This window comes from Halichoerus grypus, chromosome 7 (genome assembly GCF_964656455.1).
Source record: "Halichoerus grypus chromosome 7, mHalGry1.hap1.1, whole genome shotgun sequence".
In the NCBI taxonomy this organism is placed as follows: Eukaryota; Metazoa; Chordata; class Mammalia; order Carnivora; family Phocidae; genus Halichoerus; species Halichoerus grypus.
The window spans coordinates 135,563,842-135,635,930 of NC_135718.1; the positions used below are offsets into that span (position 1 = coordinate 135,563,842).

The 72,089-nt window shown below is 37.4% G+C and overlaps 1 protein-coding gene across 1 annotated transcript; it reads right to left on the reverse strand.

Moving 5' to 3' along the window:
- Positions 1-29,312: 29,312 nt before the first annotated feature.
- On the reverse strand, positions 29,313-46,966 carry RGS13 (regulator of G protein signaling 13). Its single transcript, XM_036106163.2, has 4 exons — positions 46,902-46,966; positions 42,761-42,822; positions 30,676-30,842; positions 29,313-29,498 (listed from the first exon to the last, which is right to left on the reverse strand). Exons 1-4 carry the CDS (start codon positions 46,964-46,966, stop codon positions 29,313-29,315), a joined length of 480 nt encoding a protein of 159 aa, XP_035962056.1.
- Between the last annotated feature and the right edge of the window lie 25,123 nt (positions 46,967-72,089).

Below are 72,089 nucleotides of genomic sequence, written 5' to 3' on the forward strand. Positions count from 1 at the left end.
TTTAATCCATTCCTCAGAAGGTTAGAAATGGGAAATCAAAGCAGAAGGGAATGAGCGGTGACAGAGGCACATAAAACACCTTTAGTAAAAAAGCAATACCTAGAGCTAAGCAGGAAAAGAAAGACATAATATTACTACTACTACTGCTACTATTAAACATCTATCTGTGATGACATCTCTCTCTCTCTCGATGTATCAATCATTTATAGATCTTTGATAATTTTATGTATCAACTTGGCCAGACCATGGGACTTAGATATTTGATCAAACACTGTAGATGTTGTTGTGAAAGTATTATTTAGACGAGATAAGTATTTAAATCAGTAGACTTTGAGTAAAGCAGATTACCTTCCATAATGGTGGACTTCATCCAAACAATTGAAGCCCTTAGGATAAAAAAACCGACATTCCCTAAGGAAGAGGAAATTCTGCAGTAGACTGTCTGTGGATTCAAGCTTTAATATTAACTCTTCCCAGAATCTCCAGCCTGCTGATGTGACTTTGGACTTGCCAGTGTCTACAATCTCATGAGCTTTAAGATAAATCTCAGTCTCTTTCTCTATTTATTTATACACATCCTATTGGTTCTGTTTTTCTGGAGGACTTTGACAAATTTATCTATCTGTCTATCTATCTATCTATCTATCTGTCTGTCTATCATCTATCATCTATCTAATATTTATAGCAGTCATAGAAAACTAAAAAGAGTTTTGGGAAGGTGTTATTTAACATAGAAGCTAAAAAATGGGAAGACATTTGAAAGCACTAATTTAATTATAAAACACCATCCAAGTTAGTAGCAAATAGTTTTACCTATCTCAGAAGGACCTGACGTTATCAATGAGTTAAAGCACAGTGTATTAAGCTAGTTGTTATAATAAACATCAAACAAGTATCAGTTGCATCATTACTATTTAAGGAACATCATCTTATGAACATGTACTTGAATTTATTAGAACTGTGGCTTTTATTAAGAAGGAATTTGACTTTTTTTTGGCTAAAAGTGTATGAATGCAAGCATTTTATCACAGATGATTTGATTCATTCTTAATCAATATAATGTGATTGACTGAGTTCTCAGTTAAACCTCTGACATATAGTCCATAATCTGCACTTTATTCCTGGCACTGTTTGATGGAGTTTTACAAACTAAAATATATACACATATACCCACAATGACCACATCTCCTTTGCTGAAGTATACAAGAGTATTTAAAGATACTTGAACAGTTAATGATGAAGAGAATGTTAGTGAAATGAATGTGTTTTGACTAGAAAGCCTAAGAACAAATTGAAGAAATAAAAGGTTAATAAAATAAAATAAAAGGCAACACGAAAAGATATCCTCTGAGCAAAAATAACTCAAAGACTCGTGTCAATAAAATTCAGTGGGGTGGATGAATAAAAAGAAACAAAATGTTGTTCAACTAGTCTTGTGAAATTTTTGACATATGATAAGAATTTCAGTTTCCAATAGAATAAGGACATTGCTAAAGGGTTAAGGCCACTTAATCTTTACATGCTTAATCTTAATCTTAATCTTTAAATGCTCTTAATCTTTACTTGCTCCAAAGCATATAAAAAATGCTCAGAAAATACCTCTTGAATAAATGAAAGGCAGCAATTTAGATACCATTCCCCGCCTTTCCCCCTACCTCACAGACTACCTCACTATCCAAGAAGCAGTTGCAAATTTTTTAGATTGTTAACCTGGTTGAAACTTTTAGAAAAAGAATTTTGAAATAAGGACTGACTAAAAAGAAATAATCTTTGTTTTTTTCATGAGGACTTACTTCTAAATTGTCTTAATAGTCAGCTGGGTATGTGGTTTATTCTTGTGGTCCTTAGTTTTGCTCATGGTTAGCTTCTTAGAGAGGACATAAAAGGAAGGTGGGATTCAGTGATTAGATACTCCATCACTTTACTTGCTGCAATTGTTGAGAAGATCATTTTGTTGCAAAATATTAAAAAATGTAGGATAGAGGTTACACATTGCCTTTCTCTTCTGTTAGTGTGCTGAATCAAATGGTGGCAGTTTAAAGTTTCAAAAATATTTAGAATATAATATTTATCTTTTGTGAAAAAAAGTCATGCACAATTTTAAAACTATTTACAATTGCTTAAGTTCAAATCATGTTCAAAAGGTTTAATTGGTTCATGAGTCATGTTCTATTTAGATATTTGTTAGACTGGATTCTAAGAATATGTGGAAATTTTAGCATCATTTAGTTGATGAAAGTGACAGCCTCAGGGCTACTAGGGCATAAAGGGCCCCTTTGTGAGAGTTAGTCCAAGGCTCCTCCCCCGGGGTTCTGGAGGCCTATAGGTACATGGCTTAAGCAGTTGGCTCAGGCTGGCTTTCAGCCCCCACTCACCCCATTGGCTTTGTCCCTTTGTACAAAGAACAACCTATAGATAGATCCCTTGGAGTAGCCTGACCAGCTTCATTTAGAAATGGAAAAATAAGTGTCCCATAAATGTCCTCACTATTAGTTGGCTGCTTCACCAGAAGGATCATCATTATTTGAACAAACTGCTTTAAGCAGTAACACAATTTTATGTGCACTATTTTAATGTTTAAGATAGATTGATTATATGACAATTAAATCAGTTGCTTTTATACAACTATTATAATTGAGAAAGTGAATTAACAGAAAATGTCAATTTAGTGGTCTAGATTTCATTTTGTTTTTCCTTTAATAATGTATTTCATCAACTAATGAATTATACAAAGTCAACTGAGAATTTTGACAATGGTAGAGTTGTTATTCATAAACATCCATCCTGGTGTCACTAGAACATGGTGTCAATGAAGAAGTTTGGCTTCTTTTGAACTTGATATGAATGGGTATATGTCATTATTTTTAACAATCATAGACAGTAAGTGCTTAGGTCTAGTCAGTTGGTCAAATGAATCTTACATTATAATTGTATCACTAATTTGGTAAGTTATGTTTGGTTTCACTTACAACTAATTTGTTACACAAGAGTTTGTATTTTGTTCACTGTAGATAAATAAAAGTGGCTCAACATTCTTTCTATCATATACATTACAGCATATGCTATGCCATTAAGCCATGGATTTGTATTTATAGTTGACCTTTGAGCAAAATAGAAGTTAGGGATGTCAACCCTGATCCCACAAAGTTACAAATCCATGTATAACTTTTGACTCCCCAGTAGCCTATTGCTAATAACCTACTGTTGACCAGTAGCCTTACTGATAACATAAATGGTCAATTAATACATATTTTGTATCTTATATGCATTATATACTGTGTTCTTACAATAAAGTAAGCTAGAGAAAAGAAAATGTTATGAAGAAAATCATAAGGAAAATACATTCACAGCACTGTACCATATTTATCAAAAAAGATGTGCATATAAATGGACCCATGCAGTTCAAAGCTGTGCTGTTCAAGGGTCCACTGTATTTATTTACTTTTGGCAAGAAATAAGAATGCTATGCATATATATTTTAAAAGATCAGAGCATTAAACATTTTTTAAAATACCATTTTAGTATAAAGTCATTTAGGAAGACTTTTTGGGAATGTACTCTCAAAGAAAGCCCAAATTCATATATGCATTAGTAAAGCACTATGCCAGACACTGAAGAGTATGGCCTTTAGTGATTTGATTAATCAAGCTGGATATAGAGATCCAAACTGTTAATGATCCAAGAAAGTTGAAAAGGGGAATGTTATTCAAGCTGATTCCAGTGTTTTAAAAAGTCTACTAGAATCACGTGCTTGCCTGCAATGTGACTGCACAGATTAACTGAAATGTCAAGCTAATCATATCTTGATGAAAAAATATACTTGGGTATACACTCCCTTCCCCCCCACATTATCTTTAATATGTAGGAAAATAATATACATTTTGTTTGATGGATCAGGCAAACAAACAAGCACAATTAGCAACAAATACTTGTAGCCCAAGGTAGGAAGTAAATAATAAGGAAAAAATTGTGGCAAAATGACTGGGAATCCTTAATTAAGCTCATGTTTCAATATGCGGGGTGTCATAATTCTCTTTGGTTATGTGAACCTCACCCAGTCAGACTATTATTTTTGCTTTTATAATATGTAGACCATACAAATTATGTAGTTTATTTTTTCAATTATGTGCTTATTTTCTAGTTAGTTTTCTCTTAGTGTCAGCTTCCCCCTTTGCCCCTGCTATTCTTTGGCTATGCAGCGTATTAATTTCCTAGGACTTTCATAACCAAATACCATAGACTGGCTGGCTTATGTAACAGAAATGTAATTCTCACACTTGTGGTGACTAGAAGTCCAAGAACAAGGTGTCAGCAAGCTTGGTTTCTTCTGAGGTTTCTCTCCTTGGCTTGCAGATGGGCCCCATGTTATTACATGGTCTTCTTTCCTCTATGAGCACACATCCCTGGTGTCTCTTTGTGTCTCCAGATTTCCTCTTATAGGGACACCAGTTAGATTGGATCAGGGCCCACCCTAACAGTCTCATTTTAATTTAATCATCACTTTAAAGGCCCTATCTCCAAATACAGTTACATTCTGAGGTTTTAGGGGTCATGAGTTCAACACACGAATTTTGAGGAGATACAATTCAGCGCATAACATGCAGTCAACCTACTTTGATCAATCTACTGAGTTTAAAAAATTGCATTCAAGGAGCGCCTGGGTGGCTCAGTCGTTAAGTGTCTGCCTTTGGCTCGGGTCATGATCCCAGGGTCCTGGGATCGAGCCCCACATCCAGCTCCCTGCTCTGTGGGAAGCCTGCTTCTCCCTCTCTCACTCCCCCTGCTTGTGTTCCCTCTCTCGCTGTGTCTCTCTCTGTCAAATAAATAAATAAAAAATCTTAAAAAAAACTGCATTCAATAAATATTTACTGTCTGACACACACAATTGTATGTGTGTATGTTGTGTGTTACTGTGTGAGAGGGAGAGGAGAGAGAGAAGAAGAAAGAAAAGGAGAGAGAGGGAGAAAGGTGGTTCTTGCCTTCTCTGGGAAAGGAAGACAAAGATTTACCTCATTGAAGCCTTCACAGTACCTTGTTTGTATCTTCCTTGTGACACAAAATTTGCCTGCTTAGTCTATGGTTTAGACTGTAAATTTTTGAGGAGAGCTACTGTCTGACTCATTTTATTTTTCCTAGTACTGGCCGGTACAGGGAAGACTCTCGATAAATGTTTATTGGATTGAATAAAACCTAATATAATTTAAAGTGATAAGTAATAGTTACCATGGCAGAGATGCAAACTGTAATGAAGACAAGAGAAGGAAGGCAATCATTCTGACTCAGGGAACTGAGAAGAATTTCAAGTTAGAGGATATTAGAGTAGCTAAGATTTCAAAATGGAAGTTAAGGACAGGAGCAATCAATGGTGATAGCTGAAAAGATAAAAGGAGTAGTCTTAGGCAATAGAAAGTGTGTAATTGGAATTGGAATAATGATTAGTTCACAGTAGAGACCAAGAAAAAGCAGTAGGCTTGGAGATAAAACTGAAAAGTTGTGTTGAGGTCACATAGAGAGAGCTCTTGAATACCCAAACCAGGTATTTGAATCTTATTTTTTGGGTGTTAGGAGATGTGCAAATTTTGGGAGGCATGAAAGGGCCAGATCTTAATTTTGGGAAGGTAACTGACTCAGAGAGGGATAAGGGATGGAGAAGAGGCCTGGGCTACTGGAGGGATGGATAGTAGGAAATTTGGTGAAGCCAGGTGAGAGGTGTTGAGGGCTAGACTAGGAAAGGGAGGCTGAGGACACTGAGGAAATGAATGCAGGGGGCACCATGGAAATAGAAGCAATGATTAGAAGACACTGATTCGAGGAGGAGGGTGAAGGGGGCGGGGAGATGATTTGAAATTCTGAAGTTTCAGACATGGACACCTGAGAGCACGAGGAGGCCATATCAGGAGACGGATGCAGGAGGAAGACCGGATTTGGAAGAGGAGTTTGAAGATGTGAGGCAATTGATCTGCTTCTGGGAACATTCATATTGCCAAGGTCCACCTGAAAACTGGGTATGTGGGCTTAGAGTTAAGGAGAATGCACAAAACAAGAGATGTAGATTTAGAAGTTGACCATGAATGTGGGTAATTGGAGATGAAATTGTTCAGAGTTAAAGAGAAAAGCATTGAACTTTTAAAATATTTAAAATAGTTAGGCAATTAGTCAAGCTGCGCTGTGTGCATTGGCATGTGTTTATGCGTGTGCATGCATATGAGTGGGTAGGAATATACGGCAGGTAATTACTACAGAGAAGGTTAAAAGAAGCAGTCAACGAATACTTTCAAAGTACTAATTTGTAGCTTAGTCAAACCCATAGCTGAAGGTGTGAAAGACAATAGATCCATCAGACTGATCTTCAACATAAAGCAAGTAGTCAACCACGCTGCATTCTACTGCAACTCCATCCAGTTAGTGCTAACTAAAATGTAAATTTTTAAGTCCCGGGTGCTCTAGAAATCTCAGTGTGAGGCCTAAATTCCATTATGTCAGATTCATAAAATAAAAATGAATGTAGAATCCTGTTTTAATCTTATTGATAGGTTCAGATTTAAGTTATCATTATTGCTAAAATATACCTGGTGATGGGGGAAGTATAATTATTTACAAATGCAAAAACATTGCATATATTAAAAAAAACACTTTTTATTATGTTATGTTAATCACCATACATTACATCATTAGTTTTAGATGTAGTGTTCCATGATTCATTGTTTGTGTATAACACCCAGTGCTCCATGCAGAACGTGCCCTCCTTAATACCCACCATGAGGCCAACTCATCCCCCCACCCCCCTCCCCTCTAGAACCCTCAGTTTGTTTCTCAGAGTCCATAGTCTCCCATGGTTCATCTCCCCCTCCGATTTCCCCCCCTTCATTCTTCCACTCCTGCTATCTTCTTCTTTTTTTTTTTTTTAAAAAAAAAAAGAAAACACTTTTCCTAAGAAACTTAAGTCATATCCTTTTGGTTTCTTCCTTGGGCAATGACTATTACTCTTCAACTAAAAACTTCCAAATATGAGGGTAACCTTTTACTATTGAGATAGAAGTTTATGAGGAGTGTGTTATTTAATAAAGTTCATTATAATCAGACAATCTAACCTTTTTGTTACTATTATACCGGCATATGAAGGACTGTGGAAATAGTCTTGTTTTATAGAACCACAGAAGAGTCACTACACACAGAACAGCGGGTCGGTTTTCCAAAGTGCAGTATGACCTTAATCCTCATTCTTCAGTAATGATTTATCCTCATTTTTAAAAGGGCTTGCCTGCCTTAGAAAGCATATCTAGTCTGAGACCTGAGTTTAATTCCCAGGAGACACTTCAGCTTTCTGAGTTATTGTTTACTCATTTATAAAATGGAGATTATAATAGTAACAGTCTCCTCAAGGAATGACTATAAAGATCAAATGTTTGTGCATGAGAAAGATGATGTAATGTTACAGAGGATCACTGAGTGTTAGAATTAATGCTATATGACACTGGAATTTAGTTAGTGTTTTGAAACTTAAGTGAGAATACTTGCTTTTTTCTTTTTCACTAGAATACCCTGATTTTTTTAAAGGATTTTATTTATTTTTTATTTGACAGAGAGAGCTCGAGAAAACTCAAGGCACAAGCAGGTGGAGTGGCAGGCAGAGGGGGAGGGAGAAGCTGACTCCCTGCTGAGCAGAGAGAAACCCACGTGGGGCTTGATCCCAGGACCCTGGGATCACACCTGAGCCAAAAGCAGACACCTAACCGACTGAGCCACCCAGTTGCCCTGTTTTTTTTTTTTTTAATCCTATTTTGTGTGTACTCCAGGATTACCCCTTTTGGCTAGTGAATCAGTTTTTCTGAGCTTTATCAATTTATGTAAAGAGCAATAATTTGGGGAACTGGTGAATTGTTGGAAAAGGGCACAGTGATTATAAAAGCATATGATGAAACAGGAATTACAGAATTTTGAAAATGTAACAATTGACTGGTTTGTGGTAGAATGTTGCTATATGACTTCAGGTGTTTATACAGGTCTGATTTAATCTCCCAAATAAGATGGATTTTCTCAATCTATATTTAGCATTTCTCTTCTTCCTGGCAAGGGTTTTAGAAGATTGTCACTCACTCACTCATTCTATTTTTTAAAAAAAGATATTAGCACTTCATGTTTTGAAATGCCTTCCAGGACAAGAACCTCTCCAGGTAGAGGAAGCATTTAATTGAAAATAGCAGATGTAGTCATCCCATGCCAAGTATGTGGATTTTGGCTAAAATGCACTCGCTTTTCTATTAAAAGTTGTATTGTAATAGATCTCTGATATGTGACTTCTAGCATACTGCTTTATAAATATTTAGGGAAAAAAAAACTTGACTAAGTATCCAGGGGGTAAATTTCCACTGCAAAATAAATTCCTTGATATAAACTTTAAAACAACATTTAATTAGGCTTAAAAAAAACAACAACAAAAAACCTGAGGGGTGCTTGGGTGGCTCAGTAGGTTAAGCATCCAACTCTTGATTTCAGCTCAGGTCATGATCTCAAGGTCATGGATCGAATCCCATGACAAGCATTGAGTCTGCTTGTCTCTCTCCCTCTGCTCCTCCTGCTCATGCTCTCTCTCTAAAGTGAATAAATAAAATCTTAAAAAAAAAAAAACCTGGAAAATTACTACATAATAATTCCTCTAGGCCTTAGACTGGCAGAGTAAACCTGTCTTGCTTTGAAGACCAGATAGTTCAGCTGGTTTTAGCATGGTGAGAAGAAAATGGAACTTGTGAGTTTAGCTCAGGTAGGCCAGTAAGCTTCATAACATTACAGAATTACATTTTTGTAAGTGCCTGCCATTGCCTTCAGTGGGAACCCATAGGAGTTGGAGACAGATTAGCAAAATCCTTTCCTGGGAATCTAACTGTCCTCTCCTTTCCTAGGAATCTCAGCGTAGTATAGTGAAAAGAGGTCATAGGTTTCATCTGTACATGACAAGGCACTTTTCAGTATGTGAATTATAACATTCCTACTAGAAGTTCAAATTTCCACTTGAAGCATTTTTAAGGATCTTTAATATCCTTGAATCTAGTTAGACTGAAGGGGAAATTAAGTTCTATGTAATTTAATTTATTTTATATAGCTAATATTATTTTACATTATTCATTTAAACTGATATTAACTAAATGAATTGTAGGACTTAATTAGAAATGTAAATTGTATATAATGTAGAAATTGATAAAATAAATTGGTTAAAATGTAACCCCCATTTAGATAGAATTAACCAACAACATCCCCTGAACACTGTACCTGGAAAACATTTAATGCATAGGAAATATTTGCCCAATGATAATTTGTTTTCATGTTGATCATTAATCTGGAAGTCGTATTTTTCTCCATAGAAAAACATTAGCCCTCCTTCCTTTATAGGGAACTGACTAAAGCACTCTTTCCTTTGGCATAAAGAATCGTTGCCTCACGCAGAACCCAGAATGCCACGTAAACAGAGGAAGGGAACAAGTCTTGGTTAGCATGTGAAGCATGCAGCTGACATTTTGCAAAGCTTCTTTGCAGAGAAACATTCCCTCCTCAGCTGTACCACAAGGCAGTTGAGTGTACAGTTTGGAATTAGACAGTTCTGCATCTGAATTCCAGCCTACCCCTCCCATCTGTGACGTTGGAATTCATACAGTACCCGTAAGCCTCGACGTCCTCAGCCACACAATGATAGTACAAAGATTTACCTTGCAAGGTTCTATAAATGTGATATGAGATAATAGACGTAATATATTTAACACAGTGATTGGCAAATACTGAGTAGTCATTATGAGTAAATATTTTTAGAATACAATGATAGAGCTCATAATTGAACTTTCAGTATGTGAAAAAGAAAGATCCTGATGCTCAATAAACCCACATTCCATAATAAGCCAGCATGACACAAAAACAGTGAAATATTCATTAAAGAAAAAGAGGATGCCAAAAAAAAAAAAAAAAAAAAAAGAGAAACCCAGACCAGAATGGAGACTATTCTCCTAGTCATATTAATTAAAGTGTTTTACCAGTTCCACTGTGAGAGGGGTTTGGAATTTATACCTTACTCACATTAAGGAATATTTGTTATCCTATTCTCAATTAAAGTTCTGGTTATCTCACTCTTAAGCATAGGAGACAAACTGAGGGTTGCTGGAGGGGAGGGGTTGGGGGGATGGGGTAACTGGGTGATGGACATTAAGAGGGCACATGATGTAATGGATATTATGTAAGACTGATGAATCACTGACCTCTACCTCTGAAACCAATAATACATTATATGTTAATTGAATTTAAATACAAATAAATAAATTCAAAAAAATAAAGTTCTGGTTATCTCATAACATGCCAGGCAATTTCACACAAAGAACACTTTAAGATGATTATATACAGATAACTGAACTAGGTGGACCCTACTGACCTCTATATGTTTGTTAAGAGTGAGAAAACTGATGAGCAGCATGAGTAGCTTAAAGACTATACATTCGGAGTCAGGCATGCCTGAGTTTGTGTTCTACATTTTTTTCTACCTAAAAAGTTAGATGATATTCTTAAATTCTCTGAGATTTTGTTTTCCCATCTATAAGCTGAATATAACTACCTCCAAGGGTGGTTGTGTGAGTCAGCAAATGCCATATTATCTAAGAGGAGGTTTTCTTGGGGGAGGATGTCTGGCTGGGCTGTAACATTGTAAAATGTTTGATATAGGAATAAAAAAAAGAGATGTAGAATGGAAAAAGGAGGGGGTGAGATAATCAATGGACATTATTTATATTTACAAAAAGTAGATAATTCACAAAGATCATAACACATTTCTCAGTTTGGGAATATTTTTTTGCATTGTTAACTATACTTCCATATAAAGTTGCCAAATTTTTATCTCATTTGTATTTTAGGAAAAACTGTAAAACCTTCCTTATATATTATAAATTGGATTCAGGTAGGATTATTTTTACATGATTTAACCTATATTTATAATATATGCACAGATACATCATTGCATCTTCACAGTGCTTTATTAATCATTAATTTGTTGTAACTCCTGCTATGTTTATTAAGCCTTGCTGAGAACAACCATGTTTCACTTGACATTGTATTTTGTCAACATTTGCTTTTATGATGTTCTTGATGTAATATGATAGGGGTTATTTTTAGAAACAAGAGGGTTAAAAAAATTTTTTTTTTAGCTAGGAGTTCACAATTTACCTGTTCCCTTCACCTAATACAAACAGCTTCATAGATTGCTATGTAAATGGACCCTCCCACATGAATTTTTATTAAGAACCCTGTCTTCTATGGGTGTTGATCTTCTAAAAATTACAGGACTGCTTATACTCTATGTTAACTAGGTGAATAATTTTTTAGCCAGCCTACCAACTTGTGATTTCTGTGACTATTTTATGTTTTATTTATTTTTTAAAGATTTTATTTATTTATTTTGACAGAGAGAGAGACAGCAAGAGAGGGAACACAAGTGGGGGGGGTGGGAAAGGGAGAAGAAGGCTTCCTGTGGAGCAGGGAGCCCGATGCAGGGCTCGATCCCAGGACCCCGGGATCATGACCTGAGTTGAAGGCAGACGCTTAATGACTGAGCCACCCAGGTGCCCCTCTGACTATTTTAAAGAATAAATGACTTTCGAATATCCTGGTTTAATAGTTTACTTCTGTTAACAGGAGCCAGTTAAGCTGCAGGAAAATTTTGGTACCAGAGTGTGTTGAATTTTTTTTTTTTTCTTCAGAGTGTAAAACTTCTCCAGAGAAGGAAGAGGTTAAGCATGGGCGTAGTGAGTGGGAAATTTCATGGAAGAATGATTTATACTTAATATTAAGGTATAGGTGTCACAACAAATTCTTATAGGGCCAGGCAGGTAACATAAATGAGGTTAGTAGCAAGAGTCAGGAACTATAAGATAACCAGAACTATGGGGACTATAGTGATCCAGAAACTGCATCACTGGACCAAACAAATCACTTCTGAGAGCTTCATGTAGTTTTTTGAGGTGTTTATTGTCTTAGAGGCTGGGTCATATGTGAGTAGCAGAGTGGAGGAGGTAACTTTTTTTTTTTTTTTAAGATTTTACTTATTTATTTGACACACAGAGAGAACAAGCAGGGGAGCAGGAGAGGGGGACACAGGCTCCCCACTGAGGAGGGAGCCCGATGCCGGGCTCGATCCCAGTACCCTGAGATCATGACCTGAGTCAAAGGCAGTCGCCTAACCAACTGAGCCACCCAGGTGCCCCGAGGAGGTAACTTCTAAGACTGGGGGTTCATGTAAGCAAAAGTAAAGAAAGAAAAATAGCCTGGTGGCTGGGGATGGCCTTCAGGAGTAAGCCTAGATTAGAGCAGTAGTGCTCAACTCGGGGCGGTTTTCCCTCTCTGGGACATTTGATAATGTTTGTAAATATTTTTGCTTATCACAGCTGGAGGAAGGTGCTCCTGGCATTTCATGGGTAGATCCCAGGTATGTGCTGAACATCGCACAATGCACATCCCCCATAACAGAGAATTATATAGGCCAAAATGTCAGTAGTGCCAAGGTTGAGAAACCCTGCTCTAGATGAATATGTGTGTTGGGGAACAGGGTAAGTATATTAGATGTTCTGCAATTTATTGTTAAATACTTCAGCATAGAAGGTGTAAATTTAATCTATACCCTAAGGTCCATTAGTTAACATTTGAGGTATCTTAGAAGTATATACTCCAGAGGTGGTTTGTCAGTATATGAAAGATATGATGCAGTGGCCCCAAATTTAGAGCCCCAGGTAGGCAGAGAACTTCACTATCTTTATTTCAATTAATATCAGTTGCTTTATTAATTACTATAATAGATATTAGATATTATTTTTAAGTCCACAAAATGAGGATGTATCAGGCTGGAAATTTTGTAGAGGCATGGCGGCTGGTACATGAAGAAGGCATGAAGATCTAGTGAGTCCAGCTCAGACCACATGCTTTGGACAGGCCCTGTAGGCTTAGGATTCTGAACCTGTCCTATTTTCAATTGTTCAGCAGAGGATATTGTTGTCTGACTCAGACCAGAAGGTTAATTGAATCTTGCCATTAGAATAGAGTGGTGGGTGGGGAGATGGGGAGATGTTGGTCAAAGGGTATAACTTCCAGTTATAAGATGAATAAGTTCTGAGGATCTAATGTATAGGATGGCAACGATAGTTAATCATACTGTATTATATACTTGAAAGTTACGAAGAGAGTAGATCTTAAATGTTCTCACCACACACACAAAAGTGGTAATTAGGGGATGTAACAGAGATGTTAGTGCTGTGGTGGTAATTATTTTGCAATATATAAATGTACTAGATCAACATGTTATACACAAACTTACACAATGTTTTATGTCAGTTATATCTCAAGGCTGGGGAAGAAACGGAATAGCATAGAATCTGCTTCAAGGAAATTTTCCATACAGAACACTGCTGGAACACCAGAAAGAATAGAGAGATGGACCTTCATGAGCTTACAGGTGATACGGCTGTTTCAAATGTCTCAAATGTCTATTTGGGCTGGGTCAAATGTCTATTTGCATAGGTAATAGAACCAACTCTCAGTCTTGCTTTCATTCTGAGGTACTTGGAGTGTCAAAGCTTGAGAAAGAAGATCTACAGGCTTTGTCTTTCTCTAACCATTGGTTACAACTAAAAACTACCAAAAAGAGGACACTCATTGTTAATTAAGAATGGGTCTAGGTTGGTTTAGTAGAGTCAGGTTACAGAAAACCTTGAAAGTGAGGCACTAGAATGTGTACCAGCCAGAAACTTGATGGGATGGGCAGTTGAGAGAAGGGGATGGTTAATTACTACTGTCTAAGATGAATAAAAAAGAAAAATTTGGTGGTAAGAAAACCAGTGGGAAAGCTGTTAAAATAATAAGATATGAGGTGCGAGGTGATGAGAGTCAAGATTCTGTTAGATTCAGCAGCATTCAAGAAAAGACAAAATTGGAGAGCCATGTTGAGGGCATGAATAATAATCACAGCTAAAATTCATAGTTATTTGTTTTTTAGTTACTGTGCTAACACCTTTTCATGCATTATCTTACTTAAACCTCAGAACAGCTCTCCAAGCTAGATATTATTAGTACCCCCATTTTATAGGTGGGGAAAGTCAAGCACAAGAATTTGAGAGGCTTAGGGTCACAATATTAGTAAGTGATGGGCCAGAACATTTGGAGACATCTTAGTGCAGGTTTGCCTGTTGGGCCTGGTGTGATGGCTATTTCCAAAACGGGTATGTTGGAGATGAAGCCAGTTTTAGTGGGGGAGGGAGAAGGGTACAAGTGGGCCTGCCAGATTGGAGAGGGCAGAATGTGGTGGGAGTTGTTGGCTCATGGATGATCTGTCCAGAGGATCTGTCAAAGCTGAGCCAGAAGAGACGGAGCCAAAGCAATAATTTCATGAAATTAAATTGTCCTATTTTCCTGGATTTGAGTTTCTTGAGTAGATTTATTTAACTTTTAGTGCTTCAGTAATTCTAGATTGCGATTGCCAGTGGGATTTGCTTTCCTGTATGGACAATATAGGAATTAAGCCCTTTGGACTCCAAAGTCTTCTATCAAGACTTCTATCAAGACTTCAATCACACCACTTAGGTGTGATTCTTAAACATGCATGTCTGATATTCTGACCTACTAAAACGCAACATTTATGAAATCTAAAAACCATAGATTTTTATAGATTTTAATCCCAGTTTGGGTTAACTATAACTAATAGTTTTTAGATGATAGTCTTGATCAAGCTTCTATTCCTTGCTTTATGCATGCCCTCCCAAACTCAGAAGGTGAGGCAGGGTCTTCTGTAGAATTTTGTGAAGACTGTTGCAGTTCCTAGCTGGGGCTTAAAAGTATCTGGGGCAAAATTAAATGAAATCATTTAATCTATAGATTATAGTGATGACCTATAGATCACTCCAAAGTCACAATGGAAAAACAGTAAACTACCCCATCCTGTGTTTCATGTTCAAGCCCAGACACCAAAAAGCCGGTGGACATTCTCGGGGATCCTTCTTATCATGTTTTAGAGACTCTTCAAGACAATTTATAAAATGACATTTTCTTATAATGCCCTCATTAATGAATTTGCTCTGATATTTACTTCCCTAGCAACTTACACGTCTTCAAAAGATTTGTTCTATGTGATATTATATTCAAAGCTGTTTTTTCTTGCTAGAGTAGAAGCTTCTTGAAGGCAGAGAACTTGTCTTGTTCACAGCTATATCTTTAGTTCCTAAATTAACATCCAACATATTGCAGGAGGTGAGAAACAAAACGAATCTCAGTTACTGTGTTATGTGATACCAGGACCAAGCAAAAAAAAAAAAAAAAGTTTTTTTTTTTTTTTTGTTGTTGTTCCAGGAAGCTAAGACCACAAACTAATTAAAATAGGTGGCATATAAAAACGGGGAGGTTGCTCCTAGGACTGCTTTGAAAAATAGTTTCCTCACCATACTCATTTCAAGACCTCAACTTCACTGGGACCACCAATCCAAAGTTATGTCATTAACTCTTCCCAATCCCCACTGGTTCTCTGCTTTTCAAGAACTACCTTAAAATCATTCAGGATGCATCCTATAACCTGTAACCAATATAACCTATAATCCTATAAATATCCTCCCCTAATTTTCTACCTTTGAAGATTTTAAGACTGCAAAAGTGGTGTTCTTGCTTCCTGCAGTGAGTTCAGGAAAATTACCCTTTTTTGCTCAATAGGTATTTTTGATTGTCTTCATAGGGGTTTTGATGGAGGTAACAAATATTTGTTAAATGAATGAATGGGCAAGAGATAACCAATGGTATTTCCATTTAATTGATGTGGACACTAAAGCTTCATTAAAGTAAGTAGACTGTAGATTCAAGCCATTCAGTCTTTCTGCAAAGCACAATTTGCACATGGCTCTTTTGAGATTTCTTTCTTCCTTCAAGATTGCTTATGCAATCTTGCCTTAAGGTTGCTTATGTCTGGGTCAGCATGTGTTATTTGGGGGGTGGGGAAAGGGGATGAAGTATGTTTGTATCATGTGCATCGTCTTGTCTACCTCCTTTAGGGAGTGAACCTAGACTTGGAGGTTATGCCTATTACTATTTTACCAGTTTGTATGAGAAACATAAGATATAGAGGAGGTCATGTATCCAAATGAGAATATGAAATATTGAATATGAGAATATGGTGAAGAGGAAATACAATGAAGACTCTAGTGAATGCATTCTCACCAGTGGTGATATTGCCCCCAATGGGTGAAAATTGGTTCTTGGAGGATCAAAAAATCTCAGAAATTACAATGGTTTGTGGCCTTTTAAAGGGCTACAGTACATAACCAGATATAACCAGATATGTATCTGAGGTATCAACATTTCATGGGGAGGGGGCAATTAGGAAAACAAAAATGTTTAAGAAGGCTCCTTGCAGGGATGACGACAGAAAAAAGGTTGAGAAACACTGCTTGAGTGACAGTTTCTTCTAGATGGCCATGATTAAAAACTCTTCACAATCAGTTCAAAGTTTTCAAATCTAATACTGGGTCTGGTGCAATTATGCATGGTCCCACAAAAGGCATTTGGTTGTTAAAAAAAAAAACTGAACATGTTTTAAAAAGATATTCTTAAGTATAAAGAAAAAATGTATATATGGTAGCTGGGATTTCTTAGTACCTCCATAGGTTTGGTTATATATGTTGTTAAGTCATAAACTGCAGTGTGTGTGTGAGAGAGAGAGAGGGAGAGATGTCAACTTTTCTAAGACAGAGGGCTCTGAAGACTCACCTGAACTTAATGATCAGTCTGGTAACATGAAATTCACAGAAATTTATTTGGTAAAGAGATTAACCTGGATAAACCAACACTTTGGCAGATTGTAGAGAAAGCTACAAATGAAGTAAGTCATTAGGCACCATGGTTTCCTTGCCCTGGAAAAAATAACAGGCCCCAATATTTACTGTACTCTAACATATTAGCAAGATGTACCAGTCAAAACTAATCAATCACAGCTGCTGGAAAGCAAATAATTAACATGTCTCATTATATTATTCATCCTCTCGGTGAGCAGAAAGACTTGATAATGGGGTCTCTGTGTGCTACTTGACTGTTTGCATTGAATTTGGATTGTAGTCAGAAAATACTCAAATATTCTTAAAACATTAAATGGCAAAAAATGCTGGTCTGCACTTATTGAAATAGGATCTACTCATTTCTTTCTAAATAATTAATTTCCGGGAAATATGAGGTAGAAAATAGATACCATCTACATAATGTATTTTACTGAAGTAAAATTATCCCGAAAAGTGATCCTTCAAGCACCTTGACTTTGTGTAGGTATGAATGGGAGAGAAGACTTAGTCTATAATGTGATCAAGACCACAATAATCTGAGTTTTTATGAGGTTATTTTCTTTTTCTGCAGAATCTCAGAGGTAGATTATTATTTTAAACAATGCAAACTAATAGACCTATACTTATCTCTCTTTCAATTTGTAAACTAACAGTTATTGTGTTTCATACCTCTTGGATTACAGTATTAAATGATCACACTCTAGGCAGCCATATTGTCCCATTTGCATAAAATAAAAAATACAGCAATATGAAAAACACATATTTGTGAACATTTATTGAAGGCCTATAATAGGCTGGTCAGTTTATTAGATACTTTACATGTGTTATTGAGAATAATATAACCTTCACAGCAACTCTGTGAAGTAATTTTTATCCACTGATATTACTTTTTTTAGAAAAAGACTATTTTGGGGGGGGTACTTTTAGGTTCACAGCAAAACTAGAGGAAGATTAGATAGGTGTGGTGGTGGGTGCTGGTGGGCCTTGTAGTCCATGCCAAGGATTTTGGATTTTTTCCTCAAGTGCAATTGAGATCACTGGAGAAGTTTGAAGAGTGATATAACCCAGCACATTTTCAAAAGAACACTCTGGCTTGTGTGTGTTTGTGTGTGTGTGTGTGTGTGTGTGTGTGTGTATGTGTGTGTTGGGGAAAGTGGTAAGAATGGCGAGGTAGAAGCTGGAAGGCCAATTAGGAGCCTATTGCAATAGTCCTGGCACAATATGGCAGTGGCTTGGAGTAGGTCAAAGTAGTGAAGATGATGAGTAGTGATAGACTTCAGGATACATTTCAAAGGCAAGATGATGGGATTGGCTGATGCATTGCACGGGGGATGTGACAGAAAGAGCAGAAAGAGACAGAAAGTTCAGGAGGATTCCAGGGTTTGGCCTAAATTCTTGTGATTCATGCATTGCATTGACAACGGTTGCTGTGAACATTCAGAAGTGAGAGAGGTAATGTTCTAACCTGGGGTGATCATGGAGGACTTTGGGAAAACATGGTAGGGTTTAAACTGGATATTGAGGAGCAGGATTTGTTTAAAGCCAAGAGGAAGGGGGAAGAAATTTCAGGCTGGTGAAATGTAACAGGGAAAAGTGCAGAACTTGGAAGAGGCAATGATGTTTCCTGAAATGAGGAAAATTGAGGAGGGATAGACTTTGGAGGAAGATCAAGAATTTGTTTTGGATATATTAGTTTTGAAAGTTCTTATTAGAACCCAAACTATTTACAGTTCCCCAAACATTTCATGCTCTTTTTATTTGTAAGAGCTGTTTGTCAGAAGTAATAAACCAAGAACAGATAGTACTGTGCTCAAAGTACTTTATAATCTCTTTGTCTTTATTTTCTTTACTTATGATTCACATATAAATGATTTCACCAATTCCAGATCCTATTAAGAGGTTGTTTAAAAAAACACTTTTCTCTCTCACAGTGATTTAGTTGACAATGATTCTTTTACTCCATGTTGTATTTTTAAACTGCCTTGTTGTTTTTCAGAATTATCACTAGCTCTGATATTTAGAAGTCCTTGTCTACTATTTATAAAATATTTAGAAATCCTTGTCTACTATTTATCATTATTTATTGTAAAGTTCTGGTTCATAATGTTTTCTATTCATATGATTTAGTTTTTTCCCCTAGATATTTATATTACTTCATTAAAGCCATGAAGCAACTTTAACATCATCTACTTCTTACTTAAGGTGCCTATTTCAGAGTGCTTTCTTGTTGTTCTTGGGGGATACAGACACTTGAATGGAGATTTGTTACTGATAAAGAATAGTTTTCCTAAAACAATGACATTAAGAAATGGATAATAAGATTTTGTCTACTTGGTACTAGATGTGGGTTCCTACAAGCAGAAATTTAGCATAAAGGATAAAACTGAGTTCTGATTTTTCCACTTGTGGCTGTGTGGCTAGAATAAATTACTTAACAACTCTACAGTCTGTTTTACCTGCTATACGATAAAGATAACAATGGAACCAGACTCATAAGCTTGTTGTGAGAATTACAGGAGCTAATACGCTTGCAGGGATTGGCACAGCACTTGGCACATAGTAAATGCTTAATAAATTATATTATTACTATTATGATTATCATCATCACTAAAGGATAAGATACCATATCAAATGTGTTCTTAGCATTTACTCCTTGCAAACCATTGATGTGGTTTTTGGTGGATATAAAGGTGGAGAACATAGTTCTCTCCAAAATTTTATAATCTAGTTGCAGAAATAGAGTACTATTCTTGAAAAGAACATAATAATAAAATATTACGAAGTAGTTCAAGTAGTTCAAGAGAAAAATTATGACAAAATAGCACAAGATTTATGACCCATGAATTTCACTGATAATTGTTGCCGTGGGCATTTGGAGAGAAAGATGGGTTTCAAACAGGGTGTTGAGGAGGAACAGGAATTATTTAAAGCAAAGAGAAAGGGGGCAGAAATCTCAGGCAGGTGAAGTTTAACAGGGAAAAGGGTAAAACCGGGAAAAGGCAAGCGTGTGTATAGAAACAGTGTTTGTAAGAGTGCTATGATTTCTATTAAGTAAAGCAGATTTTTTTGATGAGTCGTTTTCCTAAAGTTCTATTAGCAAATAAAGTATAAAAACTAGAAAGGTAAATGAATGGATATAACTCACAGGAAATAAACTCGAATAAAAACTTTCCATACTAAAGATAAAAAGTTTAGAAAACTTCAGGAAAGCAGGATTCCAAGCACTCCTTATTCAAAATTTTAAAATTTATTTTTCTAAAGGCATAACTAATTATGCCTGGATTTTCAGGACAACCATTTGGAAGTAGAGAAAAGTCCATACTTGCAAAGAAAAAACTTTTAAGATCTTTGTTATTGCTACAAGTTTCAGGTCTTTATTTTAGAATTCAGAAGCCAAGACTGACCATTTGCTTTCTGTGCTCTTTCTAAGTGCTCCCTGAGCTATTGTTTGTTGCTCACAAAATAGGGCAGGGCCATAGAAATGCAAGTAAAACAGCTTGGTTAATATCTCACATTTTTTTTTTTTTTTTTTTTTTACTGCTGCAAATGCTGACTAGGATTGAGGGTCAGATGGATCAAAATATAAAAATATAACAGAAAATACTTGGTGATATTTAACGCAAGCAATAAATTTCTATATTTTGAACATATAAAATTAGATGTACATATTTTAATGATTAGAAGTTCTGCATGAGAGAACACGTGTTAGAAGATTGTGACTTTAAAAGGATGACAAATGATTAACCTTTGGTCTTGTAATTTACAATTTATGAGGCAAGTAAATGAGAAAAGTGCATTTCATGTGCGGGAAATGACACCATGGAGAGAAGGCATGTGGGTTCGAGGGGCTTGTAAGCAGTTTCTAATAGCCAGAGCACACTCGTGTGTGTGTGTGTGTGTGTGTGTGTGTGTGTGTGTGAGAAAGAGAGAGTATATGTGTGGGGGGGTGGATGTGAGAGAGAGAGTGGGTGGGTATGTGAGAGAGAGACAGAGCCAGCACAAGAAAGCATGAGAAATGAAATTGGAATGGTAAGCTACAGTAAAATTTTTGAAGAGACGTGTATCATGGTAGAGACAATGAGGGATTACTGAAGAACTGGATCAGATTTGCTGGATAGTGTTATGGATGGGATTCACCTCGGACAGAAGGGTGTTTCTATCTTTCAGAAGAAAACTCCTAATCCATGCAAGAATGGTGGGAATAAGAACTCAGGTAGCCACTAAATGAAGACAGCTGCATGAGATATTTAAAGTAGAGCAGACAAAACTTGGTTGCTAACTGGTCTTGGGGGCTGAAGGAAAGGAAGGAGTCTGGATTCTGAGTAAGGTGACTGGGTAGCAACATTTATTTAGCAAACATTTACATATTAAGTGTGTTTTAAACTATTTGCCAGGCTGACAGATTCTTGGCACATAAATGTAACTGAGAGTTTTAATGGAAGGGTAGGCAAGTGAACATGCAATTATATTACAGGTGATAACTGGTGCCATCCATTCTGAGAAAGAAGACAGGAAGGACAGGAAGCAGAGATGAATTACAAGGAGGAATGATGAATTCAGTTCTAGATGCAAAAAACTGAGAGAGCTCTGGAACCCCGTGGGGGCACTGGGGGTTATGCTGCGAGGCAGGGAGAGCTGGGGAAACAAGAAATCAACAAGAATCAGAAAGACCTGGGCTTGAAGTGTTGCCTGGCTCCATCACTTGTTCGGTTTGTGATTTCAGGGAAGTAATTTCTTCATCTGAAAAATGGGATTCAGATCCCCCACCTTTCTGAGTCATTGAGGATGAGTGGTGATAAAAGGGTGCACCGTAAGCAGTCCCCAAATGTGGTGGCATTGCATAGAGAAGGCCTGGATTTCAGGGAAGAGATCTAGGCTGGGGGAACATATGTGATCGATGATGCTTTGATGGGAGAGAGGAAACTGTTCTGGACACGGCTAGCTTAGCAAGAGGCGCCTCGGCGATTTTTCAGCATCTTTCTGTTATTGGAATGATTATTCAGTTCAGAATACTCAGATTATTCACTTCAGTTTGTCTGAAAGATTTCCCTGCCTTTGGGAAGACAGGGAATTACTGAAGACAGTAATCTCTTTTAAAATTAGGTGTTTATGATTTTTTTTTCTTAAAGTGCACATAGGAGTGCACATTGCAATAGCTGTTGCTTATTTCATGGGAAGAATTTTCTAACTTGTGTATCTGTTGTATGATACCTGCAGTCATCATTATGGTGTCATTTGAATGATGACAATAGCTCATTTGAGATCTGTCAAGAAGATCAGTCATTACTTAGACACATGACAGTCCCCTCAATGTCAGAGGCTGATTTGCAAGCGCGTGACTGAAAAAAGTTGCAGTTTTGGCCTTTAATAAGCAAAACTTCATTTGATTTATGGGAAGAGCATGGATGTGAGTTAGAAAGTTCTTAATTTTGCTGCTGGCTTTGTTTCTTGGTTTCTTGGTTCCTTGAGTGAACGGAGACAAGTTTTTAATCTCTCTGAACCTTAGTTTTCTCAAGGTTAAAATGTAGTTAATAATAACTTCTTTGCACATTTATCGTGAGACTTGAATGAGATAAGAAATGCAAAATGACTATCACAGTGCCTGGCACCTAGTAGCTTCCAAGTTTTATTCCTGAAAACAGAACCTCAGAACCCTTTTGGTTTTTTCTTCTCAAAGAAACTTTTCACCAAAGCTTTAAGCTAATAATAACATTCATTTGTGGCAACCCTAGAAACAAACTGCCAAGCCGACACATAAAAACTGGGCTAGCACATACACTCCAATTTTAGATTTACTTGCTTTGGATGTAACTTGCGTATGAATCACCTGGTGTCCGGGGTGCTATCAGATGGTGTTATGGCATACGAACAGACTATATTTACCTTACCTGTCTTCTATCATTCTTCTCACCAGTAAACGCCTGTGAGAAAGAATTCAGTTGCAAGCGCTCTCAGAGAAGCCCATCAAAGTGTCTGATACAGCTAAATGCCTTATTAATTAGAAGCAGCAAGATGAGCTGTCGTCCTGTCAAGAAGTCAAATTATCCAGTAGATTTTCCCACCTCTTTCTGTATGCCATTCCTTTTAAAGTATAAGTTGCAAACTAAGGATGTTTATAGATCTGGCATATTCCTTTCTTGCATTGAAAAGTTTCCTTTCCTTATTAAGAATGGAAGCCATCTAACGAAGGGTGTTTATCATTACAAGCGCTGCTTATTTACTATCCTAGCGCCCTCGGCAGGCATGGTGCTGATTTCATTTCTCTTTCCCCTTTTCTTGCGTTTGACACCTGAGGCTGCTGCTCCCTCGGTTTACACTCTTACTCCCTCTCTTTCCCTTTACATATTTCATTTTGTTTTTCTCTTGCATGTGAGCTCTTTCTTCCTTTTTGATTCTCAGAAGCCATTACTTTCTAAAAGCACAATCCCTGTCTTCATTAACTCTGCCAGGGACTGTGGTCCGCACATCCGAATCCATCAGCTCACTTACTCATGCAGCGGTCCAGCAGGGAAGTTTCCATTACCCCCCTGCTACCGGATTTTTCTTTGCCCACCTGAATCTCACCACTCAAGCACGGGCCCAGGGAGCAGCAAACACCCTGCTCTTGGGACCCTGCCACTCTTCCCCTCTATGTCTTGGGGATAAAAATGCATCCTGGTAGGATTGTTTGAAGGCTCAAGTAAAATAATGAAAATGAATTATTCTTTCTAAGTCCCATAAATTCCTAAAATTTGAAAGTGCCACTGATTGGGATGCCTGGGTGGCCCAGTCAGTTAAGCGTCTGCCTTCAGCTCAGGTCATGACCCCAGGGTCCTGGGATCGAGTCTTGCATTGGGCTCCCTACTCAGCCTGCTTCTCCCTCTGCCTGCTACTCCCCCTGCTTGTGCTTGTGTGCTCTCTCTGACAAATAAATATATAAAATCTTAAAAAAAAAAAAAAAGAGAGAGAGAAAGTGCCACTAATCAAATCCTTTTTATAAACATACTAATTTATACTTGGATAAATGATCTAAGCCCTTAGTGGCTGGTTCCACATTTTAAGCAAAACTGTAGGGCAAGGCGACTATGGCAGGTATTAGATGTTGGGGGGTGTCTTTAGAAAGTAGCTGCTCTGTGTATGGCTGGCAGATAAAAACCACCTCAGATGGGAAAGAAGTTGCTTATTAAAATTAAATAAAATGCTCTTATGATTTCCTATTTTATTTACTCCAAATTCTTTGCCCATACATTCTAGATTCTTTCAGCACTTTATTTCTTTGGCTTTGGTGCTTCTCATGACATTTTTCACTATTTGCCCATACCTGTTCCTTCAGGATCTCAAACTGAAGATGCAGGCAGTTAGCACTGACTGACTATGGCCATGGCCCTGGTCCTGGATCTCCTGCTCATTTTTCATCCAGGATAACAGGGACAGCTGTGGGTTGCTGCATGGTGAGTACCATGACCTCCAACTTGCCCTTGGCAGGCTCATAGCTTGGATCCTCTGCAATCGCCTTCCCCTCTCATTCATAAATAATTGGGTTTAAGCAACATATTTGCCAGCTAAACAGAAGATGTTTCATCCTATTACTGGAATCTGGGCATCATTACATCAGTTCCCTGATAATTCTTCTTTCTAGCAGAGACCCAAGCATCGATGGCATTTTAAACCAATTTTCATGAGTTCATTAGCAGTAACTAGAGATAGTTTTAATAGTGATCTTTCATATTAAAATGGTCTGTATAGTAATGGCATTTTAAATTTGAATGCATATTTTTTATGTTAGATCATTGCACATTTACTTTCTATTCAGCTTGGTTCTGGGAGACTGTACTTATAATGATTAATAGTATTGAGTTATATAATATGATTATATTGATTATAATGATTAAGGTATTAGAGTTAGAAAAATCTTGGTTCTAGTGAGAGATACTGAAAGAGTTATTTAACTTCTCAAAACCTCAGATTCCTCACCCTTGATTAGGGTTGTCAAAAGGGAGGAGCATATGAATTAGGTAGGGAGAATCCCTCGACTACTTTCTCCAGAGCATCCCCACCTCCCACCTTGCTACTCTCTATCCTATTATGTTGTCTTTTTTTTTATAGCCAATATGATTTTCTATGATTACTATTTTATGACATAAAGACAATGTAAGCTCCTTGAGGGCAGACATGTTTTCTGCTTGGTTTGCTGGTGACTCCCTATCTCTGACAACCATATTGGTATATGGTAGATGCTCAATAACTATTTATTGAATGAGTGAATAATATATCCAAATACTTAGCATAGTATCCACTACATAGTAAAACTCAATGAATAATCATTATCAGTACTATAAATGATGTGATGAGCTCCCAATGAGAACTTAAGAGTTATTAATATGTTATCTTGTTCCTTAAGGTTTGATTGGGTCTTACGGGTTTTTGCTCTCTGTCCTGCACAGTTTCACCATAAGATCTCTTCTGGTCATTGAGTCAGCCATGCTAACAATTCCCAGATGTACATTTCTCCTCTGGAATCCCACTTATGGCATGTAGGTACCTCATATACTCAGCCTGTTTCCCAAACCTGCTTATCTTTCTGAACTGCTTTTTTCAATTAATGGCATCCTGTACTTACCCTGATGCTCAGATTAGAAACTTTGGATCAACCCTGATAATTCCCTGTATCTGATCTGTTCACAATTTCTCCCTCTGTTTTCCTCATTTACCTAGCTTAGACTATCATTGTCTCTCATTTGAACTTTTACGGTAATGAATAAGATGGTTAAATTTTATTAAGCACAGTATCAGGACTTTATATACACGTGAATATATAAAAGGTAGATGTTATTCATGTTATTGCTATTATCATTTTATAGATGAAGAAAAAACAAAGTTCAGAGAGATTAAACAGTTCCTTAAATTCTCACAGCTGCTAAGTGTTAGAGCCAGGATTTGGACCTAAATTGGTCTGATTCTAGAGCCTCCAACTATCTTTTAAATCTTCTTGTTTGCCATGAGATTTCCCTTTTTTCTACCCTTGTTCCAATCCACTCTGTTTTCCCCTTTCCTCTAAGTGATCTCTTAATTATTCTTCAAGAATCATCTTAAACCTCACCTCTTATTTTCTTTCTAAATTCTGCTGGGTAAAAGTAGATGCTTCTGCTGGGACTCCACAGCACTCTGCACATGTCAACCTTGGCTGTTATTATTTTGCATTATTATTTTGTATTTTAATTATCAGCTCACACATCTTGAGAACAGAAGCCTCACCTAATTCATGTCTGCATGTACAATATCTGTACTCATTGGGAGCTAGGTAAAGTTTTGTTCAAAGAATGCTTCTATAAATACTATTTGCCTGAAGAATTTAATACCTGCTCTTTTATTTCTATAGGAATGCTACTGATTTTTTTCCATAAAAATGTATAATTAGCATTTAGAATACCTGCTTTTTAAATGAAGCACTCCTCTCCTTTGGTTTTCTATTAACAACATAGGAAGATTTTAATAAGCAATCCCTTTCCATTTGTGTCCCCAATTTCTATGTCTTGTTTGGTATTTGGTGACTTGTAGCTACCCAAATATCTTTGTTCTCTCAGCCTATTTTCCTAGGCCACCCTATAGGCCTACATTCTATTTTCCCAGTTTTACTTTCTGCTTGGCAACAGGTAATGTGTCAACACTAGTGTTTCATTCTTCACTTACAGCTTGAATTTCAATCCCATTTTTCATCTTCTATGACCAGTGATGGGAATTTCAGGTCCTAGATACGGGGAAGATATTTTTGGGCAGTGGTAACTTAGGATTTTCTTCAAATCACACCCTATTATGTCTTTGGAGAAAACTTTACATATCTTTTTTCTGTAATCGTTCTTTCCAAAATTGGTAAAAAGTCTTTTGCAGTTGATGGAACTATGGTGTGACTGATGAATTATAAATAGGAAAGTGTTCATCTCTGCCAAGATATTTGAATCTGAAATGTATAAATCTCTGTCATTATCTTCTTTGGAGAAGATAAGATTTTATTTTTAGGCAGATACAATGAAGGCTTATCTCATACATCTCCAGAGTTTGAAAATGTATATCTAAAAAAAGAGAAAAAATCATAAATATATCCAGGTTCTGATATAGAAATCTAACAATATGTTTTTAACTTATTAATCTCAAAGCACTTATGAAAAAACAAATACCATGTAAAAATGTGTTAATGTAGGCATACCCTTATAGCCATTTGATAAGTATCATCAATTTTTGAATTATTTTAATAAATATCCTAAGGAAAATGAACAAGATTTAGTATATTATTAGGTTAAAATGATCTGAAAGCTATTTTAACTGCTACTAACATAAAACACATACTCCCATGTAGAATTCTTGAAAAGATAGCAGTTTAAGTTCTCTGTTCCAAAGTAAAAAATTTCAGAAGTCCCTCAACTAATGTTAAATGCAAAATAGTTTGTTATCCACTTCCTCATGAAAACATTGATTTTGGGAGGAATTCCAAAATGAGTCCAGGCTTGTTACAGAGAAAAAGAATAATGAATACATTATTAATGGTATGTAATAAAACACACACTGTGTGTGGCTCAGTCAAATCAACTAGTCCCACCCCTTTATTTGATAGATGAGGAGAATAAGACCTACTGGTACTAAAGGTACAACGACATCAGGTGAGTGAACAGACACTAATCTGGTTGCTTTGTACCTCAGTCCAAAGTTTTTTGTTTCATGTCACCATGTGGCACCTTGTTTACCCAATATGAGGTGAAGGTGCTGGGATAGCTAAGCAGAGGGATTCTATTCAGGACGTGAAATCAGCATATAAGCAAAACTGAAAGTTCTAGACTTATCTTGTATTGGAACACAGATATTCACCCAATGAAGGGGAGAGATAAGTAGTAAAGAATGCTGATTATTCCAATTCCATTTATTAGTTATATCAGTGGCTGATTTAGTACATTTTGAATGATAAGGGCTCAAGGTCTTCTGAAACTGCTCAAACCATGTGTATTATTACCATGTATGTAAAACACTTCCTAATTATATGTCTATAAATATACTCATTCCCAGTCAGAGTGAGATGAAACTATTTGAAACATGAGGAAACTTTTTTTTTTTTTGGTTTATTATGGCTAGGGATCATCATCAACTTCAGATATCTAAGATGTCAATCTGTATCCTTGTATTGGTATTTTTAAGAGAAAATAAAATTTAGTTAACTACATAAAATGGACCACTGTGGTAACACTTTCTACTTTAGCTAGAATCCGCATTAATTAGTGATACACTTCTTCACAAAAATATCTCTTGAGTACTTTCTCAGAAATAAACCCTCAAATATTTATTCTGTGTTATAATAGCCCTTTGCTGATTGAGAAGAATTACAGTTGATACTCATTTTCATGTCATACAGCATAGGTTTACAGGCGTTTTAAAATAGTAATGCTATTTCAGTCAAATCTGAGACCAGAGAAACACTTTTCATAGTAAAACTAAAAATCTTGAACAATATTTTCCTATAGTTAATTCTTTGGCAAAATGATATTAATATTTTTATGTATTTTATTCTTCATAAAAAATATAGAATATTTATCCATCTGTATGGAACGTTTATATGCTATACTATGTGCTAAACAAAACAAGTGAAATAGATATGAGTTGCTTCTTCTGGAATCTAACAAACTCTAAGAAACTGTTACGACAGGACAGATAAAAGACCGTCTTTTGCTGGAAAAATAACTTCATTGTGTCTTTGAAAAAAGCATAGATTTATAAGATTTTAGTTTATATTTGGATTTATTGATTATCAGGACCATGATAAATTCACATTGTGAGGAAACAATACTTAAAATATAGGAACCAAATTTTCTAACCTCATGTCAATATAAGAATAAATGAAGAATTTTATACATTCTTAATAGCTTAGAATCATCAGAAATTTTCACATATAGAAGATATTTGTGCTATGGAAGTTTAATTATGAATATAATAGGAAAATTTTACAGATAAAATATCTCTCAAGAACATATCTTTTTATATTGCTCATTATATTGGACCATTGATTGTACTTCACATACTAAGTTTGTCTACTAATTGAAGTTATTATGAGCACTCCATCTATATAATACACTCATACTAGAGACAACTCATATAGCTACAATTTTTAAAGAATTGATCTGTGCATTATGACAGCAAAATTTCATTAATAAGAAAACATCCATTAGTTAACTACTGCAGTAAAAACTTTATAATATTGGTGTCATGAAGACCTTCCTTTTTCTTATATGTTAACTGAACTACATAGGCATGCCATAAATTGTGTTTTTCATGTTATAACTATTCTAGAGTCCATCCCTTTGGGGATCTGTTTCTCTTTGAGAACTAGAAGAAATTAATTTGTAGTTTGTTTTCTTTTATTTCATTCCTATTCTATTTCTGATTGTGTGTGTGTGTGTTAATTAAAACAACAAAGCCAGCACTTTCAAAACACCATCTTCAATTTAAACTTTTGAGTGGTAGTTAGGAATTGTTGTTGGGCTGAATAGTCTTCAGAAGTTTCTGGTACATTTCTGACTTTACAAATCTGGGATAGGAATCCCTTTCCATGTGCGTATACACTATCCTTTGAGCCTCTTCAAAACACGTTTGAGTGGGTTCTTGAATATTCCTGACGATAGTTTCTCTTGTTGAACTGTCAATGTTAATCTGAAAAGTGAAATTACATGTAGAGCATAAGTAAGTATAATTGAAGATAGAAACCATAATGGAAAATTTAATTTTTCCCCCTCTCCTTTTTTTTTTTTTTACTGGAAAAGGGTAATTTTGTCTGAAATTTCATAGATATCTAAAAAGACTTTTAAGAGACAAACTTTGCTTCTTAATAACTAAACATCCACCTGCATATCCCAGATTCAAAAACAAAACAAAACAGAAAACACAGAGCCCAAGACCAGGGAAATCTCAGAAACCATTGCTTACTTAGGCAGATGCAACTGGTTTGTTAGTGGAGTCTACAAACAAGGAAGTTTATGAGATGAAGGTCTCTTTTAAGGAAAAGGGAAGTTGGTGCTATTTTAAAGTTTATCTTTCTTAGTAGTCATGAATGTTGGTTTCACTGAATATGCCCTGAAATGGGAAGAGAGTGAAGAGAGGTGGAGAAATAAAGGAGAGAAGCGGTTATTTCAATAAACCAAGTATTTTCCAGATAAGAGTTTTGAGGAACAAGTCAATAACATAGGACTGTCCTGCGTGATAGGAATCTCGTATGTCATGGTCTACCTTTATCCCCTTGACAAGAATTTTCATTCCTTATTCTCTATCCACCAGGAGGGATCCCAATGTGTCATGCACTCATGACTCTTTATTTTCTTTAGGCCACTGTAAATGATTGGCTGTAATATCAGTGTGAATGTTTGCTGGATTTGCTGTTTTGGAACTGAGGTGAGCAGTGAGTATGTTGCAAAGGCACAGACTTTCCCCAAACCACTGGGGTTGTCAATATGCCAATGTATGGTATCTGTAGTTCCTTCTCGCAAAGTCGATTCTTCTTACCAGGACTTCTTCTCCTTTTCCTTTTTTTTTTTTTTTTTAAAGAAACTTTCCCAGGAATTAAGATAATTTAATGAGAAGAGGTTCTGGACCCAGACAGGCGTAACTTTGAATCCTAACTCTCTCACTTATCTGCTATGTGACACTGAGCAAGCTAATTAACTTCTCAGATTCTCAGGCTTCTTATCTGTAAAATAAGGTCAACGATACTGACTTTGTAGCATAGTGGGAGATACTGGATATGAAGTGCCTGGCACATGTCTGTGCTTGAGAGATACTAGCACCCTCCCCAGGACGTACTGATTTCCATTAGCCGTCACTGTCACGTAGTTACCTCTCTAGGGGACTGTGGCTGGATGTAAATCTTATAAAGCTTTTTTGCCCTAGAAATTCTGCTCCGCCGTGAGGCAATTTTCTTATAGGTTTCACATGCCATCCAGAATTTAATATTCTCATCACTATGCTCCATCTTTAAGTACGCTGCATAGACTACTGGACCATCTAAAAGTAATGGAGAAATCAGTTTATTTTCATGGGTCAAAATCATTAAAAAATGTGAACAATATTTAATGCAGGTTAAAACTAAAGTCTGAATTAAAGGTCCCAAATTATTCAACAAGTGTATATTATATAATGATACACACACACACACAAACACACACACACACACACCCCACATCACACTTAGATCTATACATCTGAAGCATGTTTTGACAATGCCAGTCAGTGGTGTGGTCATCCCTTCATTCCTTTCTTCTGAGTCACTCAAGGAAAATGGTCACTGATGTGGGTAGCTTTGGGGTAGGAGAAGTCACAGGGACTCAGAAACAGGACTTAAGTTAGATCAGTGGACAGAGCTTTGGTCATGAAACTGACATGAAAAATCTAAGCCCTCCAGCCAAACTGGAGGGTCAGAACCAGGTTTAGAATCTCAACTGGCAGGTCAAGGTTGAAAGAAAAATATCCAAGTCAGGTAGAAGTAATAAATTCATCAGGTTGTACATCCGGGGGTGTTTCTCAATATCCAATCAGAGCAGGAGAACATGGATGGAGGAAAAGTTCAACTTCATATTCATGCCTTATGGTTCAAACTAGAAATGAAGGACCAGGCAAAGAACGGAATTCCGATGGAGTGTTGGAAACTATCTCAAAATCGAGAACAGGACAGTGGGGATGTGCAGCACGACCATCAAATGACACTTGATGCCAGAGATGGTCATCCGTAGTTTTGGTCTTAAGCTGCATTTTTGGAGTGGGTAGATAAGGACATACATGTGAAAAGAGCTTTTCTGATTGAAGCACTATTTTGTAGAAGAAGGTTAGGCAAGCTCTCACAAATCTAACACATTAACGCGAATCTTTGGGAGGGCCAAATATTCTCAGTATTGAAGATGAGCACTCTCAGAACTTCTTTTGGTGACTGGAAAGTCTCTTGGCATATCTGAGAAATTGAATTGCTAAATGATGAAACAATGTAACTTTTAATTGATAGTAATAGAAGTGTGTGGGTAGGCACACTGGATATGTGACCAAGCATAGGATTTTGATTTACAGTATTTTATTCAGTATTATTAACTGCCATAAGAAATAATGGTAATCAGATAGAATAGCAATATAAAATCACATTTTCCTAGATCTTCACATCAGAGATTAGGCTGAGTTTTCTAGCACCAGAAAGCTGTAACTCCTTGGCTTCTACTGGCCCCATCAGCAGTGATACAAAAATAAAGACAGCAATTAAGATATTTTTATTCAAGAAAAAAACTCAAAAAGAGGCAGATCCCCTCTAAAGAGGATTAGGGCTGGGGAAAACTGGCAATTTGCAAGAAATGTGCCATCATGGGAATACACAAAATTAGAGCATGTCTCATTAATATCATGTAAATCTAGCCGTCATGACATTGGGTGGGAAATGGTTTGAAAGGAACATCACTTGAGTTGAGAGGACAGATGAGATGGAGATAGAGCATGTATAACAATGTAACATAGGAAATGATATGGATTAGATATTTCTGCCCAATGGGGAATATATTTTATCTTAGATTTCAAACAAGAAGTTTATTTTCACACCTAAGTAACTTTAAGATGTGCCTTGCCTTATCACAGGCACGGAAAGCTGAGGCCAGAGACAATGCCTATAACAAGTGGAGCTCCTATTAGAGAAATAGCATGGAAAGGCAAACCAAAAAACAAAACAAATCAAAACAGAAAGACATTTCTAGCTTAATAAGTAAAGCTGGAAGCCAATAATTTGCAGTGTGTGTTGAAATAAATGGAGTTCTATCTAAGAAAATAAAAAGCAATTTGATATACTTTGTACTTAGTAGAATTTTGACAGTGCTTCATGAGGAACAGAAAATAAGAGTCCTAAAAGAAAGAAATGAGCTATGGAACAGGGAAAAAAATGAGATACCAGATAAAATCTATAGATCCTGGAATGAGAGTCAGCTACCAGGCTACTTGGATGGGTTGAGTGGATGGGTGGGTGCGGGGGAAGGAGATGACGTGGAAACCAATATTAGATTCTATGTTATAGTATTCTGAACTTATGTTTGTATTTATGTTTATCTTAATTGTATAGTAAAATCTTTAGAGATTCTCATTTCAGAACTTGCCTGCATCTGTATCAGCCTTCTCTAACTTCTCTCCTGATTGAGTGGAGGAAGGATCTTATGGGGCTGGCCAAATGGTTCAACAATTCTCAATATACCCAAGTCCTTTGCTCATGAAGACATCCATGCATTGCTGTTGATATTTTATAAGATACTTGATATGGTAGATTGTAGTATTGGTTTTAGTTACTTCCTGCCCTTCTTATAGGATTACACTTTCATATCCCATTTATATCAGCCTTGCCCATTGGACTCGTTTTAGCCAATGAAATACATGCAAAGTACCATATACGGGTGCAAGCAGAAGATTTTAAGCAGGAGGTTTAAGCAGGTAGTCTGCCATTGTCCTTCCAACCAGTCATGCGAAGGACACATTCTGGAAAAGAACTGCTCCTTTTGTCTGAAGGTCAGAATGAAAGTATGAAATAGAGCTGGAGCTGAACCTAGTCATTGCGTGACATGAACAAGAAATGAACCTTTCTTGTAAATTAGTGGAATTTGAATGTGGTGGGTTTTTAAAAATTTTTTTTTTTTTAAAGATTTTATTTATTTATTTGACAGATAGAGACATAGCGAGAGAGGGAACACAAGCAGGGGGAGTGGGAGAGGGAGAAGCAGGCTTCCCACAGAGCAGGGAGCCCAATGCGGGGCTCGATCCCAGGACCCTGGGACCATGACCTGAGCCGAAGGCAGACACTTAATGACTGAGCCACCCAGGCGCCCCTAAAAATTTTTTATTGTTATGTTAATCACCATACATTACATCATTAGTTTTTGATGTAGTGTTCCATGATTCATTGTTTGCGTATAACACCCAGTGCTCCATGCAGAGTGTGCCCTCTTTAATACCCATCACCAGGCTAACCCATCCTCCCACCCCCCTCCCCTCTAGAACCCTCAGTCTGTTTTTCAGAGTCCATCGTCTCTCATGGTTCGTCTCCCCCTCCGATTTCCCCCCCTTCATTCTTCCCCTCCTGTTACCTTCTTCTTCTTCTTCTTCTTCTTCTTTTTAAACATATATTGTATTATTTGTTTCAGAGGTACAGATCTGTGAATTATGCAAGACTGTTGAATCACAGATCTGTACCTCTGAAACAAATAATACAATATATGAACGTGGTGTTTTATTGCATCATAGCCTGACCTGGACCCGAAAGCCAACCTGGACCACTTGAACCTCTTTGATATTTCAGGGAAGATTCTGGTGCCCAGAATCAGTAGACTCACATGGCTGGTATGTTTTACAGAATTTTTATGTTAGTCAAGTAAGCAGCTGAAGACGCATTTGTATAAAAGTGTTCCAGGAATCTGGGTAATTATTAAAGTTGGAACTGAATTGCTCCATTGAGACTTTCTACTGACTCAGACAACAAGTGAATTTAAAGGTGGGAAAGCCTTTTCCAAATCAGACAGTGTGGCTCAGAGTAGCCCATTCTGAAGTTGTAAATGATACTCCTTCCTGAGCATTACACTCCAGACACCGTGATTCTGCTTGAGCAGAGTAAATAAGGAGAAACAACAGAATTACTCATTAAATTGAGAAGATGGAAAAAATAGGTGCATGTTTTTTTCTTAAGAAGGAGAGTGATAGTGAGAATTTTTGCATCATGTTCATCAGAGATATTGGTCTGTAATTCTCCTTTTTGATGGGGTCTTTGTCTGATTTTGGGATCAAGGTAATGCTGGCCTCATAAAATGAGTTTGGAAGTTTTCCTTCCATTTCTATTTTTTGGAACAGTTTCAGAAGAATAGGTATTAATTCTTCTTTAAATGTTTGGTAGAATTCCCCTGGGAAGCCATCTGGCCCTGGGCTCTTGTTTGTTGGGAGATTTTTGATGACTGCTTCAATTTCCTTAGTGGTTATAGGTCTGTTCAGGTTTTCTATTTCTTCCTGGTTCAGTTTTGGTAGTTGGATACATCTCTAGGAATGCCTCCATTTCTTCCAGATTATCTAATTTGCTGGCATATAGTTGCTCGTAATATGTTCTTATAATTGTTTGTATTTCTTTGATGTTGGTTGTGATCTCTCCTCTTTCAGTCATGATTTTATTTATTTGGGTCATTTCTCTTTTCTTTTTGATAAGGCTGGCCAGAGGGCACATATTGAATGGAGCACTGGGTGTTATACGCAAACAATGAATCATGGAACACTACATCAAAAACCAATGATGTAATGTATGGTGATTAACATAACATAATAAAATAAAATTTAAAAAAAGAAGGAGAGTGGTGCTTTTGGGACTCTCTAGCATGTTCTTTTTAAGCTAGTCACTGAAATTAGTATTTCTATGACACACAAGATGACACATGTCAGTATCTTGATGCAGAAGGGAAACGTGACATTCCTCTTGGCTGAGTCAGAACAGTGGCCCATCTGCTCCAGGATTGTTTTCTGCAAGGGGAAAAAGCTTACACCATAAATTAAATCCTAACGTTTTGCTATGTTGCAGTCTTTCATCAGAAATGTGCCTAAAACAATTTTAAATTTATTTTATTTTCAATCTGTACCACTTGGGATAATAAATTCCATAATTGTACTAGCCTTTACATGAAGTTTTAAAGTAAATCTGCTTTATTGAAATTCTCTAGTTTGGCTCCTATGATATTAAACATTTATGATTTTTCTCTTAACTTCTTTTTGCTGTGTTATTATAAAAATAACAAAGTACTATGAGTTGTTTTTAAATACAGAAAATTTCTAATAAAGATAATAATGATTGTTGACAATTTGATATATTTCCCTTTATTCTTTCAGTCCTTTGTTAATGTTTAACTTTCTATCTAAGTAGTATTCATTCATCTACACAAACACAGATACACATATATTTATATGTGGCATTATACTGTGAAAGAAATTTTGTGTCACTCTTTCATACTGAATATGTAGAAACACTTTCTCCTTTTTATTTTTAAGGGTTACATAGTAGTCCATTCAAGGCTACCCTATATTATATTTAGCTACCTTGCTATCATTGAATATTTATATTATTTCCCATTTTTATGTTGTAAATTATCCTACACTGAATATTTGGTGTATAAATCTTTGCATCTGTAATTATTTTCTTAGAATTAATTTAAAGGAGTGGAATTCCTAGGTTGACAGATGTAGTGTTTTGGGGGACTCTTGATACTTGTAAAATTGCTTTCAGAAAGATCTCATTACTTTTCAGTACTAACAGCTGTGTCAATGTATCTGCTCACTCTATCTTTTCAATCTGATGGGGGTAAAACCAGTGACTTGTAATTGTTTAATTTTGGATGTTTAAAATATTAATGCCCATACATCTAAAACTAATGATGTAATGTATGGGGATTAACATAACAATAAATAAAAAAAAAAGACAAAAAATATTAATGCCCAAACATTTTTTCTTTCTTACTGACCATATCTTTTCTTTCTGTGAATTTCAAATCATTTGACATTTTTTTTGCATTGTTAGTGTTTTCTGGATTTTTTCAGATCTCTTTATATATTAAAGACACAATCTGTTATATTTATTGCATTATCTTCTGTTCTCTTTTTACATATTATTTTTGTTTATGATTTTTGAGAAATATATGTAAACCATCTAATCTGAAAAAGCTTCAGTTCATCTATCTGACCTGCTTTCAATCTTTTTTGCACTTTTATCAGAGAAAAATCTCAAAAGCAAAAATCTGGCCACAACCCTTTATTTATAAGCTTTCAACCTTTTCCCATTATTGCCCTCATAAAAAAAGCCAGACCTTGGTAGTGGCTCCAAGGTCCATTAGGATAAGGTGCTCTCTACCTTTCTAGCCTCTTCCCTTGTCACTTCTGGAAATATTCTTTGTTTGTGTCTCGCTCCTGGCCAAGCCGTGTGCCACCCTCATGCTACTGTATATGCAGTTCCTTCTGTGAGGTGGGCTCTGTACTCTGATCTAAGACTCAGGTGAAGCATCTCAGTTTCTGGAAAAATTTCTAACACTCCCCTCCCCCAACTAAGTAAGTGTTTCCTGTCTGTTGACAAATAGCACCTAGTCCACCTTATTATAATTACAGTTCCATCTCAGCCTACATCACAGTCGGTTCTATCTATCGGTTTACTTTTGATTACTGTCCCACTCCCGGGCTCACACCTGGCGAATTAGGACCGCAGGTCCATCGTCATCCGCCCAGGACCCGCGCGCCGCCCGATACACAGCATGTGCTGACTAGGCAAATGTCTGTCAATCCAGGCTTTTGGATTCCTCATGCTTCTACGTTTGGGAGTGATTCTCCGTAAGTTTTGAAAAGTGAAGAAGCAGGCCATAACTGTTTAGCATCCAGGGAGCACCAAAGACCAGTGGATTTTACCTGGCTTGCTGTTACTTTTTTTTGTTTGTAACTCTTGTTACTTGGCAGTTTAAAGTTTCTCATGTGGCCAATAAGGCTCTATACTCCTGTCATGGTGAACTTCTTTGGTTGTTTGAAGACACTAACCTCACTCCTATCTCAGGGCCTTTTGAACATGGCTTTCCTCTGCCTGGGCCACTCTGCCCCCCGGATCCCCGCCTGGCTGGCCGCTTCTCATCGTTCAGCTCTTAGCCCAAATTTTACCCCTTCTGACAGTTGTCCTCTAATCATCCAATTGAACTGCCCTCTTATACCTGCCTTTCTTTGCCATATCACCTGGTTTTATTTTCTTCAAAGTACTTATCACTTTCTGGAATTAATGTACTCATTAATTTATTTGCTTGTTTGTCTATCTCCTCCCTCTAGAGGGAGCACATGAGCTGAGCACAGTGACCTTGTGGTTCTCTTTCACCTTTGTCCAGTGCTGGGAAGGTTTACCAGACACATGGAAGGACTGAATGAATCATCCAAGGAAGTTAGTTTCAGTTTTACTAATTTCTTTCTATTTATATTAAACATGCTTTACTCAAATATAAGTGAGCGACCTCTACCTTCATCTTTTGAGATTTAGGGTGTATATATATATATATATATATATACCTTTTTTTCTGGCACCATTTTGTGTAATTTTAATTGAAATTAAAAATAAAACTGATTAGTCAAAATTTTGATTTGATTATTTTTCACTCAACCTTTCCAGTATGTAGAGCTGTAAAGTTTGTAAAACCTCAGGGATTTTAGGTAATTGTTGGTCCCCTCGTCATTTCAAATTCACGTTTCTGTATCTTTTCTAGTTCTACTCGATTTAGCCATCAGAACTACAGATTTCTACTAGGTTTAGCTAGCAGAAATATTCATAGGATTTTCTTTCTATTTTTTGTCTTGGTGATGCCTAATATTTTGACGCTATTTTGAGGTGCATTGTCAAATTTTGGGTCCACATCATTTAAGGAAACATTTTTGGTAATTCTCAGGTATTTTTATGAGGAAATAACTAATAGCTCTGACAAATTTTTTTCTGATCCATTAAAAAACTTATTACTACTTTTATGTCCATTTGCAAATAATGTAACTCTCCTAAAGACTCGGGTGTTTGGAAACTTGGAGGACTTTCTATCATCTGCAGACTTGGAAATTTTGCAGTGTACTTTCTGCTTAATTCATTACAGAGATTTTTTAATGAGACCAATTTTTACACTAAATCCTGAGGAATCCTACACACTCTATCTCTTCCTTCAAAGAAGCATTTATCTCTACTGGACTTCTAAAATAGTTGACTATTTTTAAAGTACTGCCAGTCAGACCTCCTTATCATTTTACAACAGTCTGAATCAAGTTCCAGCTCAAATCTGCCTCTTGTGAGAAGCTTTCCCAGGAGACCTGCCATCTCTCCCCATCTATCTTCATCCCTTAGCACAGATCTAGTATCTATGTGCTACAGACATCATACTAGGTCTGTGCTAGGTGATCTGTTATTTCTAGTCTCCCTTCTTTACAGTTGTTCACAAACTGCTTATGGTGCACATAACTCTAATTTATCTTTTTTTTAAGATTTTATTTATTTATTTATTTATTTATTTATTTATTATTGACACAGAGATACACAGCGAGAGAGGGAACACAAGCAGGGAGAGTGGGAGAGGGAGAAGCAGGCTTCCTGCTGAGCAGGGAGCCTGACGTAGGGCTCGATCCCAGGACCCTGGGATCATGACCTGAGTGGAAGACAGATGCTTAATGACTGAGCCACCCAGGTGCCCCTTATTTATCTTTAATTGTGGATGCCTTCAGGAAAGTACTTCTGCTGTCCCTACGTCATACATAGTTGGAACTCACTAGATGCTACACGGCTCAGGGATCACACGTCACACTGTATGCTAAAAACTCAAAGCAGTTTGTTCTTAGCGATTGTTTGAGCAATCTGTTCAGCCCTCAGATTCTCATAGGGCACTTCATAAGTACACATTTTTCTTCAGTCACAAGCTACACTTTGGGGATATATTTTAAGTGCTACTCTTCCATAAGGCTGTCCTAACTGGACCTTGCAAGGAATTTTATGTCAATGTGTATCTATGTTTTTCTTGCTGTATCTAGAGCTTCCTTCTGCTTATTGAATGTAACGATAGACTCTTCAAGGGAAAGGCAAAGCTTCATAAAACCATCTTTACTCTGGAAAGAAAAAACCAAACCAAACCAAACCCTGCCAGTCAGCCCTTTGTACAGCCTTTGGTGAAAATGTTGTTAAAGGCTATTATTTTCAAAAAGTGTGTGTTTGCCTTGCCTTTGAAATTCCATTCAGGATGTTACTAGAAGTAACAATCACCATTCTCCACTTTACCCTAATGTGCTATCAATACCCTGTTCTCTTTTGGGAGATTTTCAGTTTTTGGAAAAAATCTACCCTTTTCCCTGTGTTATTTCATGTGGTACATGGGCACGTGGAATTTTTTTTCAAGCACATTGCCTGGTACCTAAGTGCTTAAGATTTAGTGAATAGATATTGAGCACACATACTATTTTTTAAAAAAATTAACTTGTTTGTCAATAATGTATCATTAAATAACATCTAGACTACTAGCATTCTTAATTTCTAACTTAATTTTGACAGGGTTCTGTTCTTAAACTGATGATATTCTTGGATCCCCTCTTCCCAAGAGGAAGTTGAACTTAACGTATTGTGATAACTGGTACTTAATGGCTGTTCAGCAAACCTCTCTTAAACCTATTCCTGTTCATCCACTGAGACCATGCTTAATACATTTCTTTCCTAAGTGGGCTTCTGAACTACACGTTCTTAGAAACAGTCTTTTAATTTACGTAGAAAGAGGCATCTACATATCTTAGCTAGAGAGTACATTTTACTACTGTCCTAGGTTAATGTAAACACACTTTATTCTCTGAAACATTAACTGTTTGGATTTTTGTTGTTGTTGTTGCTGTTGTTGTTTTCTCTTTCTGATTGGATGGTCCAGAAAATGCATTGTTTTATCACCTTTTAAATTATGTGATTATTAAATTTTTACATGATTTTCACAGTAACTCAATTTCTCGTAAGATTCTTATCCTGCTTTTGCTGGTTTTTATAAAGAGCAGTATGCTCCCTTCCTGTCCTCATCTTTTCTGTAAACTTTGCTTATTCTCATGACACTAGATCTCTAAATAGCTAATTGTAGTTAGGCTCTCTCTTGAGATCATTACCAAACAATTAACTTTATTCACTTTATGAGATCTTCAGGGCTGGCACAGAAAGTTTTACATAATATGGCTTGATATTTTGATCTTTTCTTACTAATATTTGTCTTGTATTTATTCATTGAACATTCATTGTATGCCCATTGGATACAAAGCACATTTTTAGTCTCTGGGAGGGAGATGAAAGGTGAATGCGAGGTGATCTGTGTTCTCAGGGAATTTAAGATCTACTGAGAAAGTGTCTGTGGAAAAACCCAGTACACTAAATAACCGTACTTGAAGGAGAATAAATAAGGATACCAAGAGAAGAGAGAGGGCAAGTGTTTCCAAGAGGTTGCAGGGAACATGTGGAAGTTGAATTTTACTAGCCAGGACGGGCAGATAACCGAGTAGACAGAGGACTCGGCACGGAAGCCTGGAGCAGGTGTGTCGCAGGTGTAACAAACGGAGCGATGGTCCCCTCCGCCGAAGGGTGTGTCGTGTGAAGGGGCGGAGCCGCGGCTAAGTCATAGAAAGTGCGTTTGAGTTTGGGTATAGAGAGTCTTGAAGGCCAAGTTAGAGATTTTGAACTTTTTGGTAAGCAGCAAAGAAAAAGGAATGGTATTCCAGGAATGATACTCAGAGACATGCACTTTATTACGAATTAAAATAACTACCAATTACTGCGTGCCTAATCTGCATCAGCCATTAAGCTAGGCGTTTTATAGCTAACCTGAACAATAAATAATGCTGAAAAGATGGGTGATATTATTCCCATGTTACAGATGGAGAATTTGAAACTTCAAGAGGGAGATTAACCTGCAATGTTGCAAAACATGGATTGCAGGTGGTTGGGACTGAAATTCAAATTATTTAGCAGGGGACCGATCAATATAGTTGACTGAACACATGCTTTTGTCCCTTCCTCTCATTCCAGTGTCCTAAAATTGACCAAAAAAATGTATTTTTAAAAATTCACAATCATGCTGGCAAACTGGATCACAAACTATGAGGAATACTTGAAAATTAAAAGGCAGGAGTGATTCACAAGAAAACCACGGCCTCAGATGCTTATTGGAAAGGGCTGTTGTGATAGGTGGAAGTTCAGGTAGTGACCCAAGTCTGGAGGTGTGGATCCCAGTATTAAGGAAGGGCCATGAAGTAATTTCCACAATAGCTAATGAAGGTGTTCTTGTAGGAGGAGCCAGGGGTCCACACCTCTGGCCGTCACCCTCTGGGTCAGACAGTGATAGCTGTCTCCACACCAGGAGGGGCCCTTGGGTCAGAGAGAGCATGAAGTACCCTAGAAGCATGGCCACCCCCAGGAATAACAGGAAGTACTCTATCCAGAGTTACCACAGGCACATCCCATCAATTAAACCATCAAATAGCATAGCTAACTCCCCGTCCATAGTCAATAGGTGTAAACATGAAATATTCACAGAGAGTCTAATAGGGAATCTCAAATAAAAAGAGGTCTGTAGGCAAAAATTAGCAAACATTTGATGGGAACAAACTCCATTTAAAAAAAATACCAAATTCAGCAAACAAGAGAATTTTCTTTGAGTACCTACTACATTTTTTTTCTATACCTGTCTTCTGGTATTTATCAACTTCCCAATTTTCTACCCAAACACAATTGACTGTTCCTATGAACGCACACACTTCTTTGTATTTCTTGCATTGAGCCTATGACTCTATCTCCCTAATATCCATTTTTGTTAATTTTCATTTATGCCATTTTCATTTATATATACATTTATAAATATTTATTCAGATATAAATATTCATTTATATCTGAATGTTGATACTTATGTACAATTATATGCAGACTTTATATAAAGTCCCACGTAAATCAGACACTGATAAAGTTGAAAACTAACTCTGAGGAGTTTCAGAACATTAAGACTCAAATTTATTCTTACTTTTGAAAGCACTAAGAGCAGCAAATTGTTGAGTTTTCTAAAATTCTAACTTTAGAAGGTCATGCTAAGGCAGTATATTTTAGTACGTGTTACGACTTAAGCATATTTTCCAAGGGATTTTACACATATACTTGTGAAAACTAAATATTTCCAGTGACTAGTCTTGTTTTAATTAACACCAAAGAAAATAATAGTGGTTGACACGACAAACTATTTTCAGGTTTTCTTTTTTTAACCGGGGGCAGTTGCCATTTAGAAGGCGATGAGAAGAGCAGGGTACATTCATCATCTGGCTCCACCTTTTTCTGTTAGGAGTGAAACTGACTAGTTAGTCAAACATGAAATATCTGTAATACTCACATTTTGTAGCCATCAGCTTTTCCAAAGACTGGCCCCATTGTAATACTTCCTCCAAAGTAATGCTTTGAAAAGAAACAAAAGGTGCTCATTGCACCAAAGTATTCTCAAGGTTTTGCTGAACTACATAGAAATATATGATCTTGGGGCGCCTGGGTGGCTCAGTTGGTTAAGCGTCTGCCATCGGCTCTGGTCATGATCTCAGGGTCCTGGGATCGAAGTCCCGAATCAGGCTCCCTGCTCAGTAGGGAATCTGCTTCTCCCTCTCCCTCTGCCCCTTCTGCTCATGCTCTCTCTCTCTCTGTCTCAAATGAATAAATAAAATCTTAAAAAAAAGGAAATATATGATCTTGAAAATAACGGCAAAATATAGTTGTACTCTATTTGTGTGTAGTTTTGTGGAAATTTATCTTTCTGTGATCTTCTAAATTTATCTTTCTGTGATCTTCTACTTTCTAAATTGTTAAAATTAAAAAAAATTGTGAAAGTGTAAATTTGAAAATATGATAAATAAATTTTTAAAAGATAAAGATCCATAGTCCTGTAATTTCCCCATTCCCAAATTACTACTATTAATATTTTGATTTACTTTTCAGTGTTTTTTTATTTATGTGTTTGTGTGATTTTAACTAAGAAGTAGCCATACTCTGAATGTGTTTGTGTGCATGCATACTTTGTGTGTGTATACATATATATGTATATACTCACCTTTTATTTATTTTATTTATTTTATTTTTATTTTTTTTAAAGATTTTATTTATTTATTTGACAGAGAGAGACACAGCGAGAGAAGGAACACAAGCGGGGGAGTGGGAGAGGGAGAAGCAGGCTTCCCGCAGAGCAGGGAGCCCTATGCGGGGCTCGATCCCAGGACTCTGGGATCATGACCTGAGCCGAAGGCAGACGCTTAACGACTGAGCCACCCAGGCGCCCCTATATTCACTTTTTAAAAAAAGATTTTATTTATTTATTTGACAGAGAGAGAGACAGCAAGAGAGGGAATACAAGCAGGGAGAGTGGGAGAGGGAGAAGCAGGCTTCCCGCTGAGCAGGAAGCCTGATGCGGGGCTCGATCCCAGGACCTTGAGATCATGACCTGAGCTGAAGGCAGACGCTTAACGACTGAGCCACCCAGGCGCCCCATATATATATTCACTTTTAATAAGATTTTTATTATTTTATTTTTATATGTCATCACAATTGTCTTAAAATCCATTTATAGTGTTATGACTTATAATTATAAAATTATAATCTTTGATAGTCACTGTGGAGTGTTCTACAAGGGGACATTCTTTTTTTTTTTTAAGATTTATTTATTTATTTATTTGAGAGAGAGAAGAGAACTCGGATTGGGGAGGGACAGAGGGAGAGAATCCTCAAGCAGTTTCCTGTCAAGCACAGGGCACGACGTGGGGTTCGATCTCATGACCCTAAGATCATGACCTGGGCTGAAATCAAGAGTTGGCCGCTTAATCAACCGAGCCACCCAGGCATCCCTCTAAGGGGGCATTCTATAGTTTACATAATTATTCTCAATGAGCATCTTATTATTTCTCATTTTTTAACATAAAAACTTGTGATTAAGGCTTGCTATGTTCACATAGGGTAATTGCTTATGGGCAGGATTAGTAGAAGTAGAATTAAAGTGGGTCAAGAAATGCAAATTTTTAAGGTTCTTGGTATAAATTGCCAAACTGCATTTGGGTTTGCATCATGAGCTGCTGGTACCAGTAGTGTGTTTGCCCATTTAACTATTCACATCTTAGAGTTTATCCACAAAGCCTGTTTGCATGCCTTCATATAATAAAGTTAGTAACCCTATATCTATTATATGCAGATATTTTCTCTCTTATTTGCTATGATTTTCTTTACATGCCGAGGGTTTGAATTTTTATTACGGTGAATGATATGTGAATAAACGTGTAAAAACCATTTACCATTTCAAAAATATCTGTGAAAGATACTGGGTTTGAGGCTTCATTTCTGTTCATCTTTCACGGCTTTGTGAGGTGAATTGGCAAGTGACTATGGATTCTTACATGTAAACCATTTTATTTTCTCTCCTTTAAAATACTCAGTGTGTTCATTGGCATCCAGTTTATGATTATTTCAGTTTACGATCGGTTCACTCTTCATTTTCCTTTTTCAGTGACGTCAAATAATCAGCTAGCTACAGATACAAGGAAGCCCTGTCCAGTGGCTACACCTGGTGTAGGTAGCTCCGTAATTGGTGTTGAGGGAACAGCCATCAGCATTAGGAGGCACTTAACACAATGAAGGAAGATTAGTCAAAGAGGTTAAAAAATGATCTAGAACATGGAAAAATATCAGGAGTCTTAACAAGCTCAAATATCTTTTGTTTTCTATAAATTCGGATGGCCCTTGCCAGTTTTAGGTGGACTATGCGCATCAGTACTGAGGCTTAACAGTATACTGCCGTTAAGATTGCTTTCAAAAAACATTTCCATGAAATGCTATCTGACTCACTGTTCTTTTCTCTTATTAGAACTTTAAAAACAGTAACCTAAAGTAACCTTTTCCATCCAGTGAAACGGTAAGTGCTAGGCAAGATATGTGGCATGCCTCTCTGTTCTATGCGTTCCCATTATATAGGAAAAAATAAAATCTACAACATGAGCGAAGACGCCATCATTGTCTTGGCTTAGCTTAAAATAAAGTGTTGGTACTTTGTTGGCGAGAGAATTCTTCTTTCTCTAAGATTCATGAGATTTATGGAGGTAGATAATGATCAGAGTGATTATGGTCGGGGTTAAAGTTGTGAAATGAAATTTGGTTTTGGCTTAACCCCATTTTGCTTGTAATTTTTTCTGAGTATCTCAAGTTTCATGCCGTCCCATGGCGATTCAGGTGGGAGTAATTCTAAACATCCCTCTCCCCTCATCCACCTGGATTTCCTAATAAAAGCAGCAGATACAAAACAAGGGAGCATTCTGAGACCTCATGTCATTGTGGAAACAGGAATGAAGAGTGCTTGGAGTCTGACAGACTTGAGTTCTAATTCCAGTGCTACATTTAATAGCTTTTGGTTTTGCCTAAAATCTTTGAGCCCCAGTTTTATTATCTATAAAATGGGGTTAATACCTATCTCTCAATGTTATCTTGAAAATTAGAGAAGGTCATGAATGGAAAGCATCTATCAAACGATTGTTATCTACCAGCTTGCCATGACTGTGAATTCTCTGTCCTTGGCCTCCCCCTTCCCTGATGGTGGGGCTATAAGGCAAGTAGAAAGAAATGTAAGCCCTGGTGGTGAGACTCCATGGGAGTCATCAGCAGAAGAGATGGAAGCTATTCCCAAATTAGCCTATTTCATCTCCCTCCCTACACGTGCCCGTTCAGCACAGCAGCTTCACCTGGTTGTTTAAAATGCTGAACTTTGGCTCTTCTTGTCTCTTCTACCTACCACTGCAGCCTCCTCCCCACCTCACACAAATGCTTGTAAGTATTTTTGGACCTTTCAGTACTACAGGGCAGAAGCATGCATGCCAGGAGCTCTGACCATAGCAAGGGAGGTGTGGCCGGGACTGAGCACTCCACATGGACTTGGTTAGGCACTCTGGTTAAACCAACACACAGCGATCCTCAGTGTGGGAATCCTTGAGGTGGACAATCCAATCAAATGATTTGTTACCCTTCTCCAGCATTATGCGTTCCATTTTAGCAGTCACTGTTCCCATCCAAATGGCTACATGTTTAGTTTGGCAAAATATCCAAGAGACTCGGAAAATTGGTAAGCATCTGGTTACCCCACCAGTCTCCCTTCTTCCAGCTAGACATGAGGTTTCTGGCACTTTGTAGGTGGAGGGTTAGACTCATGAAAATATTTTGGATAAAGAATCTCATTTTAACATAAACAATATAAAACAAAAAAAATCTAAAAGTATTTATTCATAATAGATGCTGTATAAACATTAAACTTGCTTAATTCTCAAGTGTAAACCATAAATAATGAAAATGAAACCTTAGCGTAATACATGATTGCTCTTCTGGTGGAATTGCTCATGTGTAAATGCAAATTTGCTCTCTGAACAAAATATATTAAATTAGCCGTTGAATAAATGTATACCTATTTATCATGTGATAAATACGCATTAGAATGACCATGTAATTTAAATGGTACTTACTTTGAAGGAAGTCTCTTAGATTCATCTCTGCACATCTTGCAAATCCAACAATTCCGTCTGCTCATTTTTCTAAGGCAATACAGAATATACTTTGTATAATTTAGTCATTTAAAATAATTATATGCTACAGTCAGTGTCTCAGGAACACACAAAATTATAAATCATGAAAAAATAAGCACGAGTTTTTGAAATTAATGGGATACAATCACTGGTGGGGGTGGGGAGGAGAGAGGAGAATAAAATAACTCATCTCGTAAATATTTTTTAGAAATATAGGTACTTAGAGTTGTGACTTTAGAACCCATCTCGGCCATTTACTCATCCTAATGGTGTTTAAAACAATACAGCTTACTGAGAAAGATCTTCCCATTTAGGGCCCACCGACAATGAATTCAACTCCCAAGTCTTCCCTTTCTTGGGTAATTCTTAGTTTTAGAAAGACCTCTCAATATATTGAACAAGAATTTGCTTCTTTGTAATTAGCCAAAATAGTGTAAATAGCTAAATAAAAAATAAGATTCCTTGAGGGTGAATTCTGAGAAGGGGATTGCTTACCTGGTTTTTTCCACTCTTGGCAGTATAACATTGGCTTTAAAATTCAGGTACAGTTTACTCAGCCCAGCCTTTATATAACAGTGTATGTCATAGAGGGTTTTAAACTCAGGACATTGAGAAAACAACTCAAAAATTTAAGAATAATTAAATCTACAATTTATAATGAAAGCTGGAAATGTTTTGCTAAACATATATGCACACTTACACACAATGAATTATTAAGGATAACAGTGAGTTTTTATATCAGTCTTCAGTGATTCATTCGAAACATCTGTTGAACACTAATTATGTGCCAAGTTCTGGCTGCCAGTGATCTATGTAGATCCTGTCTTTTCCTCTTCCTATCCTCACTAGCAAGCAGTTTAAAGTCCATGTGATGGGGACTTTGAGACGGGAAGTCCAGTGGGCTGTGAGTACACACAGGAGGAGAACCTACCCAGACTTGGGGGTGGTTAGACCCGGCATCCCAGTATAGTAATAGTAGAGCTGGAACCCACAGGACGTGCAGGAATGTGCTGAGTGAAAGGGACAGGACAGCTTGGGCAATGGGTCATGTCCTAATTGAGGAAATGAAAGGAATGTGGTCATCTCATGAATCTAGATTATGGCAAGGAGAGAGCTGAGAGCACAGGCTAGAGAGTTAAGATTGGACCAATAATCATGTTCAGAAATGCTCGTTGCAGCAAGAAAGCAATGAGAGACGAAGTTGGAAGACATGCAGAAGCTGAGCATGTTAGGTCATACACATCATGAATTTCATAGTAAGGAGTTGGAAAATCATTGAGGGTTTTAAAATATGGACTAGACATGCTAATATTTGAGATGGGTTTTGTGAGCAGAATTGGTTGTAAAGCAAGGGTAGAATCCGGAAGACCTGTTAGGAGATTGCCTCCAGGAGTGCAGGTGAGGGTGTTGCGAGCTTAGATTAGGAAGGTGGCAGGAGAGATGGAGGGAAGGGGGCAGATTTTAGATGTGGTGGAGAACTTGATGTACTGGATGTGGAAGGTGCGAGAAAGAAAGGAAACAAGTTCGGATGAAAGATTTGACCTCAAGATAAAGGTGGCAGTTTTTACAAAGCACATAAGAGAAACCAAAAGAAAAAATAAGATGGCCCAGGAAGAGAGTATGAACTGAGAAAAGCAGGTGGCCCAAGACACATGACTCAGAGACACACTGAGAAAGTGAAGCCTGCAGGAGGACAATCAGAGTAATACGGTATCATAGAAACCAAGGGACGAGTTATCGAAAAGCAAAGACTAGTCAACTGAGTGTAAGAGCTGGGAAGAGATGAAGGGAACAAAGGAGGGGGGCACCTGAGTGGCTCAGTTGGTTAAGCATCCTACTGTTGATTTCCACTCAGGTCATGATCTCAGGGTCATGAGATCGAACCCTACCATGCTCGGCATGAAGCCTGCTTCAGATTCTCTCTCTCTCCCTCTCTCTTTGCCCCTCCCCACACCCTTATGCCCGCTCCATGCACATGTGCACACTCTCTCAAAAAAAAAAAAAAAAAAAAAAAGAGAGAGAGAGAGAACAAAGCACTGAAAAAATCCATCAGATTTGCTAACAAGAAGGTTATCAACAACCTTGGTGAGAGGGGTTTTGGCGAAACAGGGAGGGCAGAAGCAAGAGGGAAGAAAACAAGAGGAAATGGAGACTGGAACAAATGTGGGGCTACTTGCACTTTCTTTCTCTCCTTTTCCCTCCTTTCATTCCTGCCTTCTTCCCTCCCTCTCTCCCTTCCTTCTTTCCCTTCTGATAAAAGCCATGGACCAAACAGTATAACAGAGACAGAGAGGCAGGACTCTGCTGTCTGGCCGTTCGGGCCTGCACATCTCTAAGAGTCTGGTTCAGAAAGTCTATGGTGTGAGTGACCTGCCCTGAAATTGGCAAATGGTGTCCATGGAAAGAAGTTGCAGATATAGGAGAGAGGAGGAAAATCAATAGATTTTCAGGTTTCTGAAAAAAAAAAAAGTTTTTTTAAAAGGAACTAGAATTCGGATTGTGGCAGATAGAACATTGGAGAAGTGGAAATAGAGGAAGAAATTGCTGTTTTCTTGTAATTGGAATGGGTGTAGATCTAAGTATATTTGCAGGTTTGGGGATAAGAATTTATGGGTGTTGTGGCCTGATGGACTTCATTTTCTATATGGGTCTCTGCCGTAAGGAGGAGCAAGGGACAAGGTAGCTAAGTTTATCTACAGGAAAAAAACAAAGTTAGGACTCTTGTGATTGCAAATATAGATTCACAGAATTTAAGCAAAAGAGAGAGTTATTATAAGGATAACTGTGTGCAGTTAGATTCTGGATGGCCTTGAACATTGGGCTCTATTCTGTTGTAGTAATAATTCACTGAGGTCTTTAAATAATAGTGTGGTGTAAATAAGATGTTTTGTTAGAAAGATAAATCTGACCAAAGATGATTAACACTGAAATAATTGAGGCTAAGAAATCTCTTACAATGACTGGCTGTTCATAACTGATCCTGTGCATAACTGGATCCTGAATTAAATTTTAAGATTCTTTATCTGTAATCACCTCTAAGGTGCAGATTACCCAATGGCCCCCTGCTTCTCTTCTAAGTAGGAGGCTGGTTAAGAAGTTCTTTCTTTCACGTGTGAATATAACTAGTCATCCCTGTCTTCCCCTGGGCCTTGACTTCTCCCCTCCATACTATATTTAACTATTTTATTATCAAATATATTTTAACTATATTTGACTATTTTTTATATGTCATTGTCTGCTCACTTGATGTATTAGAGCTATGTGCACACATTAGTGATTCCTGTAACTAAAATTCATGTCTATTTACTAGTTATCATATATTTTTAAGAACTTTGTTGGAATTGTTTGGCAAAGGTAGAACAGGCTTAGTATGTAACACCCACAGTGTCAGAAGCATGACAAAGGTAATTTCCAAATGTACTAGAGTTTAGGGGGTTCCCACAGCTCTTGGCAGGTGATCGAGTATATTAAAATAATTCTAGGCTCTGAAGCCAAACAAACACGGGCGTGAGTTCAGGGTCTTATTAGCTGTGTAACCTTGGGCTCCTCGATTCTCAATTTCTTTGTTTCTAAAATGGAATTGTAAATATTAGAAAAATGCTTGTATGCAAAAACTTTCTGTTCCAGTTAATCTGATCTTCCTTCAGCTTCTTGCACTCTGTCACTCAGGAAATATTTCCTACACTCTCTTGTATGTACAGGAAACACACATTCTGCCAGCTTGCATTCCTTCCTCTTTTTAAATTTCAACTCAGACCTCATAAATCTTCCAATTAACCTTATCCATTCTTCAGTGTGTTAGCACACTCCCTTGCAAATCTTACTTTTCTTTTGTACTCTGTTCTTATATTTCTGTTGTTCACACATTATATTAGTAGCTGGGGTTCCAGCTTTAGAAGTAGCTGGGTCTCCCATAGCAGGTCAGACACTTTCGTGTACATGTGTCATATTGAAGGGACAAGGCTGCCAGGAAGGATTTGTTTGGCCAGAAGAGCTCTGAGAGGACAGCCTAGCCAGAACTACCCCTTACAATGATGCAGGTTGTCCCCTTTACGGACACACCTGGTCTGGAGGAGAACAGAGGCTTAGATCCACCCACAGTCCCCTTGTCAAGCTATGGGCCTCCAAGTGGGGCATCATCCATATGATGGAAAGGCCATCTTTTAAAATTCCAGCAAATGTTCTGTATAAACCAGTAGTATCCCTGTGTTCAGCTACATGACTGATTTAAAGAGAGGTTCTCTGGACCAAGTGGCTCATTAGTTGGGTGACATTGGAAAAGAGGGTAATATAAATATAAATGTATGAAAATAATGTTATTTATATTTCTGACTTCTATAACCCTAATAGACTATAAATTCTCTGAAGTGATATGTTCAAATGCTATTTGATAATCGTGTGTAAGTAGTTGTTTATATATTGTCTAGTATTCTAAGTCAAACATTCACAAATTGATTAAGTTGTAGAATACCAATAGATTATAATGACATAAGAGCATCCACAATGAAATAAAGTATTTAGTGACAGAATTATGTAAAAGTAAAAGATGTATTATGCATAAAATAGATCACAAAGCAGTCTTGTTTTACAAAGTTCTTTGGTTTTCTAGTCCATTAAGCAATGGAATTTTTGGGGGTACTGTCCCAGCGCTGGAGTTCTGTTCCATGTCCCTGCCCACCCACTGGAGCCCTATTGTCCGTCTTCTAAGCTTTAAGAAACCAAATGTCCACCGCACCTCCCTCTTCTGATTACTCCTGGATTCACTATCACTCTATACCACTCCTTTGCTAAAATACCACAGAACACTCTCCATGTTTTCATAATCCCTTCTACATTGAAAGCAAGAGATAAATTCATAAATATTTAACTCAGCTTCTGATAATAGAACAGACTGGCCCCCTTGAGCTTATTACTTCTTCTAGCCAAAACACTGCTTAAAATTATAGTTAAGGCTTAAACATGAAGAAAAAAAGGAGATTAAACAAGGAGACAAAAACCAACAAAATCTTTTAAACTAATTTTGGAAGATGGAAAGTAGATTAAGGAATAGAAATTAAAATTCTCGGGGTGCCTGGGTGGCTCAGTCGTTAAGCGTCTGCCTTCGGCTCAGGTCATGATCCCAGGGTCCTGGGATCGAGCCCCACATCGGGCTCGCTGCTCGGTGGGAAGCCTGCTTCTCCCTCTCCCACTCCCCCTACTTGTGTTCCCCCTCTCTCGCTGTGCCTCTCTCTGTCAAATAAATAAATAAAAATATTAAAAAAAAAAAAAAGAAATTAAAATTCTCATACCTCTAAAATGAGAAGAGAAAAGATAGTCTTTGGAATTTTATCTGGCAAAATGAAGAAAATAAAATTCAGTCTGAGGACAAAGAATTTCCAAAAATAACTAGTGGTTTAAAAAGAAATATCTGCAATCTTGCATTCAACGGTATATATCATTAAGTAATAGATCTGCATCTAAATACCAAGATTTAGAGTGGCAGAGTGAAATCTTTTCACATTTATAATTGAGAACTTTTAAGAAATACTTTTGGTAATTCCAAAAAAAGTAAACTAATAAATTTACTTGGAATTAGAGCATACATGGTCATTTACTGGTAAAAATAAAAATTAGCCTAAAATATTCCATAGAATTCAAATTCTATTTTGGCAAAAAGAGAGTTCTCTGACCTAGATGGATATGACCTAGATGGATATGATATAGAATTGATTTAAATTGGAGAAACTCACCAAGTTTCAATAACAATCATTTTTTTCTCATGTTAGTGGTATGATTATGGAAAAATTCCATTGACCTAAAAAGAAAATAATAACAAAACCAAAATGATTATTGTGTACTTCCCAGGGGATGCATATTTGGCAAAATATTTCTATAAATACCTTGTCTTACATTTTAAGTAAATAATTTTTCCACTTTGTAAATGCTAGATTATGGTTATCCTTATTTTTTATTTAACTCCTTATCTAGAATTTTGTTAGTTTCATAGATTGATATTGTAAAAATTCCTGTACTTTTTATTTGTATTTTCCATTGATTTTTCTTTAAATGTTTTTTGTTTACCTTATGTTAACATTATGCATTAATTTGCCTGTCTTTTAAATTTTTCCATATCCTTTTGGTAAAACTAGTGTGCATTTTTACACTCTTAAGAGTAGAGTATTTAAAACAGTTAGGTCTCCAAAATGATTTTGCCTCCAATGTTTTCTCTTGATTATTATTATTATTATTTTTTAAAGATTTTATTTATTTATTTAATTGACACAGAGAGAGAGAGAGACAGCGAGAGAGGGAACACAAGCAGGGGGAGTGGGAGAGGGAGAAGCAGGCTTCCCACTGAGCAGGGAGCCCAATGTGGGGCCCGATCCCAGGACCCTGGGATCATGACCTGAGCCGAAGGCAGTCGCTTAACCAACTGAGCCACCCAGGCGCCCCTCTCTTGATTATTTTAAAGAGAGCATACATTTCATCTATACAATCTAATTCTTAGAGTGGTTATAAATACTTTAGTGATGAATTGAGTTTGATATATGTTGTGCCAGAATAGATCCAAGTTTTCTCTAGCATTTAAGTGAAATCTTTCTCAAAGTAATATGAAAATAAATGAATTTTCTTAAATTTTACCTTCCCACATATTTAAATGTTTTTATTATCCTGACAGTTGATAAATTCATACCATTCAATATGATATCTGCATTTATTTATTTTTTCTTTTTTTTATGATATCTGCATTTAAATGTGTTTCTTATGACATAGAATGTCACATAAAATTTAGAAAAACCTAGGGCAATTTACATTTTAGTGAGGTTTTGTTTGCCATAGCACGTAAAATTCTTGCCTTTTAAAAAGCAAGTAATTTGTGTGTAGTTGTGCTTAGGCATAACATTAAGGAATGAAGAAATTCCATAAAATCAAAATTAACTATGCTTCATGTAAATCTTGCAACATTTCATACCTGGAATCAGTACAGCTAATCAAATGATGGAACTAATTATTTGATAATGCATGATTTTTGAAGCAAACAATTCTGAGATATGATTTTATAATAAATCGTTATCTAAACATATACATCCATGTTCATACACACACACAAAACCATATAAAATGAAAGACCATACTCTAAATCTGTAATATTTCCTTTACTGAACAATTTAGAAACTTCATTTATACATGTATGACTGTAAGTATTTTTTAAGTATAGAAAGCCTAGGCCATGCAAACCTGTGTTTAGTAGTTTATTTGTTTTCCTTAGAAGAAATCTAATATTTCTAGCAGTCCTGCTATTAATGTAAACATCCACTCGTCATTGATATCAAACCAACAATGTATTCATCAACTATTTTATGGAATCATACTTACAAATATATCCTGTAGAACGGTCCACCATGCTAAATTTTATTTTCTAGCTGTATGATCCTTTTGAAATCAGGTTCTGAAACACCATGAGACACCCAGCATTTTATTTTTCCTGGCATAAAATAACTTTACTCTCTCTATAATTACCTTTGATGGCACTCTGCCCTCTCTATGAATGTTCTGTTTTTACACATGTATCTATGCAAAGAGAGGTTTTGTTGAATATGGAAAATAGTGCTGTAGGACTCTAATGCATTGCTGATAAAGAGGTTTTATCTAATATTATCAGCCCATCTGAAGTGATCAGATGATTGGAAGCAGTAGTTCTATGAAATTTTCAATGTAATATTCAAAATTTTTTCCAAAATGATCAATTTTTCTGGTTTTAGAAAAATTTTTCTAGTTTAGCTTAAAGTAAAATCTGCCTTTTAAAAAAACAGAGAATTGAATATCAGTAAGTAAGCTAAGCCTGCAAGTACTTGTTATTAAATTATTGAGAACTATTAAAATCAATCTGTTTAGAATAGTCAAATTACTAAGGTCTTATAATAACTGAAGGGTCTAAAAAGGACTCTTTTCTAGTTAAACCTTTCTAGTTCCTTCAGCTGGTCCTCATAGGGTGCTTTCTGGACTCACCATTATTCTTCGGTTAATATACCTATTAAAATCTGAACTGAACACAGAGCTCCAGATGAAGATTAATGAACGCAGAGTATGGTGAGATTGTTAATACCCTTGTCCTATGTCTATTCTAACTGTGTGTGTGAGAGAGAGAGAGAGAGAGACAGACAGACAGAGAGAGAGAGAGAAAAAAACAGAATGGTGGGGGTTGAGGAATGCTAAAATAAAACAGCAGGAAAGAGATCAGAATGTGGTTGGTGGAGGATTTCTGAAAGTATTTAGGAGCCTAATAAGGTCGAAGATTATTTTTACTTGTATTTCATGATTTTGAGGTCCAAACCCCTAGAAACTGAATCTATCAAATCTAGAGGCTAAGTTTGGGACTAGAAAAGGCAGACAAACTTTAGAAAGTCAGAAGCTAAGTAGATGTGGCAATGATGAAGGAAGTAAAGGGTGAGCTTTGGATTAATTGTGAAGGATCCAGGTTGGTTGTTTGCTGGTAGCATTCATTTTCACTGGTTTCTAGTTCTCCAATTCCCTCCCTATCTCGGGTCTTTCTGGGCGTTGCACTTGAGATTCAGGGATGTTTCCTATTTCTCTTGGTTTGGGTGCAAGGAGCTGGTGGGAAGATTCTGAAAGTAACACCCTGTAAGAGCACCAGTGGAAAGCTTGCTGAACAGAATAAAACATGAGCATCTTCTTGCAGAGTGAAAATTGGGTATCAACAGGGGTGACTGAATAGAAAAAAGGCCATGGAGTGAAGAGAGTAACAGAATGGCTAGGTAAAAGGCAGTCCAAGAAAAATTCCAGAACAAGATGCTTGTGGCAGATATCTAAGCATTTTTAGTTTCTCTGGAAAAAGGTAGGCAAGGAATTAATGGGGTCAGAGCAATGTAATCCTCAGTACGTAGGTGGGCCTGACAGATTCAGGGATGTCAGGTAAAAGCAGGTAGCAGCATCATTGAGCTTTCACCGGTGCAACGTGGGAAAGCCCTTTCCTTTAAAAGGTGGTCTTTGATTAACTGTGATCAATTTACTCCTGTGTGCTTTTACTCTATTTCTATTTCAGCCCAACTAAGACCAAAGTAACACAAGTTCAAATGTGCATAGTTAAAGAATATTTACTATTTTTGTCTGGTTAAAATTCAAAATGAACTTTTTTTTTAGGCAATCTTCTTTTTTTAATTATGTCCAATTAGCCAACATATAATACATAATCAGTTTTTTATTTTATTTATTTATTTGAGAGAGAGAGAAGGAAGGGGCAGAGGGAGAGGGAGAAGCAGACTCCCCGCTGAGCAGGGAGCCCAATGAGGGGCTCAATCCCAGGACCTGAGCCGAAGGCAGACACTTAACCCACTGAGCCACCCAGGTACCCTTCAAAATGAACTTCTTTGCACGAATAGAAGAACGAAATGTTACAAATTGGTTATTGTCGGTGGTGGTGGTGGTTTAAGAAATAATCTATTTACAGTGCATCGTATTAGGTTATATAGTTGTTGCCATTTGTTCACAGTATCCTATGAACTTTTTAATATATTCTATATATTTTAATATATAGTACTTAAAATATATAATTAATATATACCACTTTAATGTCATAATAAAATATTTATATAATATATAATACTTCTAAATATATTCTAGAAGCAAAATAAATCATTGGTGAATTCACTCATAGACACTGGTGAGTTCTTCAGTGAAATGTATCCAATAGGCAGCAGTTTGTACCAATGTTTTCATTCCCACATAGGAGAGATTTTCTGATGTGTCCAGAAATACAATCACTTGCATTGAGACCAATAGTTATTACATTAACTGTGGAATTACTACTACATTAACTGCTTGGAGAGTTTTCTATTTAGATGGAAGCACAAACTTTATAGTTTTGTTTTCTACCCACTTGCAGAAGTGTATTTCTTTTTCAAACCAGATTTTATCATGATATTCAGCAACTATTTCTGGTTATGTACATCTGATACTTAAGTGAACCAATTTAGAATATATTTTTGTATACTTTAAATAAACTGAAAATTAGTCAGATAACAAATTATGAAAACACTTACTGTGGTACTTAAGACTTAAGTACTGTATGAAAATGCTAGTTCCTGCTTACTAATTTAAGAAGAGAAAACACAAAGAAAGATATCCTGGAACAATCTGTTGAAGACCATATGCGATGTGAATATGTCAGATATTACCTCCTCAGTCTTTAACAGAAGGTTTTTTTAAAAAGCAATTATTTTAGCTCTACATTCCTTAAAGAATTTTTAAAAAATATTTTATTTAAGTTTTTATTTACAATGATATAGAGTCTTTAGTAAAAACTTAAGAAACATTTGAGTTCTGTAGAGTGTTGATTTGTAGAGTACCTTGCTCTGAGAAACCACTCAAAGTACTAGTTTTGTGGGGTTCTTTTTCTTTTTCTTTTTTAACCAGACTCTTCATTTTATCACCAAGTAAGAGATATCACCCTTCTCCTGGAGTGAGCAGATATGCACAATCTGTCTCTTGTGAGGGCCCAGTTGCCTTTCCCGGATCCTGAGACATCCATCTCTGGGGATTTTCCCATGCCCCACCCCGGCCGTTTGTGTCAGGATGATGGAAGTCTGCTTCTGCTTTTCCTGAACTCTGGATTTGCCACCCCCTTAGCCTTTCTACTCTATCCCTGCATTTCCTTCCCATGTTGTATCTTTGCAGAGCAACCTCTATCCTTTTAGACTCAATGTCCGTATCTTGGCGTGTGGTCGAACATTCTGCAACCCAGACTTGACTCATCCCCTCCTCTTGTCTTCTCTGGCTTGCTGCCAACTAGAAACAATCTAACTTTGGCTTTTGCCTTGTGTAAACCAGAAACATGGTGACAACATAAATTAGAAACAGATTACTGAGCACCCCACACTGTTGTCAGCACAAAAAAGGCAGTTAAAACGAGCTGCCAATTTTCTCTGCATTTATTCAAATGACTTACTCTAAAGATGCCTTTATTACAGTCGTGGGTCCTTCAGTCTATAAAGTCCAGTCGCTAACTCCCAGTCATTATAGCTTTCGCTTGGTGGTGGCCCTAAATCCATTCTCTTGACTTTCCCAGGAAATTCAGTAATGCTTTCAAGGTTTCTGATCTCTAGTTTGTAACTGAGAAGGAACAGTAGCCCTACTTAGTTTCCATTTTCTCCTGAACACTTAGTGGTTGGTCTTTTTCTGTCTTAACCAACTAGATTCCAGGGGAATAGTTAGAATCTTATTGCCCCCCCAGCCCTCCCACCCTCCTGTCCTCGGAAGTGTATTTAAGGCAATGTTAGCAACTAGAAAAGCAGTGTTCTTTTCCTGGAAAAAAGAAGACAGCTTAAGTTGTTTAACTTGAACTGGGATGTGTCTTTTAGCTTTATTGTACATTCATGTTGTTTATCTGTGGAACCCTCTGAGAACAGGGTTGAAGGTACATTCCTTTGAAGAAGATGTGCGTTGACTTTGTCCGGCAACCCAGGCACTTCCAACCCAGGACTGCTCTGTTATTTTCTTGGCTTGTTGGCATGGGGAAAGGGTGGGTGGGGGGTGGTTTCCTGGACCACACAGTTAGGATAAATTTAAATTATAAATCCAGGAGAGCACATAATACCCTGGTATTATGCTGAATCCAAGTTTCCTTGTTATCAGTCTTTGCAGGTAACTGGGCTTTCCTGTCTATTCTTTCACTGAAGATGTAGCTCTCTGAGGGTCCTTAGCTCATTTTGCTACTGGATACGGCCTGAGATCTCCTTTTCTGACTTGCAAAGCTCTCCTAAGAGCCAGCCCTCTAGGTAACTGAGATTAGCAAGTGCTGAGCTCAGCTATATGTTAAATCCTTTGGTTTAGGATTCCCTTTGTTTTTCCTTGGGGATTTTTTCTACTTTTTTGCAAGCTTAAGTATACATTTAAATTGGAGGGAGTGGTATTTGTTATATATTTTTTCCTAGCATTTCTAGGTTTCTGGTAGTGAGAAGATATTTCAAGATATATCTTATCTACCACAACCCATATTTTCTTTTATATGAAATAATGTGATATATTCATTTTTATTTTTATTTTTTTGATATATTCATTTTTAATAAGACCAAATGTAAGAAAGTATCAAGGAAACTGGAACTTCAGTATTTCTTTGTTATCACAGAGGGAAAGCACCATTATTGCCTTCTTTAAGGCACTATAGATGCCTTACACATACCCGGTCTACTGGTTACGTGGTCGCAAAGCTGAGGTCTGTCTGGTTTCTCATCACCTAAACAATTCACTGCCCTTATTCTTTATATGAGCCTGTTACTTTCTGCAAGGTATCTGCCCATGGAAAGGCAGAATGAACACACCTGTGTCATGGTAATGTTTCCTGGTTTTTTTTTCCCCACAGAGGTTAAAATGGCTCTGCTGCAGATCACTATCTAAAAACTTGTTGACAATCTTGAAATGAATCTGTCCCCAGGCAATGGGGATGTATAGCCCCGTCTGACCATTCGTGATGTAGGTCAATGTGATATCCAGGGACTCAGAGAACTGAATGGCTAGGTAGTGGCTAGGCAGTTTAAGAATAGGTCTTTCCATCAGCTGGTCAGTGGTGGTACAAGGAAAGGTAAAGAACTCAGGCTTGATTTGCATGACTTCTCCCTCCTTTACTAAGGGAATCTCCTATTTTTCTCAGACATGCTTCAACTGCATATGTGGACATAGCACTGAGACTGGTATAATAGATGCTCAATAATTTTTTTTTAAAGATTTTCTTTATTTATTTGACAGAGAGAGATAGAGCGAGAGAGGGAACACAAGCAGGGGGAGTGGGAGAGGGAGAAGCAGGCTTCCCGCCGAGCAGGGAGCCTGATGTGGGGCTCGATCCCAGGACCCTGGGATCATGACCTGAGCCGAAGGCAGACGCTTAACGACTGAGCCACCCAGGTGCCCCGCTCAATAAATATTTAAACAATTAATGAATATATCCCCTTTCTAATGTGGTTCATCCAAAATAAAAACTACCCTTAATGTTCCTTTAACCAATTTTCATTAATATAAAAATTGTGGAGTGGAGTTTGGGAAGAAGGAGCATATTGTTTAAATTTTCCCACATTGCAAATCTTCCTTAGAGATAGTCCTGTGTCTCTCCTGTAACCTTGTTATAACCCACAATTAGTGTAGTAGTTAATGAGACATACCTGGAAATGCCAAGCTTTGTAAGTATAATTTGCTGAAATACGTATTTTTATGAAGCATGCAAATTTCAACAATGGAGTCCTTGTGTTTCTATCAAATAAGGAACTAGAATAAAACAAAGCAAGTGTTTGTCTTTAGGATCTGAGAATAACATAATAAAACTATACCTTAGAACCTTTGGAAGGACATGATATGCAAATAAGATTCGTTAAAACATGTTAAATTTTAGAAAGAACAAAGAATTTAAAAAAAACATGATCCCAGAGCTTTAGAAATCCGCTTTCATATGCTTCCCACCATAAAAAAAAAAAGTGCATTTCCCTTCAGCTTTGAGTACCTGGTGGTTACCTTAACAACTGTAAAACTAGCCCATCAAATAATTTTTTTCAGATATTGAAAATGTATCTTTAAAACATTTTTACATAGCAGAAGAGCAATTTGGCTCAAAGAAAATTATAAAGGAAAATGAAAGTAATTGCCATGATGAAAGTTATAATTTTGGTGGACTAGAATCATGTAAGGCAACCTGAATGCAGGACATCAGACCAATAGAGATTACCCAAGTGATTTTTATAGATGAAACCAAGGAAAGGGGTAGAATGGGAAGCAGAAGGGGGACTGAGACACAAGAAGTAGGACTTTATTTTGAAAAAGAAACATTTCTGGGCAGTAATTACAAACATTTGTTTTTTCCCAAACACATTTTCTTTTTCCTTTCTTTAAGATTTTATTTATTTATCTGAGAGAAACAGAGAGCTCAAGGAGGGGGTGGGGCAGAAGGAGAGGGACAAGCAGACTCCCTGCTGAGTGTGGAGCCTGATGGGGCTTGATCCCAGGACCCTGAGATCATGACCTGAGCCAAAGTCGGACACTTAACTGATTGAGCCACCCAGGGGCCCCCCAAACACATTTTCAAACATGACAGAAAGTAATATTTAAAAAACCATGAAACTTGTTTAAGTCTATTGAAAAATTTCAAATATAGCAATTTAGGGAAAATGGCATTTTGAGGGTTTTTTTCCCCAGGTTGGTGGGCATTTATTCCATCTTATTTAAAAAAAACAAAAAACAAAAAACAACATTTTATTTATTTATTTGAGAGAAAGAGCAGAGGGAGAGAGAGAGCACACAAGTGGTGGTGGGGGGGCAGGATAGGTAGAGGGAGAGGGAGAAGCAGACTCCCCACTGAGCCTGACTCGGGGCTCTACCCCAGGACCCCAGGATCATGATCTGAGCTGAAGGCAGACACTTAACTGACTGAGCCACCCAGGTGCCCCCATCTTATTGCTTTCCTAAGTGATTAGGCAGAAGATAAATAGAAGTGTGAAATTTACATCAGTTGGTTGGTTTTTAATACCTTGGCTGAACAGCTTTGTGAAAGAGACTTTTACAATAAGGGAAATATTTCTCTATTTAAATCTTGGTGGTCTCTGTAAGAAGTTGAAAAGCTTATATCAGAGACATGCTTCTCCAACCCCATTTTAAAATAGAAGTTCTATCAGAGAAATTTAAAGTTTAAAGGAATTTTAGAGATAATCTAGTTTAAAAATTTCATGTTATTAAATTCTTTTTTCCATTTTACTGACAAAGACTCTGATCTCTTATGCATTGCCCCCAAATCACACAACTAGTTGTGATGCAGCTGAGGTTAAACCCTGGCCCGTAAATTTTGTGCTCTTTTTGCTATAAGGTCTCTGATTCCCTTTCTGATTTACTTTTGGTTGGAAACCGCAGAATTATATATATGTTACAGTCTCATTTCAAATTATGTAACAGCTAAGAGTTTTTAGGCACATGTGTCTGTGTATCTATGCCATTTTCCTTTCTTTACCAGAAGGACATGTAACGCAGTTGCTGTAGTTACACAACTCTGCCCCATTCTTGCTACATTATGTTCATTGTAATTAATTGATTTCATATTGAGAAGTTAGTTTTGCCACTTGATTGTTATTTACATGGTTTCTTTTGAGTTGAATAAATCTAACTTATCTGTTTCAAATGATGCAGTTTGGGCATCATTCTCTAAAGAAACAGAGTATATGCTGCCTGCCACCAGAAAATGATAAAATATCTGATAAAATAAAAAAATAGAAAAATATAGAGTGAGGAATGATTATTCATACCGAGAAGAGTAATTTATTTTACAAAAGAATTACATAAAGATTCCTTAATGAATTCCTCTGGTTTGAATTTCTGAAATTTAGTTGATGCCCAGTATTTCAGGAACATAACATAAAGCAACATGTCTTTGAATTTTGATGATAAATGAAAAACACCCAAACTTTTCTAAATAACTCTAGCAGTTCAAAACACTGGTTATATCTGATAATGCAAATGATAATATATTTACTAATATATTTCTTATTATTTTATTTTTACTTTCTGCCAAGACCCAGGGTTGTTTGGTAGGATGAATGATCCTATCTGCAGATTGGAAACAGATTTAAATTGCTAAATTGCAATGCCTAGAAATACCCTGGAGAATCAAACATGCCTGAGAAGAGAGGGTCAAAAAAAGTATTATGAAACACTGGTAATTAAGGAATATTCCACTTAGGTCTGTTTTAAGTCAAGCAGCATTCCAAAGGGACCGTGTGGCTTTATTTTTAGGCTACAGTTTATTGATTCGGGCTGTGGCCTCTGCTAATTAATTGGCAAAGCTGCTCTTAGCCTACAGATGTTTTACTGGCTTTAGATAATGAAAAATTAAATGTTTTGTCTGTCTTTCTGGAGAAAAGACACCATTACTCTGCGAAGGAAACTTTCTCCAGGGTCAAGCCCTGATCCTAGGTGGACCATATATAAGGCTACTTGACAGAGAACTGAGATTCACACTGTCCACATACTGGGTTTCCTTTGGCCAATTAGTGACAGATAAGTCAATAAAAATGCAGCCAGGGTTTTGGAAGCCATATTTGACATGGGAGCGTGAGGATGATTGTGCAGATAACACTGTTCATCTAGTGAAGTAATTAGCTGACAATCTCCCTGAGGGGTTGAGAGAGGAGAATAGCAAATGTCAATGGTGCACAAGATAAACCTGTGGAGCTGAGGGATTGGTAAAAAAAATTGCTTGAGGTTGCTGTAAGGAGAGAGGAAATAGTTCAGGGTTGATGAAGGTGCCAGAGTATGCATCCGCAGAGATGTTTAGAACTCAAGAGGCGACACTGGGGGTTAGGGGCAGCTCCATGTTGTGACATGGCCTACATTTACCTGGGGCCTGGAGCTTGCTTAAATGCTCTGTTCATAATTTTTTTTTTTAACGAAGGGTCTTTCATTTTCATTTTGCACTTGTCTTGCTATAAGGGCACAGAGATGGCCAGGGGATAGAAACAAAGGCAGATTTTGGGTAAATTTCAATTTGGGCTACGGAAAATTCTATTCTCTAGAATGGGGTTTAGAGGGAAGGCATTTAAATAATCCTCCTAACATTATGACTGGATAAGCATCAGGAGGGCGTTTGACCATGGAGTTGCTGAGAATGGAGAGGTGATGCTTCTGGTGGAGTAAAGGTGGAAGTGGTAAGGTAGGATGGGGGGGGCACAGAGCCAGGGCTGGGGTCTCAGCCTGGGGGAGAAGCACAGCAGTGGCTGATAGGTAAGAGATCCATAACAGGGGACATCACAGTTGCCTGGCAACTGCAGTTGCCCTAATTAGGAGGCCTTATGAGTCCACAGAATTTGGAGAGTTAATGTAACTTGGTGCTCAAGAGAAATTCACTTACTTTCTGTGTTTCAGATTACTTATCAGTAGGATGACTTTTCATGTTAGCTGCCCTCCAACAACTAACAGTTTTAATGTGATAGGATCTGTCAAGTGCTCCAAGTTCCTAAGAGATAGGCTCTTTATCAATCGGCACATCAGCTGGTTCCTTTAACAGAAATAAATAAATTTGGGGTCTAGTAGAGTTGCCTAGGAGGATGTGGTTCTGGGTTAAAGAAGTTTAGGTGTTCAGTTGTTCTAATTAGCAGTTCTCTAGGGAGATATCTTATTTATTTATTTATTTATTTATTTATTTACTGGAGAGGGGGTGGGGAGAAAGAAAGAGAGAGAGAGTGGAGGGTGGGGAGGGGCAGAGGGAGAGAGAAACATAAGTAGACTCTGTGATCAAGACCTGAGCTGAAACCAGGAGTCCGGCACTTTAACCAACTGCATCACCCAGGCGCTCTAGGGAGATATCTTGTAGGTAATAGCCACCCACTTCCCCACAAATACCTCCAGTATATTATCTAGTTGTATATATTTCCTCATAAAGTATGGAGTCAGACCCAAGACATTAGGTCTCACAAATATTGTAGGTGGGTCTTGCTTAATCTAGAGGATCCATTAAAATGATAGTCTGTGAGCTCTCAGAGCCATTAGAAACAATTTAGGTCGACTCCTTGAATTTTCAAATGACAAATTTGAAAGAGAAAGGGGTATGAATGGCTCAGGTCTCACAGCTAAGCGTGCAGTCTCTAGTGACTAGATCTAGTAGCTTCTGGTTCAGGGCTTTTTTCCCTTATACCACACATGTCTTGCAGGCAGTCAGTTCCATTACTGGTATATTTGAGGAGTTCTGTTGCATTCTGTGCTTACAGATGTTCCAAGGTTATTATGGAGTGTTTAGTAATTAGGATGATACTACTACTACTAAGTATGATTTATATAGGTCTTGCAATGTGCATAGTGAGCTCAGGACTTCCCCCAATCCTTTTAACAACCTTAAGAGATAGATCTTACTATCTTCACTTATCAGAAGAGGAAATCGAGACTCAGTATCTCATGGCTCTTAATTAGATTGATTTTAGGACTTCATCAACCTTCCAGCAGTTTTCAGCAGCTGTTTGTCTCGGAGGAGACTCCGTCCAGTGCATTTAGTGGGAGATCTTCCATTCTGTTCCTCACTGCTGAGCAAGAACCAGAGCACTAATTACAAGGGTGTTTGTTTATCTTACAGTATTTAGTCTTTTGTTTCACTGTTTTTTCCAGTTGATGACATAGAAGCCTTAAGTTATTCTTCATATTCCAATCTCCGAGCTGGGGAGCATACTCACTTTTACAAAGAATCCAGGTGTGAGAAATGGGGATGAATAAGAGCTCTGAGCATGCCACTTTATGGAAATATAATGGTGACTTGTGAGCATTTGTCAACTATCTGGAAGCCATAGTCAAGGAAAGCATTTTGATTATAAGAAAGAACAATATTTGAAATCAAAGGAAGACTAAGGGAAGTACAAGGCTTTTCTAGGCTGTGCTTGGTCAAGACATTGAGAATTAGGCTACAGGTCACAACATGCACTTTTGCCCCTGTGCTGGGTGCAGAGAAGAGCGGGCAGAGTTAAGAAGAGGGTAGTAGGGCGCCTGGGTGGCTCAGTTGGTTGGGCGACTGCCTTCGGCTCAGGTCATGATCCTGGAGTTCCGGGATCGAGTCCCGCATCGGGCTCCCTGCTCAGCAGGGAGTCTGCTTCTCCCTCTCCCGCTCCCCCCTCTTGTGCTCTTTCTCTCTCTCACTCTCTCTCTCAAATAAATAAATAAATAAAATCTTAAAAAAAAAAAAAAAAAAGAAGAGGGTAGTAGATGCCAGTCTGGGGATGGGGTTGTAGAGGGGGTATGCCCTCCCTCCTGCAGCCCTTTGTCAACCCTGTTCAGAGGCAGAGAATATGGCCCTTCTGTCCCAGTTGTCATTTGTGCTAAAACAGCGAAGCCACTAGACTTCATTTACCTAAACTCGTGTTGTTTCTTCCTCAGAACATTCTTGGCCGGGTAGCGTTGCTGTAAGTACAGTGAAGTGTAAAATAGCCAAACAGGTTCCTCTTTGACAAGTTTCTCATCACTCCCCAGGGGCCACTTATAATGAGAAATTGGTCTTGTGAGCTTTGAAACTTTTCCGTTCACCACCCTGTATGCCTTTTATTATTTTGCCTTTTAAAATTAGCATGCTATTTTAGGAAATGAAGAAAGGTTTTAGAAGCATAACAGGGGCATCTGCTTTGCAGAGTCCCTGTCTCTTCACATTGAGTTTTAAGTTATTTCCCAAGATAGGAAAATATGCAAATGGAAGGCATGTATATTGACTATGCTTTTGTCTTGAGGCTCTTCTATAAATCTAAAGGGTGGATATTTGTGTGTAGATTTGATTCCTATTTCCCCATGAGACTGTGCTTGTGGACCCTAGAACGTGGCATGCCCTAAAAGCATGATGATTCTCTGATGGTCTCTGGCACCTTACTCTGAGCCCCAGCACTGGATTAGCAAATAGATTTTATTGTTAATAATGACTATACTTTGTAGGTACTGAGTTTCCTCTGAGGTTTGAAGATGTCAGAAGAGTGAAAAAAGTCTGTTGTGTTTCCATAGGTGTCCCTCATTTGGGCCCTAAAAGCACTCTGTACTTGCTTCTGCATTACTGGGCTTGTCACAGGTGCTACATTTGCATCTTCAAGCATCTGTCTCCTTCTGGACTCTGAGCTCTGGGAGAGGAGAACCTATGCCTGTCTTATTCATTATTGGGTCATCAGAACAAATTAATGCATGACCCTCAGCAGGCACTCAATAAATATTTGTTTAGTTGAATTGGTACCTTTAATTCAATATTTTTTAGTACCTTTATTATGCCAGGCATGGTAAAGAGTGCCTTAAACGTCTATAATCCTCACAATAACCACATGAGGTTGTTATTTTGGTTTTCATATTATAGGTCAGTAATCTGAAATTCAGGGTAAGCAATGTGCTTAGGTCGTACAGCTGAACTATATATAGTTTGGAACTGGGTCTGTATGACTACAAAGAACGCGCCTTATCTACTACACCATCTTGCTTTCTATATCAGAAGGTAGAGTGATATAAAAATCATCTAAGATGCTGAGGAAAACTTGCAAAATAAGAGACATGGAGAGCTTTGTGAGATACTCTGGCAAAGGAATACTGGTAGAGATGTATTCCCTTCAAAATTTTCACAGAGAAATTCTTTTCATTGAATACAAATATTTCTTGCTCCAGGGCACCTGGGCGACTCAGTCAATCATCTGATTCTCATGATCTCATGGGTCATGGGATCGAGCCCCGCATCGGGCTCTGTCCTCAGTGCAGAGTCAGCTTCAGATTCTCTCTCTCTTTTCCCCCTGCCCCTCCCTCTACTTGCATGCTCTCTCTCTAAAGTAAATAAATAAATCTTTAAAAAAAACCCACAAATATTTCTTGCTCCTTAGACAAATAAACTAGATAAAGCATGTTTGTTCCTTGTTTGTGCCATTTGAATTGATATTCATGGATATTATAATTATAAGTGAGGATGGCATACCCAAACTATTTGATTTAATTGGTCTTATTGAGCACTTTCTAATTCTGAGAATGACACTGGGTGAGATTGGGGGTTGGAGGCAGAATGGAAAACACAAGTTAGTAAACATACCTTTTATATTCATAAGCTTACAGTATGATGGGGAATAAGAAGGATAATCAAATTACTATATAACAAAAGAGAACATAATACGTGTATTTAAAGTGGTACAATATAGAGATGATATAAAAGGAGTAGGTAATTATATCTGGCTGGTGATAGAAATATATTATGGAAGGGATAGTAGCGTTGGGATGGCTCTTGAAAAATGGGTGGGATTGAACAGTTTCATGTGTTGGACATTTGAATATGAATAAAGACATGGTCTCTGCCTTTAAGAGCAACCAGGACTCCTTGGCAGAAATGAGTACGGAGTATCAGTGGGTCAGAGAACAATGGACTGGAAAATGCAATTAAATTATTACGCAAGGTAACACTGAAAAAATAACGTGGGACTTTGTGTCTTTCTAGGGGAATAGTAAAGACTTCCAATATGGGTAGCTGGCAGATAGGGAGCCTGGGATTTTAGGTTACGTTGATCTGGCTCTTGAAAGTTTGTTCTAAAAATGGATCTAAAAGGGGCTTTTAGACGTATGAAACTCAATTAACGTAAACTCTGGTTTAGTGACTCAGTTTTCTTGGGAAGTCAGAAAGCTTTGAGTATGGAATTCACAAGGTCTGGAAAGGGAAAGGATTCTTCTTTAAACAGTGGAGTATGTTGTTGCACTATTCATCAGAATTGGCAAAGAAGAATCAGGCAACATTTGGGTTGGATTATACGGAAATCACGTCAAAGACTGAATAATTAAAACCACTTGAAAGGGAAGTTTGTTTTTCCCTCTTGCGATGAACATACGACAAACGTTTTTCTAGTTAAATGTTGTTTCATTTCCCATTTAAGATTTGTCATGGTAAATAATCTTTCTCAAATGACAATAGCTTGAATGTAAAATATAGTGGGTGCTGCCCAAATATTAGACAGTCGGTTCCTTTTGGGATCAACTAGCTTTTCCTTAGATGAAGATTGTAAAACGTAATAAAGAAGCACACATAAGCAAATGCTAAGACTGTTCCCATGGCAAGGGTGGCCAGAGATACTTTTGCTAATAGAAGGAAAATGGGATGGATATTAAAGATGTTAATTAGCTGCACTATGGCAACAGCATTTTCTACAACCCTAAGCTCCTCCATTCGACTCCCATGTGTACAGCTCCATGTTGCTGGCTATGAACATGCTAGTGTAGAGAAATATTTTTGTTCAAAATGATCAACAACTTATTTTTAATAGCTTTGTTGAGGAATAACTTACATGCCATTAAATTCATTCATTTTGATTATAAAATTCAATGTTCATAAATATGTACAGCAGTGCAACCATCACCACAATCTAATTTGAGAATATATCCATCACTCCCAAAAGATCCTTTGTGCCCATTTGCAGTCTCACCCCAGCCCCTGACAGTAGTCTCATTCCTGTCTCTATAGATTTGTCTTTTCTGGACACTTCACAATAACTTGTTCTTGAATAAAGTAAAGCATGTTTCCTGTTTTCAAAAACCTGACAAATAACTCGGAAAGGTGGGATTAACATTGTACTTTTTCAGAGGTGAATCATAAAGTTAAGGGTTAAATTCTATTTAGGGGGCTCACAGATAACAGAACTAAAAAGGGGCAAGAGCCTTACATGTAGAGGGATGAAGAAATGAAACAAATAAATTAGATATCAAGACATTTCACCAGAAATGTCTCATTCATTTGAATGAAAATGTTTGATTGGATAATGTAATAATCCTTCTACTTCTTCATTTTTCAATGAGGAAAGAAATATATATTACGATAATTTTAAGTCAATCCCGAGTTGTAGTTGATATTAAATTTAAATACTGGACAGGATGGGGCGCCTGGGTGGCTCAGTCCGTTAAGCATCTGACTCTTGATTTCAGCTCAGGTCATGATCTCAGGGTTGTGAGATGGAGCTCTGCATTGGGCTATGTGCAGGGCCTGCTTACGATTCTCTCCTTCTCCTTGTGCCCCTCCCCCTGCTCACATGCTTTCTCAATGAATGGATGAACGAATGAATGAAGGAAGGAATATCGGACATGTTGGCTCGGGTATTTTTGGAGTTGGAAGAACACATAACACACATCACAGTGAAACCCATCCTGGCCATGTGTATGAGTGCAGAAAGCCTGCTTAGCCAGTATTGAGAATTCCTAGGCTGCCAGTGTCCTATTACACTCTCCCAGTATGCTGTCCACGCAGTTCAAGGCCAGTGTTCTGCCTTGCTGTGGTCAGTAGTTGGGCAGGCTACTCTCTGTCAAACAGTACTCTGTTTAAGGAAAGAGGATGTCTTTTAAAAGAGAAAGTGGATTTCTTTTCAGACTTCTTGATCACATTTCTAGACTAGCATGTTTTATCTAATATATTAGTTTGTCAGGGCTGTTGTAACAAAATGCCACAGACTGGGCTAACACAACAGAAATATATTGTCCCACAGTTCTAGAGGCTAGATATCCAAGATCAAGCGGTCAGCAGAGTTGGCTCCTTCTGAGGGTGTGAGGAAGAATCTGTTCCATGCTTTTGCCCTCAGCTTCTGGTGGTTTGCTGACAATCTCTGCCGGTCTTTGACTTATAGAAGCAATCAGTACGATATCTCTGCCTTCATCCTCACAAATGTTCTTCTTGAGTGCATGTCTGTCACTGTGTCCACAATTGACCCTCCTGTCCTATCCTGCTGCAGCACTATTTTATCTGAACTGTATCTGCAACAATCCTATTTCCAAACAAGATCATATTCGGAGGTACTGGGGGTTAGGAATTTAACATATGAATCTTTGGGGGACACAATTCAACCCATAACATCTAATCATGATACTAAACAATATGCACATAACACAGAATGTACCAAAGCACTGTTCTGACAAGTACTTAGAAGCATTAACTCATTTAATGTGGGAAACAGAACGCCGCAATGACCACTGGTGCATGTTCGTTCAGACTCTGAGATCTCTGAGAAAACTCGAGATTGCAGGGTTAAAAATAACCCGAAAGGATCAGAGTGAAATGCCCTTGGGATGTGTGAGGTCTGTTCTAAAGTACGCAGCAGAAGATGTTTTGTAGATAGGAAGCCAGCTGTAAACAGCACACTGTGCATTCCCTTCTTTGTTCTCTTATCCTGTGTTAAAGTCCGAGTACAACGGTGTTTACAATTAATTGATCACAGCCAGTTACAGATTTCTTTATTCCTTCTCCACTCCCACCGCTTCACTTAACTAACCTTGTGTACGTGGAGGAATGTGCCTTACTAAGCCCCTGCTGTAAATCATTATAGATCTATATCATTGTAGAAGGTATATTAGATTATGGAAAATAAACCTCGGCACCTCGGGCTGTTTGCTCCGGGTCCCCTGTGCCTCGCTATACTGTCGTCTCTTTTTCTCAGTTCCTTCGCCGCCCCAGGTCCCCGACTCTCAGAGGTCGACAAGTTTTTTTTGTTTTTTTTTTAAAGATTTTATTTATTTATTTGAGAGAGAGAATGAGATAGAGCATGAGAGGGTCAGAGGGAGAAGCAGACTCCCTACCAAGCAGGGAGCCTGATGTGGGACTCGATCCCGGGACTCCAGGATCATGACCTGAGCTGAAGGCAGTCGCTTAACCAACTGAGCCACCCAGGAGCCCTCAGAGGTCGACAATTTAATCCTCATAAAAACCCTATGAGTTAGGTACTATTATTATCCCTTCTTTATAGATAAAAAAATTGAGGTACAAAAGGATCATTCAGCTAGCAAATGCTAATCTTGGGTTAGAACCAAAGCCAGCTGGTTCCAGTGTACATCCTCTTACCAACAAAGTGCCCTGTGCCACTGTCTAGGTATTTGGAATCTTTCCAAATGGTTTTTACATTATTTAATTCATAGATGGAGGGTTCATGACCCTCATCTCCTAGGACGGCATTATGAAAGGAATTATATTCCTCCTCTACAGAATAATATAGACTGTATTGATTCAGAATGGTGCTTGATTTCCCTGTTAAAGAGATAATATGTTAAACTCATGAACTGACTCATTATAACATGTATATACTTACATTAGGTTGAAACATATGAAATTGTCTTTTTTTTTTTTTTTTAAAGAGGAAGGGTGGGGTGTGGGACAGAGGGAGAGAGAGAATCTTAAGCAGGATCCACACCCAGTGTGGGCTCAATAACCCTGAGATCATGACCTGAGCCAAAATCAAGAGTTGGACACTTAACCAACTGAGCTACCCAGGTGCCCCTAAATTGTCTTTTTATAAGGTAAAAAATGTCAGCAAATTAATAATTTTCTGTGATTCAAGCTAATATCTCTATTCATGTTTAAAGCCAACTTCTGTTGGCTTCCAAGACTTCTCTCTTCTTTACTGATAGAGCAGGCAAATCATCCATTTCTTTGGAAATTCCTTTACCCTTTCTGTCCACCCCAACCTGTCTCAAACATCCAAGAAGACTGGTGGTTTTCTTTGCTTCCGGGAAGAATGTTACACAATATGCAGAGAGAAAAAACAGCAACAAAAAAGAGATGATTATTGGCTTTTGAAGTTCAAACACTTAAGTCAGAATATAAAATATAGATTTTGAGGGCAATAGAAATGCTACCTCTGTCCCTAGATTAGATAAAGA

Excerpts from the sequence above, each read along its gene's own strand:
- RGS13 (XM_036106163.2), bottom strand. The coding sequence starts at position 46,966 with ATGAGCAGACGGAATTGTTGGATTTGCAAGATGTGCAGAGATGAATCT. Across the intron at positions 30,843-42,760 it reads AAAGCTGATGGCTACAAAAT|ATGGTCCAGTAGTCTATGCA; the intron begins GTGAGTATTACA and ends CATTACTTTTAG. Across the intron at positions 29,499-30,675 it reads AGCCACAGTCCCCTAGAGAG|ATTAACATTGACAGTTCAAC; the intron begins GTAACTACGTGA and ends TTCACTTTTCAG.